The 55,566-nt window shown below is 41.4% G+C and overlaps 2 protein-coding genes across 4 annotated transcripts; one reads left to right on the top strand and one right to left on the bottom strand.

Annotated features, from left to right (window-relative positions):
- Window positions 1–807: 807 nt before the first annotated feature.
- LOC149441742 (transcription factor 19-like protein) lies at window positions 808–7,761 on the bottom strand (the record flags this gene model as incomplete). The annotated part of the gene is made up of 2 exons (XM_089656924.1): window positions 7,125–7,761; window positions 808–1,381 (listed from the first exon to the last, which is right to left on the bottom strand). Coding segments are annotated over exons 1-2 (860 nt in total), but the record flags the coding sequence as incomplete, so codon positions are not given.
- Window positions 7,762–8,181: 420 nt separating this feature from the next.
- CCHCR1 (coiled-coil alpha-helical rod protein 1) lies at window positions 8,182–55,310 on the top strand. Of its 3 annotated transcripts, XM_089656925.1 has the most exons (19): window positions 8,182–8,331; window positions 11,508–11,623; window positions 14,116–14,245; window positions 14,404–14,599; window positions 17,346–17,613; window positions 23,020–23,195; window positions 28,987–29,122; window positions 30,531–30,644; window positions 31,019–31,150; window positions 32,549–32,659; window positions 32,999–33,105; window positions 34,076–34,188; window positions 35,344–35,422; window positions 36,199–36,326; window positions 36,428–36,616; window positions 42,254–42,355; window positions 47,417–47,568; window positions 49,474–49,612; window positions 50,679–55,310. In XM_089656925.1, the coding sequence occupies exons 3-19, from the start codon at window positions 14,191–14,193 to the stop codon at window positions 50,774–50,776; spliced, it is 2,295 nt and encodes a 764-aa protein (XP_089513051.1). In that variant the 5' UTR covers window positions 8,182–8,331; window positions 11,508–11,623; window positions 14,116–14,190; the 3' UTR covers window positions 50,777–55,310. The 3 variants fall into 3 exon arrangements, with proteins under 3 accessions (XP_089513051.1, XP_089513053.1, XP_089513052.1); XM_089656927.1 differs by lacking the exon at window positions 49,474–49,612; XM_089656926.1 differs by lacking the exons at window positions 8,182–8,331; window positions 11,508–11,623 and having other exon boundaries at window positions 13,970–14,245.
- The last annotated feature ends 256 nt before the right edge of the window (window positions 55,311–55,566 follow it).

Below are 55,566 nucleotides of genomic sequence, written 5' to 3' on the forward strand. Positions count from 1 at the left end.
TCTCAACAAGGACAATAGCAGTAAAGATCCGCGATAGAGCTTCCAGTCCTACCATACACCATCCAAAAACTAGAATATATATCTTTGTCTAGACTTATATTTTCGTGCATGGCCACAAAATGAGGACTCGCTGGTATATGCTATAGTAGTATGCCATAGAATCGTGGGCACAATTCAAACTAATTTTTTAGTTGTCCAATGTTTTTGCAGTTCATAACGCAGAACTAAACCCTCCTATCTTTTACTGTCAAGGAAATGTCCATCTTAGTCTCCGTTTTATCTGCATTTGCCATAGTGCTGCACCTCGGTTATGACACCAGTCATTTGATTGCTTGACAGATGTTTAAGAGCACAAGCAACGGTGACCGTCATCATTCAGGACATGCCTTGAATGTAACAATTTTGGGAAATGGTTAAATCAATGGGTTTAGTCCTGGTTTAATGGTTTCGAGATAATGAAGAGAATGTGCTATAGAAATTTTAGAGACAAAACATGCATTGTGTGTGCGTTCATTAATTTCAATTGCACCCGAATACACATCTACAGTGCGCTGCAAAATACTTACATTATAGCACACTACAATGCACAGATGATAATACTCAGCATTAAGCTGGCTACCTTTCAAAAAAATTGTGCAAGGCACAATTTTTCTTGTGTTTGCCTTGAAAGCAGTGCAACACAGGAAAAAGTTAGACAAACCAGCTGTTATCAGGAGGTTCCCATTTTCTCTCACCTACTGCTGTGGTGACCACTGGTGAATTTTGGCTAGAGACCCACTTTAACATGCCAAACTTTGATTATCCCACCTGCCAAAATCCATTGGTTGGGCAGCTTGCTTCTCATCTTCCTTCTGCCTTCCCCTCTTTCTTTTCCTCTTTCCTTCCTCCATCTGTTTATCCTCCTCATCTTCCTCTAGCTCACACAGAACCTGATGTTGGGCTTTCCTGCGGCTGCTCCTCCTTTCTAGGCCAGTGCGGGAAGGGAGAGGAAGGTCTGGAGTGGCTGGTTTGGCCAGCTCTACTGTTCCTCCTATCAAACCGCCGCTGTGCATCCTCTCCCGCTTCATCTTACTGATGCTGCCGATAGAGTTCAGGATGACTGTGGCTCCAGTTGTGTAGTGAGGAGACCCTCCACGATCCCCACCCAGACTTCGTGTGCCTAAAACTGGTGTGAATCCCGGAAATGTTGTCCGAGCACGGGGTGAAGTGATGGCTGAAAAGTCCAAAGGCCTCACATGAACCCGCTGGAACAGGAAGTATGTGTCTGGGGAATGAGATGGAGAGGAGGGTGGAGAAGGCTTTTCCTGGAAGCGCAGAAGGTCTCCATCTGCCAATTCCATCTGCTGTCCCCGCTGGAGTTGAACCTCATTGACATAAATTCCTAATAAAAGAAAAAAAAGGAAACAAAAGAAAAACAGGTGTCTAGGTTAAGCTGCATAAGACTAGATCTAGTTTTTTTTTTGTTAACAAACGATTTTATTGAATAAAAGTAGACAGTAAAACATCACATTTTCAAATAATATTTACAGCAAAAACAAGGCACTTTTGAAAAGTACAATTCAGAAAAGTATATTATAGTAAGAAAGAGAACAGAAAAAAAGTAGATTGCAAGTACATGAAATACGTTAATGATAAGATAGGTTGAATGATACTTCTGTCAACAGTATATGTCAGTCATTTTTCACTGGAAATGTTGTTAATCATGCAATAAATGTCTATAATCCCTCCATGACTCAGATCTAGTTTTTTTTCGTTGTTCAGATGATCCCAGAAAATAGAGAGTGGGTAGAAAAAGATGAAAAACGACTGCTTGTGGTATTAGCCAGTATGAAGGAGCAAACAGGTCATCTTTTGATGGGGAACACCCTACATTCTGGAGCTAAGAAAATTCACATCTGGGAATTTTGAACAGATGTATAGAAGAGAGGGCTAAAGATAAACAGGTACAACATATTTAGGAAGATTTGTTTCATCTCTGTATCACCTGAGGCTAGTCACTTCCACTTTAGTGAGTATATGTAATGGTTTACAACCCACTTTAACTGAACAGGCTGAAGTTAGAATCGGATTGTTTACTATGCACAGCTTCTTTAGTTTTAGTAAATTTCCCCCAAATGGCTAAACAGAGCAATAAACAGTGCAAGGAGCAAAACCTGAAGTACCTACAGTAACCAATAAAGACTTTACTGAGGTCTGGCTAATACAAGATGGATTTTGATTCACAGGGGAAGGATAATACACTTCCTCTTTGCAATGATTTACTGGAAATCGCCAAACCTGGAGATCAGTTCAGACAGAAGAGCCAATAGATCAGACCGAGGTGTGAATCAACCACTGAAGATCCAAAAGAAAGTGATAAATAGAATATGGACAGAGAGAGAGAATGGCATATATGGGGGCTTAGACAGAAAAGACCACAAAGAATGGACATGACTGAGGCTCCATCGTGGCTTAAAAACAACTCTGTTCCTAAAGGAGTTTAGTGTTTTGCCTGGACCAATGTTATCCTATGTGTCCAAGCACATTAAGTAGTCTAGAGGCATTTTTTAAGCTCAGCGCAAAGAGGAAAAAAAATTTTAAGTTTTGCATTTTTTAGAGCTTTTTTTCCTTTTCTTTCAAGGTTTGGATAGAGTGGTGATGGAACGCCTGTCAGGTTTTTTTTTATTGCCATGTCCCCATTAGTAAAGATTTTCTCTCTGGCTGTCCTGATCACCAATGTTACTGGGAATGAAAGGTTTGGGAAATAAAAAAATTTGGGGTTGCCCAAAGAACAGAAAGAGGGGAATCCTGCAATGGTTATACTTCTTCCTAAGAAAACACACATTGGAAGAATCCCCTCACTTTCTGTTATAGCAGTATTAAATGCAAAACAAAAAAATGTAACATATTACAGCTTACCAATCTATAAATGATGTGACTGCATTAGGTTTTGTTTTTTTTTTAAACCCCCCCCCCCTTTATTTTCACCTGGCACCACACCTTCCTGTCTTAGGGCGTCTCCACTCTATAAAAGGAGCAATGGAGACACCATAAGTCAGTCTGGGAGGGTATCTTTAGATGCACTATAAGATTTAGGCCCCATTCACAAGGGGCAATTTGCTCCGTGCAGGACCATCTTTTACCAGCACAGGGATGTACAAGTGCTATGTGCACCTCCATGCTGGCGTCCAATTTTAGTCTATTGGAACATGCGGTTGCATGGACACAGCTGCTGTATCCCTATAGGATATGTGGTTGCGTGCAAGTGCAGGTCCCCAAAACGCACACAGGGCGAGTTCAAGGACCCACACGCCGTATAGGGATACAGAGGCTGTGTGTAGTGTCCGTGCAGCTGTGTGTCCCAATAGACTAAAATGGGATGAAGGCACAGGGATGCACGCAGCACCTGTGCCAGTAAAGAGGGCAAACAGCAAATCACCCTGTGTCAACAAGGCCTTAGAGTGACTTTACTATATCAGTCTATATAGTAAAGTCAATCTAAGGCCTTGTTGACACAGGGTGATTTGCTGTTTGCCCTCTTTACTGGCACAGCTGACTATAAAGCGATAGCCATCTAACACTTTGTAAGCAAGATACCTCCCTCCCCCTTTTCAAATAAATGTTTTTCATTATTGAATAAAAGCGGACCATTGTAAGCACCCCTGCCAGTATTAAAGTGGTAGTAAACTTGCTCTTTATAAACACAAAACAAAAAAACACACACACAAAACAAAAAAAAAAACAAAAAGAAAAACCACAAAACAAAAAACCCACACCATGGGCCCCAGGCGGTTTAAGACAGACTGCGCTAGCATGCATCGCATACTAGCTCATTATGGCATACTTCCCTTAAAACGAAGCCCTCCAGTGGTATGCTGTCATCACTTCCGTCTTCACCCGATCTTCCTTCCAGGTTCACGGGTCCAGCCGTGATGACATCACTCCCGCACGTGAATCACAACCATAGCACACAGATCTGAAAGGTTGGCAAGAATATACCCTCCCTTCCGAGCTCATGTGCCAGTGATGTCATCGCCTACAACTCATGTGAATATCTCCTAAACACTCCAAGTTTAGGAGATATTTTACTGTACCTACAGGTAAGACTTCTTATAGACCTACCTGTAGGTACAAGTTCAAAAGCAGAGTTTACTACCGCTTTAAAGTGAAATTAAATCTATCCATCGTAGCCAAGGATCTTGTCATCTTAGCCTCTGATCTGCAGTTACTATGATGCTGCACATGTGATCAGCTATGACACCATGTCGGTTTGGTTGAGACCAACACAAGCACATTAGTGACTGCAGCAGTTATCATTCATAGCATGCATTGAACATAACGGCTTTGAGAAACCGATAAATCAGTTGGTTTAGTCTTGCTTTAAAGCAGAACTAATCCCTCCAATCCTTTACCACAAAGGAAGCTGCCATTTTAGCCTGTTTGATCTCCAACTGCCATGCTGCTGCACATGTAATCAGTGATCACACCAGCCATTTAATGGTTTGACAGCATGGCTGACAGCACAAGCAAATGTAACAGTTAAACAAAAACAAGGACAGTTGTCATTCCCGAGATGCTGGGAATGTAAAGGTTTTTTAAAATAGTTAAATTGATGGGTTTAGTTCCACGTTAAAATGGTTGTCCCAACCCTCTCTGCCACTTTTGCTGGACAGCTCGGTCTTGTAAAAGATGTTGAAGAGAGAAAAAAAAAAAAAAAAAAAGAAGGACTTACTTTCCAGATCGTCAGGAAAAATAAAATTGAAGAAAGAAAACTAAAACAGCCACCACATCTAAGGTTTGATAAACTGTAATATAATAAAAGCACAACTAAATCCCCCAAAATACTCACCTCCACCTTCCAGCAATGCAGCAGTTGCATCCCTTACAGGCCACTGTCATCTTCTCCCTGGCTACTGCTGGGGGGGGGGGGGGGGGACACGACCCCGAGTTTATGTCCTCTTGACTGGCTGGTGGGGGAAAGGACATCATCCTAAGCATGTGCAGAGGAGTCAGTCATTCCAGTACAGGTGGTGTATGCTGGGAACGCACGCTGAGCTGTGCAGTTTAGAGTACATTCAGATGAAGACTGCGAACAGGCAAGTGTTTATTAATGCAGAAGAGACACACAGTAGCAAGTCACTTCTACAATAAGGAGCCAACTACTTGCAGATTCTTTTTTCTTTAATTCCAGCTTAATTTTGTTTTTAAATTGTTACTAAACCCCAGACCCTGCATTCACTATATCTGGTCTCCCACAGTACACACAACATGTAAGTGCAATTATTTTAATAAATATAAATTGCTAAACACCTTTTCTCGTAAGCAGTACATAGCAGCCTTGTGACTTCTAACAGTGTCTGGCTGAGCACTGGTTAATCTTGTAGGAAGAGTTTTCATTCTGCTCCGACTGTCCTATGAGGCTGCATAACCCGACCCTCTGTCTGGACAGCACTGATCCATCTGCATGTGATCAGCACAGGGTAACTGTGCTGAACGCTCTAGCAATACACACCAAACAATGCATGTACAGACTTGCCACTACTGCTCTGTACTATGGCAGATGGATTGAGAACAGTAAAAGGGGAGGATCAGAGAAGACAGGATCAAACAGCCTTTTTACACAATGCAAAGGATTAACCCCTTAGGTTCCACAGTGAGTATAACAAGCATGCTTTACTGCATATACAGCATGATTTTACTGTTGTGGGTTTAGAAACACTTAAAAACTACTACTTTAAAGGGTTAGTTCACTTTTTTTAAAAAAAAAAAAAAAAAAAAAAAAAAAAAAAAAAAAAAAAAAAAAGGTAGCTGCCTGGGTATTTCAGATCCATTTTCCTCTTTTTTTGTTGCAGTACCCCAGTACAGCCTACCCAGTACTTTCCTCAATGAGTGATGAGCGGTCAGTGCCCACACAGCTGGTGTAGCATTCTGGGGACTTGAAATCCTTGCTCTCCTTTTTGCTTCAGGGCTTCCGGAAGTGGTCAGAACAATTCTGACTGGTCAGCTCTGGCACAGAGAATTGCTCTGATCAGTTCTGGAGACGCTGCAGCAAGAAGGGGAACAAGAGCAAGAATTTCATGGGCACTGACAGCTCATCACTCAGAGATAAGTACAGCAGGGACTGGGGAAGTTAATGGTGTACAGTACAGTTTACCTTTCCATTTTTCTCTGTCAACGGGACAGGAAATGAAGCAAAGTCTCGATAATGAGAAACAGATCACCAAAATTATTATTATACAGGATTTATATAACGTCAACAGTTTGCACAGTGCTGTACAATATAAAGGGGGACAGAACAATTACAATATAGAAGGAATAGGAAGGCCCTGCTCATGGAGCTTACAACCTAAAGGATGGGGGGGGGGGGGGCTGGTACAAAAGGGAAAAGCTGCAGGGGATCATCTGATAGAGGTGGGGTAGGCTTCCCTGAATAAATGAGTTTACAGGGTAGGAGCTGACAGGACATACTGGGGTAGGGCGTTCCAGAGGATGGAAGAGCCTCTGAAGGAGTCCTGGAGGCAAGCATGGGAGGGGGTAACAAGGTAACTGGAGAGTAGGAGGTCTTGGGAGGAGTGGAGTGGATGGTTTGTGCCAGGGGCGGACTGACAACTCATGGGGCCCCCGGGCAATAGGGGCTCATGAGGCCCCTGTGTCCTTGCCCAAACTCAAAAAAGCCTATGAAAAAGGTACCAGGGACATCTCATGGGGCCCCCTACTGACCCCGGGCCCTCGGGCAGTGCCCGAGTTTCCAAATGGTCAGTCCGCCCCTGGTTTGTGCGATATCTGCAGATGAGGCTGGTGATGTAGTTTTGGGAAGGGGGGGGTTGTGGATGCCTTTGTACATTGGAGGTTAGTATTTTGGACTAGTGAAAGCCAGTGAAGAGATTGGCAGCAGTCACAGATCGGTTAGTAAATAACTGACAGCAGTATTACCCCGCTGTCAAAAAAGCGGTTTCCCTGTAGCTATACATTAAGTAAACATGGATTCTGATTGGCCCCCATGTTTAAAAGCTCCGCTTAAGTTTCAGTTATCCTTCCAAAGAAGATTTCAAGGTGGAGAACATAAAGAGTCAGATCAGCCAATGGACAACACAGGAAGTGGATGCAGAAGAAGTGCCAAGACAGACAGACATGAAGATAGTCACCAGTGGTGGTGCAGCTCTCCAGGTTGACTCGCCATTCTCCGCTGGGCTCTCGTTCCGCGTGGATCTCCGCCTGGACACGAGCTTTCCCTGGCAAGGGCACGTCACACAGGTCATGGTGGGCTCCCAGCCGGTAGATGCAGCGCGAGGAGTCAGGCAGGAAGGTGTAGAGGTCTTGGGAAGATGCACTTTGGGAACTGGAGGTGGGCACTGCACCCAGGTCTGAACACATCCGCAGCAGCTGGAAGCAGGGCTGGACCTGGGACATGGCAGCCTCTGACCCCACCATGACAGCCGGCTGACACTTCAATGGCCCGAATGACCCCGATACTCCCTGCTCTGATAATCTGTTACCCAACAACCGGTCACCCTGAAAACCTCCTGCAACCTCTGATCTTGATGAAGCCTTGGTCACTGGAGCTGACCGATGATCCTCAAACCCCCAGCATGAACTTTGACCTCATATCACTGCTTCCTGAACCCCAACTGTAAAGTGGGTGGGGCTAATAAGCGAAGATGTCACTAAATCGTATCACTTTGACCCTAGATCTGACCTAGGTAACCCCTCCGGGACTCCACTGCAATCTAGCTCCTCGGAATACCCCCCACCTGAGGCTGGGAGGGTGACGCGACACCGATCGTGACGTCACTGCGGTCACGGAGCCTCCACTAACACCTGAGCTCGCAGGCGCCGGGGCAGCGGCGGGAAAGCAGAAGGAAGGAAGCGCGCCTTTGAAATTTGGCGCGTTTTCCCTGCCTAACACACGCCTTCTCCTCATAACCCCGCCCACTCTCAAGCGATCCCTATGAAAGGCTCTGGTGATCAAGCACTCCCCCTAAAGCGTGATTGGACTAAAAAGCACGCCCTTCCCTGAGCCTATCACATGGGGGCGAGGCTACAGCCTAATTATGCCTTTCCACTGTGATTGGCTAGCCTTGTCTCCTTGCTTTGATTGGGCCGAATCAGTCAAGTCACGCCCTTCATTTACTCGGCAAGCGCGCCGATTCAGTTGACACGTTTGACTGAATAAACTTTATTGACACGAGCAGAGAGTGCAGTGTTGTCACCCTGAGGGTTCGGTTGCTAAGGGAGGGAGGTGTAATGACGGGTGAAGTTCCCGGGCTTGTGGGCCGCCTGTGTATTGTACGGGAGGGAGGGTTATAGACAGGACAGGGTAACTGTATGTGCAGAGAGGAGGGCGTATGGAAGGTAAGAGCCAGCCGTCCCTTTATTATACACCATAGGTGAGAGGATTCGCACTCCATTAACAGAAACAAGTTGAGACACGAGTGGAGCAGTTGGCCTTGGCAACCAAGTTGTGGAGCGCTTTAATTGGTTGCTATGGGCAACAGCTTCCTTGGGCATGGCAGTGGACAGCGTCCTGGGAATGGCCAGAGTGCAGTTTTCTATACTGACGGTTGCTATGGGTTACTGCACTGCTTTACAGAGAAATTGTATCTCAACCCAAAACCAGCTTGTAATATATTGCCAATAGCCAACCACTAGGCCCCAATTACACCAGCATGTCATGTTGCCTGCACATTTTCTTGCATGGCGGCCTAGGGCAACCCCTTCACTTCAGTAAGCTGCCCAGTGTGCGCCAAAATCGCTCCTGCACCTTTTTTGGGCACGCAACTCATGCGCACATTTGTACCTTTTGTTTTGGTGTGACAAAATGCATGTCTCATTTAAGGTGCTGTAAGAAACCATGGCATTGCAAGTACAACGTGCGTTTCCGGGAGTGCGTGTTGCTGAAACGTGCGGATGTCAATGGGGCCTCAGGGCAGGTTCATATTCAAACGCATGCGTTCCAGTTTTGAAAGTCCATTCATTTCAGTAGGCTGCCAAATGCACAGCAACATGCAGAAAGTACAGGTGCTACATGTAAAAATCATGCTGCACCAAACTGCATGGTACTGCGGTACTGCAACACCATGCGGTTAAAAAACGTGCCTCATGTAACCACGACATCTTGGTCTCACGTGAAACACACTGCGTTTTCTGCTGTATGGGGATGCCATTAACCCTAGGTTCACACCGCAGCATTTTGCAGAAATGCACTACAGTCCATTTAACATGATTTCCTATGGGACATGTTCACAGCTCTGCGTTTTCACCCAGTGCATTTTTTTTTTTAAAGGGTCGGACTTTTTTTTAACTCAAAAAGTTGCGTTTTTGGTTCTATAGACTTCAATGGAAAAGCTGCAGAAAAGCATGTAGTGTTTTTTTGTTGCCTTTTTGATACGTTTTAAATCTACCTAGCAACAAGACAAAAAAACCCCAGCAGATGCAAAATGCAACGCAGAAATGGGTCAAACTTAACCTGCATAGGTGTGAACCTAGCCTAAGATAATGGCATGTTTTGCATGCAGGTCTGGAGAATGTGTGATTATGCACACGATCCCAACCTTCACACTGCACATATTAGCCTAGCCTCAATGTGCTGCCAGCATTTTTTTTTTTTTTTAACCTGGGGTTACATACTTCTTGTTCTCTGATGACAATGCTGATTTGCTGTCTTGTAGCTATGGAGGAGTGTTGTCACCCTAACCCCTGGTTCACATATATGCGGGCCATGTTTTTTGCAGGCACAAGAACCCATTCATTTGAATGGACACCTGTGCCCCTGGACACACAGGGAAAAAGTCCCTGCACTTCTGAAAACGCAGCCCCACGAGAACCTCGGTTCCAAGTACAGTTGCATTTTCCAGTGCGGGCGGCGTGCCATTAGAACTAATGGCACCTGCCTGTGGGTCTGCATTCCTCTGTGCGGGTGATGCGGCTGCACAGATTTTCGTGTGGATCCGCAGCCTCACCACCCGCACATACGTGAACCTAGCCTCAGGTAGGACTACAAATGCCTCCCTCTCTACTCCATAATAGGAAGGGTTTGGTAGTCCTTGCACATAACTAGGAACTAATAAGGGTGCAGCATGGGCAGTTATCCGCTCACAGGATTTCTGGCAGAATCAAACATTTTTTTTTTTCATTCTGCTCCTATTGGACAGATTTAATAAAACCCCATATGTACATGGAAACTGACAGGCAGATTTCATTTGCAGAGACATCAGTTTTCATGGGAGCTTCAGTTAGTTTTCTATACCTTGCAGATTCTTGAGCAGAGAAAATCTGCATGTCATACCAGAGTTGTGGTGTGAACAGGGTACATAGAGAACAATTGATTTCCTTGTGCCCTTGCAGAGCACGTGCAGAAAAACTGACATCTCTGCACCATGGTGTTAACAAGCCCTTAGTCACCGGTCACACTGCTGCGATTTGTGTGCAATTTCTGAAGACTTTATTGCTACTTGTGAAGATGTTGAACGATTTCTTGCAGTTTGCTGTGCAATTTCCATTATATTCTATGTATGTGAAATCGCAACAAAACTGCAGAAAAAAAGTAATGCAAGAACTACTTTAGAAATCGCACATGTTAAAGACACTGACATTCATTAGATGCGATTTCAGGTGCGATTTCAATTGGCAAATCGCACCGGTGTGACCGGGCATGCCTGGTCATACCGGTGCAATTTGGGAATTGAAATTCCATCTAACGAATGTGAATGTCAGTGTCTTAACATTTTTCGGTTTGCTGCAGTGCAATTTCTAAAGTAGTTCTTGCATTACTTTTTCTGCAGTTTTGTTGAGATTTCACATACATAAAATATAATGGAAATCGCACAGCAAATTGCAAGAAATCTTTCAAAATCTTCACAAGTAGCAATAAAGTCTTCAGAAATCACACCTGAAATCTCTTTGAAATTGCACGCAAATCGCAGCGGTGTGACCAGTGATTAAAAGTAGAACTAAACCCTATCCTTTTCATCCAAGGAAGCTGCCATCTTATCCTCTGACCTCCAACTGCCATGGTGCTGCCTGTGTGATCAGGTATGACACCAACCATTTGATGGTTTGACAGTTTGGTTGAGAGCACAAAAGCAAATGTGAAAGCAAAATGTAACAGTTTTTGAAACCATTAAATCGATCAGTTTAGTTAAGGGCAAGTCCATACCATGCCCTCATGTGAATCACACAGGAACACTGTGATTTACATGTGGTTCTGGGTACTTGTCTGTTAATTCACCGGATTTATTATATATATATATATATATATATCTCAATAAATAAATCTGGCGAATTAACAGACAAGTATCGTGGTTCTGTGCAGTGCGATTTCAGCCCATTTATTTTGAATGGGCTAAAATTGCACCACTGCAAAATTTACACCTACAAGCACACATAGGTGCAAATGGCCCTGTTAATTCCCCTGTAGGAGCACATCAAATTGCAGCACATAGATGTGAACCAGCCACATAGTAAAAACAAAAATGTGATTTCAACTTAAAATGCATTGTCATGCAGTAAAATGTTGTGTCTTGTTACAGGAAAACGAAAAAGTCCCTTAATGTTTTCATAGATCAGCTACACACGGATAGCAAATGAGGCATTTATTAATAAGCTGTTACCATCATGTTACTATATGATTAAAGCTGAGCTGAAGGTATGTAACATTATATTTGTCATATATTCTTACAAAAATAAAATTGTTTCTGTTAAAAAGTGGAACAGTGGAAAAAAACTTGTTTTTAATTTTGGATAGTGTAAGGGGGGTTGTAATCCCTGTGTTTTTATTTTTTTTTTGGGGGGGGGGGTTGCCATATGTGTCCCAATAGGGAGAGTTCCCTTCACTTCCTGTCTCATAGCCAAAACAGTGGAAATCCTTCAAAGTGTCACCGGAACTAGCATCCCCACTGAAATATTTCCCCCTATTCCTGTTCTGTTGACAACCCAAAATTTGGGATATTCTTTCACTTTTATTCCTGGTGACAATGGTAAAAATGGTAATTGGACAGGGGGAATCTCCCTAACGGGCACAGGCAGCAATACAAACCTGACATGTTCTAATCCATCTCCACTCTATCCAAAACAAAAAAATAAAAGAATTGCCTTTAGTTATACTTTAACATGTCTGTATGGATTAATTTTTTTCTGCTGTATAAAAACGTGCATACGCACTCTTTTGGGCTCTCTTCTCACCTATCCAGTGTGTTGCTTTAGAGCAGCGGTTCTCAAACTTTTTAAACGGGGCCAGTTCACTGTCCCTCAGACCGTTGGAGGGCCGGACTATATTTAAAAAAAAAAACAAACTATGAACAAATGCGGACACAGTACAGGAGATGACCAGAGACTGCCGACATACAATGGCGGCGGGAATACTGGGCTGGCCGCTCCATAAGACGCACAGACATTTCCCCCCAAGTGGGTCTTATGGAGCGAAATATACGGTAAATGCAGGACACCTTGTGGGTCAGATCTGTGTACAATGTAAAGAGAGAGAGGGTGAGGGGGAGAGAGAGAGGAGGAGCGGGGAGGGAATGAGGAGGGGGAAGAAAGAGGGAGGCGATCGATCATCTATTGCACTCATCTAGGGTCCATGGCTGTGATACCCGACATGCAGCGATGGAGTCTCCTCTCTTGCTCCCCCTCTTCATGATCAGCTCTAGGCTCCACTCTCAGGCCATGACGGTTGCATGCACTGATCAGAATAGATGGCCGGTTGGCTGCAGAGAGGCCAGGTGAGTGGTGCGGGTTTATAAGCTGAGCCCACCTTCCCCTGTTCTAGAATTGCTGATCCCGCCCTCCTGACTCCCGCCCGAGCTCTCCTGACCTGCCAAACCCTAGTCCCATGCCTCTCGGCAGATACGCCCCTGCCCCCGGCGGGACGGATAAATGTCCTTGGCTGGCCGTAGTTTGAGGACCCCTGCTTTAGAGCCTCACTGTGGAAAATATTTCACCCCATGCCCTCACCACCTATCTGATCACTGTATTTAAAGACTAAGTTTGCATTTTACAAAAAAATTATTATTGCACATATTTTATTTTTATTTTACACTGTAGCCTGTAAGGAATTGCACCCACAATCAGCAGATTGCGGGTGCAATGCCTGGATCCTGTAGAAACTCTGTAAGCTGTCTTGCTTGTACCTTGTACGGGCAGGCAGTTACTGATTGGAAGGAAGAATAAATGAACTACGAAAGCCCTCACCAGCGCCCTCACAGTCCAGTTGAGAACTACAAGTAATCAGACACAGAATTCAGCGGTAGATGTAGTTCATTCATTCACAGAAATCTGAATGATTGACACAATCGCGTGGACGGAGCCCTACACGGCTTCGCTGTTTTAAAATTCTGGCAGCAGGTGCAGGAAGAAGATCCCCCGCCCGCTGTCACAGGGAGGGGGTGGGGACCTGTTACATGTTCCCCATAAATACGGGTGGAACATGTAACATGTTCTATAGATGAACATATCCTTTAAAAATAACCCCTCTGTAAATATCCTTTTTTTCTTCCTTTGAGCCATGGTCACAGCCTGAGTCTTCTCTCCTGTTTACTTCCTGCTTGGGTTTTTTTAATCAGGTGTCCCCTTTAGTGCCTACATGGCATGTACAGTACCTATTGGATGTCAAACACCAGCGTACTATCATGATCCTGAAAAAAGGATAACATAATCACATGAGGATGGTAGAGTACTGGCAATCTTGAACTCCATTTGCCCCCTCCCCCCTCTGGAAGGTGAGGGACTTAGGTGGATATATCGGCTTTCACAAGGTAAGGTGGGGAAATGGCTAGTAAGGTGGAAAAATTAGTTTTAGTTTAAAGGCAGCCCTTTCACGTTGAATGGGTGATTAACAGATGAAAAATCGGACATGGCTCTGCTAATTTTAACAAAGGGCACTACACTGCAGAGGGTTTCCAGCAGTGCGTTGTAGTGCATTGATACATACAAAATAGAGAAGTAGTATATTTGAATAATAAAAAAAAAATCTGGTCTAAACCAGTTAAAAAAAAACCTGTTGACTCGATAGTTAAGGGGCTGTTAGGTGATATTGTGGTTTGTTACATGAGTGGGGTGATGGTTTTATCTAATACAAGATATACCATACAAGGCGTTTCCGATGCTTCTTCAAACAGCTTCTAGTATGCTTCTTTCCAGCCTTGTATGGAGCTGATGTCTGTATTGCCTGCTGATGAAAACAAATTCTAATCAAGTCTATTATTTTGAAGAGTAATGGAGAAGAGAGGGCTTAATCCGGCTTCTTTGTTCTTGCCTCCCACAGGGATGGGTAAGTGAGAGAAGCAATTATCATTGATGGGTTAGATATCACTTTTCATCTGTTAACCCTATTTTCTTATGGATGTTGAGGCTGCCTGTATTGCAGAAAATGGTCCACCTTTTTAATTAGCTTTTTTAACCTTTGTAAGGTGAAATTTTCATTTCCAGGTCATACTGGGCTGATCCCGCCTTCACACTTTGAAACGCGGAGACCAGGGTTGGCTCCTGTCCCTTCAGCATCCAACCCAGCACCACCAGCCGAATCCCTGCCCTGGGAAGAGCTGAAAAAAGAGCTGGAAAAACTGAAACAGGAAAATGAGGCACTAAAGATACTGCAAGACAGAAGAGATGGACCACGAGCCAGGTATGACCGGTTAATTGATAAAATATCTTTGCTGTGTTCATCTTTATGGATACTTTAAAGAGTAAGTTCACCTTTGAGAACATGTCACATGTTCCACCGATTTTTAGGGTGAAACATGTAACATGCTCCCAAAGCTGCAGCCGCCATCAGCTACTCTCCCCCCCCCCCCCACTGACAGAAGTATGGGGAGAAGTTCCCCTGTACTATCTGTCAAGTTTAAAAACAGTGAGGCCATGCGGTGCTCCGCCCACATGGCCGCGTCATTCATTCTCAGAGTTCCGTGAATGAATACACTACAAGTCCTGACAGCCTTAGTGGCCGTCGGCCTGTAGTTTTCAGTGAACTATCATGAAGCTGTGTAGCGCCATGGTAGTTCATTGAATCTTCCTGTCAGTATATCTGCTTGCTCGTACATCCCGTATGGGCAAGCAGAAATACTGACAGATTTGCAAGAGACCTGCATGGCACCAATGATCTACTGATCACTGGTGCAATGCTTTACAGGCTCCTGCAGACCTAAATAATAACTGCATATTTTTTACCTGCAAAAAAATTTTAATTTATTATTTTTGTGCAAAAAGTGAACTTATCCTTTAAAGCAGAACTCCAGGGAAAACAAAAATTAACCCATGCACTAAGTCTTTCTCTGCACTGCAATGGTTAAATGCTTGTTTTGTCTAGTGGTAGAGATTTGAGCAGAAATAACTACCCTATTTCTCTTTCTGGTAAGCTTTTTACCCACTGCACTTGGTCCCCAAATCCACTTCTCTCTGCTACTTAAAGCTAGGTTCACATCTGTGTGGGTGGTGCCGCTGTGGATCCGCACGAAAATTTGTGCAGCTGCACCACCTGCACAGAGGAATGCGGACCCGCGGGCAGGTGCCATTACTTCTAATAGCACGCCGCCCGCACTGGAAAACACAAACGTACTGGGAACCGAGGTTCCCATACAGGCTGCATTTTCCAAAGAAGTGCAGGGACTTTTTCCCTGCGTGTCACTGGCATCCATTCAAATGAATGGGCTCTCGTTCCTGTGCAAAACGCGGCCCGCACTGCCGCATATATGTGAACCGGGGCTTACTGGTTACAGCCTCTTTGAGAAGATATGAGGTTATCAGGGGCCCTGCCAACATCCCAGGGCAGCAGATAGCAGGGAAGACTACAAGCTTCTGGGGGAAAGGTAAGTATTTCTGCTTATTGCTCTACTGCTAAACAAAATAAGCACTCAACCCTTGCAGAGCAGAGGGGGACATACCGCAAGGGTTAAATTGTTTTTGTTTTTTCTCTGAATTTCCACTTTAATTGACACCTGTTGTGAGAGAATTCTGTAAGTTGACATTTCTGACTGCTTTCAACTGTTTATTGCTTAGTTCTGATGCTGTTCTTTTTAGCAGAACTACTGTATGCACTCTTTAATTGCCTATTTATTTTAAGTCAATGATCAGCATGGAGTCAAAGAATCAGCATGACATCTAGTGAATTAGAACTGTGAGAGAGAGATCAGCATGACATCTAGAGAATTAGAACTGTCAGAGAGAGATCAGCATTTGTAGCCTTCACATGATTTTTAGACTGATCATTTCTTTGTGAGTGGGCAAACGTTCAAAATCAGCAGGGGATCAAATACTTATTTCCATCACTGTATATCAGTCCATGCTGGACCAGTGTAACTATGTAAAAATTGCCATACCTGGAATTCATCTTTTAATGTTGTAATTTTTTTTATGTTTATATGGAGGTCTTTAAAAAGAAAAGAGTAGTTGAAGCCACAGAATAAAACTAGTTATTTTACTTTTGATTGCAAAGGGGAAGTTGTTTCTCGGCTATTCAGGATCTGACACTCTTGTCTCTGGCAGTCCCCTCCTTTTCATTGTGCTTAACTTGTTTCTAAAAGCTCAAGGTTTTTTACCTTCATGCATTCTAGCATGGAGGTAAAAAACCTTCAGTATACATTGCCCCCCAATCCTTACCTGAGCCCCCTCTGCAAGAGCAAGAGGGCAGGGCTGAGACATGGCTCTATGTCTTATGGACGCAGTGGTGCCCCCAGAGCAAGTGGCTTTCTTTGGGGGCACTGCTCGAGGTGGAGGAGCAAGTAGTGCCAGAGGGGCCCAGAGAAGAGGAGGATTGGGGCAGCTGTGTGCAAAACCAGTGCACAGAGCAGGTAAGTATGACATGTTTGTTAGTTTAAAAAAAAATTGGAAACAAAGCTTTAGTATCACTTTTATGGCAGAGTTTGTTTTTTTTTTTTTCCTTGGTGGAACAAAAATCAAACTTGGGGACACAATAAATAGTATATCAACAAGATTTTTTTGTGTTTCAGAATGCAAATGTGCTAACGTATGTTTATTTTGGATAGAAATAGCTCTCATTGTTCTTAAAATTCAAATTTCTTATGCAAGCAAGGTATCAACAGCAGTCAGAAATGTAATACAATTATTTACTCAGTGATGGTACTGTTGTAAGGCAGTTAAGCTAGTAACCCCATGGCATGTTTACATTGGGTGCTGCAGCTACAGAACTGCTAGATATGTTACACAAACCTTTGCAAGCTGCTGTCCTTTGTTCTTCTGTTAACTTGGCACTGTAAAAATTAAACATGCATATTCACACTTGTTTGATGCATTTTGTATGGGCATTGATCAGTAAGTGTTCCACAGATGTATTAGAGCTACATTCATTGCACAAAGTCCAACATTTCAAAGGCTGACACATGCTGTGCCTACTGATGTGTTCTCATTTATGACAGGACCCTGGATTATCAGTCTATTGATGCCCCACCATCTGAAACCCGAGCACTTGAAATTATTGCCCATCAGATACGAGAGATCCGCAAGCTGGAACTGGCGGTAGCTGATGCCCAAGAAAAGGAGGAGGCCTTACGGCAGCTGTCACAGGAACTGCAGATCCTAAAGGAGCAGCGCACACAGGCTGAGCAGGCAGAGGAGAGGAGGAAGCAAGAAGAAGAGAGGAGGAGGCAATTGGAAGAAGCTGCTAAAAGGAGGTGGCAGGAAGAGGCAGGTGTTGGCACTGGCTGTGTTATTGTCCTGTAACACATCAGATAATGTTTGCTCTTCTGGCATCCTACAATGTGCAGATCAGGTCGGGCATGTGTGGTGGGGACAGGTTTACTAATGGTTTATAGGAGGATACAGGAGGCCGTGGTGGTTTTTTAAGGCTAAGTTATGTTGACAGTGTTCTTTCCAGTTACCTGCACTACTGGAAATTGATCTGAAAGAAAGGAACCAATTGGAAGAAATACTCTGTTTACAGTAAATAGAATATGGATTACCCATGTACACGCAATTACAAAATATACCTAAAAGCTCATTTGCATCCATAAATAAGAATTTATATTATGTTCAAACATAAAGTGGGATTTCTCCCTAACACAAAACTATTCCCCTTCCACATTATTTATCGGTAGAGGAATGAGGTCTGGGGGTGTTACCCTGATTGCCCTCAACACTCCCTCTTCCTTCTTGTTTCTTCCTCATCTTTCTTTATCCTCACTATTTAAACTGATGTGTTCCTGTATAAATTTTGGTATGTTACCGCTTAGTTCCTGTGTGATTTATAGGTGCATTTCAATTCCACTTTAAAGCTGTGCTGGCAATCTTGCTGGGATGAATAAAGACCGAGTTCAGTGGCTTGTGCCAATGGGCACTAGTTCACCTGAAGCAGGATTTGCATTTCCATAGAAGTCCACGGGATTGCAAAACCCACACAGTTGTTGTTCTGAATGATCTCAGAAGTATCTCAAACTGTTGTTGTCATGTCATGGGACTGAGAATGCACAACTCTACCTCAAAGAAGCTCGGATACTTTTTGAAGCTTTGAGCAACAAGCTTCAAGCAACATAATGGTCGGGTATGAACAGACAATTAATATAATGGGCAATCTTGATGTTGAGCGTTGAAGCTCTTTCAGAAACGCTCTTCAAACAGCTTATAGCGGTAGTAAAGTTAACAAAAAAAAAAAAAGAGTCCTTCTTGCAAGTTTAAAGGATAAGTTCACCTTTTTTTTTTAAAAAAAAAAATATTAAATGAGCATCTTTTTGCAGGTAAAAAAGTGTGCATTTATTATTTTTTTACTGGGAGCCTAGAAAGCATTTCCTGCAGACCTGTCAGTGTATCTGTGTGCTTGTACCTCATATAGGCAAGGAGATACACACTGACAGGAAGAGAATGAACTACCCCAGCACTATGGTAGTTCATCGAGAACTACAAGCCAACAGCTCCATAGACAGTCAGGGACTTTTCGTTTCACAGTCATAGAATTCTATTAATGAATGATGTGGCCAGGCGAGCAGAGCTGTGCATTGCTGCATTTTTTTTTTTTTTAAACCATGACAGCTAGCAGGGGAGAAGATCCCGCCACTATCTGTCACACTATGCAGCAAAGCGGGCAGCGGCTCTGACAGTGAGAACATGATGTATGTTCCACCCAAAACACGGGTGGAATATGTAGCATGTTGCCAAAGGTGAACCTATCCTTTACACTATGCTAGTGTGTTGGTGATGTGGGTGGAACAGAACACACACGGAGACCATGAGGGGTTTTAGGGCCCCTGACCAAGAGGTTCTTTATTTTGCGGGTGGGGTTGAAAAAACAGGGAGTCAGATAAGGGTAAGGCCACAGGGCAATAATTCCAACACCATGAGGGGCATGCAGAAATATAAGAGGGTGGCAATAGGGCACATCAAGGGATAAGTCCAGAGGCACAGGGCAGCAATCTAGTACAGCAAGGACTTGGTCTAGAGCAGCAATGGGCAAACTACGGCCCGCGGGCCGCATACGGCCCGGCGGACCTTTTAATCTGGCCCGCGGAGCTAGGCTCCCGCTAGGCTCCTCTCACAGTCCGCCCTGAAGACCGGTGTAGCATGAAAATCTGTCTCCTATGAGGATCTGTCCCCCTCGACGTATCTGCGCATGTGCCGGAGATCGCCGATCGGCTGCTAATGCCTGAAACTGGCACATGCGCAGATACGTCGAGGGGGACAGATCCTCATAGGAGACAGATTTTCATGCTACACCGGAGCGGCACGGGAACACGGCGAGAGGAATGCGCGGAGCAAAGGTAAGTGAATTGACACAGGGGGGACTTAATATGGGGGATGAATTACTATAGGGGGGTGAATTACTATATGGGGGATGAATTACTATATGGGGGATGAATTACTATGGGGGATGAATTACTATATGGGGGATGAATTACTATAGGGGGGATGAATTACTATAGGGGGGATGAATTACTATGTGGGGGATGAATTACTATGTGGGGGATGAATTACTATATGGGGGATGAATTACTATGGGGGATGAATTACTATATGGGGGATGAATTACTATATGGGGGATGAATTACTATATGGGGGATGAATTACTATGGGGGATGAATTACTATATGGGGGATGAATTACTTTATGGGGGATTAATTACTATGGGGGATGAATTACTATATGGGGGATTAATTACTATGGGGGAATATTACTATACTTACTATGGATGACACATACACATCATTCATCTACTCTTGGTCCGGCCCCCGGGTCCAATATATGAACCCATTGCGGCCCTCAAGTCAAAAAGTTTGCTCACCTCTGGTCTAGAGTCATAGGGCAACAATCCCTGCACAGTGAGTAGCAGGCCACAGTCTGGTACACAAAAAGCAAACTGACCAAAGGTGGGAAACAGTGGTTACTATTGGTGACAGGTATTTCCTAAGCTGGGCTCAATGAGGAATACACCTTAATATCAAGTAACATAAAACACTAGTTTTTATTGCTCAATTTTAAGTGAGACTCCAGCGTTGGTTCAAACAACTTGCATTGTAAGTTCAACACATGAAGGACATGAATAGAACAAACAGACTAGACAGACATACATAGATTAAAACGACCACGTCCGGACGCATATAGATTCATACGTGGGCAGCATACCACAACAATGTACTGCAATGGTGGACAACAAAAGTGTATAAAGGTAGCCCCCATGTATGAATCTGGGATCCCTGGGGGCCCAAATGATCAAAGCAGGATACAGTGCACTAAAATAGTCCAAAGTCTGTCTCCGCAGTTCCATGCATTTTCTATTCTCCTGCTAAGGATACCTGCACCATGAGCTGCTCTGTCCATCACTGAAGCAAGCTCTGAACAATCTGACACTCTTTGTTATCTGAAACTTTTAATGCAGCCAAAGATCTCAGCTACAGTCTGTCAGTGCCAACATCTGGCCATCCTGGTACAAAATTCAAGGAATTCTGTACTCCCTGCTGAGAGAGACTCCATACCTTCAGACTCTCTGCATGGTCACAGGAACTCACTAATCAATCAGATCGGCTAACTTATTTACATACTGCTTTTCATTTAGTTTCATGTAACAAATGGTCTTTTAGAAGTTTTCTCTCTCTTCCTATTTCTCGAAAATCTAATGTTTCCGACCCTTGTCACAACCATTATGCACTGAATACTAGCACATTATGTCAGAATTACCTTTAGAAGGGATCCCTCCAGTGGCACCCTGTCACCGCTAACAGGGATTCCATCTTCACCCGGTCTTCCTTCCAGGTTTACAGGCTCCAGCCATTTGAATGGCCGAGCTACATTGTTACGGCCACAGCACAGAGCTGGGAAGGCGACAGTATGAGTATGCTGTTGCTCACTAGAATATCTCCTAAACAGTGCGCGTTTAGAAGATATTAATTTTATCTACAGGTAAGCTTTATTATGAGCTTACCTGTAGGTAAAAGTTGCAAAGCAGATTTTACAACTGTTTTAAATGTGAATGGAGTCTTAGGGTTGCTGCCTTTTTGTTACTTTCAGTGCTGGTCAGAAGCCTTGGCTGTGGTCACATGATCTCACTTAAAGGCCAGGATCAGCTTTCCTGTACTCCTTATCTTCCTTTACAACATGACCAAGTGTTTTGGCATTCAGGCTTGACTAGCACTAAAAGTGAACCCTCATTTGCTCTAGATAAGTGTTTTTTTGTGTGTTTAGCCCTCATGTTAATCTTAATGGATCCTTCCCAGCAAGCCTGATAACAGTGTAACCTTAATTTTTTAGTATTTAGCCATTTTGAGCTGATCATATTTTTAAACGTATTTAAATTGACTGTGTAGTAAAAAGGCCATGACTGGCAATTTCCTTGCCCTTTCTAGAGAGTGGAACAAACTGATTCATATAAATTGAACAAAGTGTTAATCAGTGGTTTCAAATGTAGCCTTTTTAGATTATTATTTGTTTGCTAAGTACTTGTGCATGGCAGTGCTTCTAAAGAACCCCAAAAGATTAACCACTTCCCCCAAACAGATGTACCCATACATCCTCGGGTCTCATTGGTTCTACCAGAGTCACGACTGCAGCGTGACCCTGGTATCTTTTCTTAAGCCTAGTACACACGATCAGAAAATCGAACGAAAAATACCACTTTACAAATCGATCATCAGTATTGAACTGATTGTTGGTACACAGCTTTCATCCAAAATTATTAGAAGGGACAAGGTGAAAATGTTTTCTGTATGATACCAGATCGTACGATTTTTGTTTAATTAGTACAGTATTTATCCCCAAAAAAAATTGGAAGAGCAAGAACTCGAATGCTCAGAAACAAAAGAATACATAACAAAACAACACATTATGTCACTTTCGAAGTTGTATTCTTTCATACGAGAATTTTCATAAAAATGAAAAAAAAAATAGCGAAAATTCATTAGTTTGATATTCTGATCTTGTGTACCAGGCTTTAGAGCTGTCTGAACTGGGTTTGATGAAATGCTTTTGAGGACTGAGGAGAGACCTGGGGTCCAACAGATCTAGATCACTCAGTAAAGAGTACTTGTCACTGCCCCAGCTATCACAAGCGATGGTGTTCATCACTTGTGATAGCAATAAAGTTGATTAAAAAAGAGGCCGTGTAAAAAATGTTAAAATACAATTAAAATTAAAAAAGAGCACCCCTGTGCTCACAAGCAAATGCCGGTCCTGCGTGCATATGCAAACAGTGATCACATCACACTTGTGAGGTATTACTGCGAATATAGATTGTCACCATTCCACAGGTGTGCTCAATATATAATGTGTGCGGTTTCTAAGTAATTATCTAGTAAAAAATGCAGATTTTTACATGTATGTGGGAAGTGTCAGAACTGGCCTGGGGGCCAAGTGGTTAAATATTTATTTCCAGTATCATCTTCATTTTTAGGCTTACTTCAAGGAGAATACTTTATGTCCCCTGTTAAATATATTATCTCCAGCCCTATAAAATTTTTGTTTTTAGTTTCTTTTTTAATGCAGATATACATACCCCTTAACCTATCAAAACCTCCCCTATTGGTACAATTACCATTCGCTGAGGACTCAGTTATGTGTAACAAGGGCCTGGAATTTACAGGGACTTTTTTTGTTTCATGTCATTATTTTCAGCTTCAGCTTTTGTCAGAGCAAGACAAAATGGAGATAGACACCTTAAGAGGCCGAGTCAGCGAACTTGAGGTGGAGCTACAAGAAGTACATAAGCAGAAAGTACAAGAAGTCACATGTCTAAGACAAGAACTTCTATCAACTAATGAAAAGAGAGAGAATTTGGAAACTCTGTTGAGGTGAAATATATCAAATGATCTGCTTTATCTTCTTGCTAAAAGGAAAAACATTTTTGAAAATGTTTATTTCAAGTGGAACTTTAGTCAGAAAATTTAAGCCCTGCTAGATCACTTCAGGCTGGCCCCTTTTGCATGTATAGCTATGTAAAAAATGTAAGTTAAGTGTCTATACTGTGTAAAACCCAGTAATATGCCAGCTCACAAAACCCAGTAATATGCCAGCTCACCCTGCTCTGCACATGCTAAGTTGCTCTCCATTTTTAGGCATTTTTTGGCATTATCGAATTTGTAGAGGCCAATCTGCTGAAAGCCTTAAAGCGGAATTAAACCCTTCTGTTCTTTACAGCCAAGGAAGCTGCTCCTCTTTGATCTACAACTGCCATGGTGCAGCACATGTGATCAGCCATATGACACCAGCCATTTGATGGTTTGACAGTTTGGTTGAGCACACAAGCTCAACCAAACTGACAGTGACAGTTACATTCCTGGAATGCCGGGATTGCTAACTGTTTTTTGAAACCATTAAATCAGTACGTTTAGTTCCACTGTATGATTTACCCTAGGTTCACACCTAAGCATTTTCCTCAGCGTTTTTGCAGAAACACAGTACAGTCCATTTAACATGATTTCCTATGGGACACGTTCACATCTCCGCATTTTCACCCAGTGCGTTTTTTGGAAAGGGTCAGGGACTTTTTTGAACGCAAAAAGTTGCTTTTTTTGATTCTATAGACTTCAATGGAAGCGCTGCAGAAAAGCATGTAGTGTGTTTTTGTTGCATTTTTGCTTTATTTTATTTTTTTTCCCCTTGTTGCTAGACAGATTTAACCATTAGCCGCCCGGCCAATGGCCGTTTGGCAGCTTCAGATGTGCCTCTTCATTCCGGGTGCACGCCATTTGGCGTGCTCCCGCACATGCGCTGTTTGCGGTAATGCAGAGCGGCGCAGCAGCGGGATCTGTCACGGGCCGTGCACCTCGGACACGGCCGATGACAGATCCGAGTACCGGCTCCCGTTGCTGGTACCATGTGACCTGCTGTGACCAATCACAGCAGGTCACATGACAGTTGTATACAATGGATGGCTTCATTCATGATGCCATCCATTGTATACTAGTGCCTAGCTGTGAATGGTCACAGCTAATCACATGCACATGTCATGTGATTAGCTGTGACCAAATCACAGCTAAGCACAAAAAAAAAAAAAGCTGAATGAATCGATTTCATTCAGGTAAATGCTTGCTTATAGCAAAGTAATTCTTTGCTATAAGCAAATTGTGTAAAAAAAAAAATAAAAAAAAAAAATAGTGATCACTTCCCCAAAGTAGTACAGTGTTACTATGGTAACATTGTACTACTTTGGTCATAGTAAAATATGAAAAAAAAATCTTAAAAAAAAATGTAATAAAAAATTAAATATAATAAAAAAATTAAAAAAAATAATATATATATTTTTTTCATACTGTCACCAGTCAGTGTCCCTGTTAACCACCATGCCAGTTATATGATGACGCTGTACTGCACTGGTGACAGTATGTAAAAAAAAAATAGTGAAAATAATTTTTTTAATTTTTTCATTTTCCAAAAAATTATGACATAAAAATACAACTTCAAAAAACTCGCCATGCCTCTTATGAAGTACGTCGGACTGTCTACTCTGCAAAAAGGGGTCATTTGGGGGATATCTGTACTGACATTCTTGGACCTCAAGAAATTAGATTGGCTGTCAGTACTTCAGGATTGATCAATATTCAGATCTATACCATAGTTTGTGAACTCTATAACTTTCCTACAAACTAAAAAATACATCCTAATTTGGGTTATTTTCACCAAAGACATGTAGCAGAATACATCTTGGCCTAAATTTATGAAGAACAATTATTTATTTGTAAACTTTTATAACAGAAACAAAGAAAAATTTGTTTTTTTTTCAAAATTTTTGGTCTTTTTTTGTTAATTTAGCAAAAAATAAAAACCCCAGCGGTGATTAAATACCACCAAAAGAAAGCTCTAGTTGTGTGAAGAAAATGATAAAATTTTAGTTTGGGTAGAGTGTTGTATGACCACGCAATTGTCATTCAAAGTGTGAGAGCGCTGAAACCTGAAAAATGGCCTGGGCAGGAAGGTGTAAAATTGCACGGTATTGAAATGGTTAAAAATGCAAAACTCATCAAAAATGCAATGCAGAAACAGCTCAAACGCAAACTGCATAGGTGTGAGCCTAGCCTTACTGTTACTCAGGGGCTCTGGGCTTCAGCAAAATGGCAGCCTCCAGCAAGAAAAAGCAGGAGTACAGTCTGGCCCCTTTTGCAGGTATGTGAAACATTTAAAAATAAGTGCCTGTACTGTGTAATATCCAGTAATTCACTGTCTCAACCTGCTCTGCACATGCTCAGTTTCTCTCTATTTATAGGCACTTCTGAATTTGTAGAGGCAGATCTGCTGACAACCTTAAAGCAGAATTAAACCCTCCTATCCTATACAGCCGAAAAAGCTGCTTCTGTTTGATCTGTAACTGCCATGGTACTGTAAATGTGATCAGTTATGACATTGACTAGCCATTTGATGGTTTGACAGTTTGGTTGAGGACACAAGCAAATGTGACAGTTAGCAATCCCAGCATTCCAAGAATGTTACTTTTTTTAAACTGTTTAATCCATGGGTTTAGTTCTGGTTTATGATTTACTACCGTTCAGGGGCTCTGGGCTTCAGCAAAATGGCAGCCTCCAGCAAGAAGAAACAGGAACAATCCTGGAGGCAATTTACAGCAAACACTAATTTTGATAGCATAAATACTAATGGGGAATGTATTTTCCTTGATAAAAGAACATTTTTTTTTTATCATGTTGTTATACCACAACTGAGCTGTTCTAAAAATTCTGTCTGATGTCTTGCGAAAACATTGGCTTTAAAACTTTAAATTGTACCTATAACTGTTTGATAACAATTAATGTTCTTTAACAAAAGAACATACATTTCACATTTGCTACCAAAATCAGTGTGTGCTGTAAATTACCTCCAGTAATGCTTCTGTTTTTTTTCTTGCTAGAGACTGCCATTTTGTTGAAGCCCAGAGCAGTCACTTCCTTATTGAAAACTCGCCCTCTCTCCTTGATCTCAAAAACTATATGTCACTTTATTCAAGTAAAATGTGTGCATTTCCAGTCTTAATTCTATGTCTTGGACATTATCCTTGTATATTTAGCCCTTCGTCTCTTTTTTTTTTCTCTTCTAATCTGTGTTCCCTCCGCACAGTCTGGTATTCCTGTTGTTTTTCTTTCCCCTTCAGCAAACCATAAATTTTAAAACTGTCAGCTGATTGGCCTCTCGTGGTTTTGATTTTAGGCACAGTACCAAGAATAGAGAGCAACTGAGCATGTGCAGAGCAGGGAGAAACCGTGCATTACTGGATTTTAAACAGTAGGCAATTATCTTTTACTTAGCTATACCTGCAAAAGGGGCCAGCCTGAAGTGATCAATCAGGACATAATTTTCTGCGTAATGTTCCACTTTAAGTAACTCAGCTAAGCCAGGCAGTTTGAGGTTTGTTGCCTGTGCTTGGTTTTCTTTAGGATCATTGGTTGTGAATAGGGGCCTTGCTGTGTCTGCGCCTGCCCTTACCATTGCATCATCAAAACTGGCACATGAACACACACTATTTTTGTGCCTGTGTGGGTTCCCTCCCACACTCCAAAGACATGCTGTGAGGTTAATTGGCTCCTGTCTAAATTGACTCTAGTATGTATGAATGGGAGTTGGGTACCTCAGATTGTATGCTGCTTGAGGGTTAGGGACAGATGTGAATGTTCTAGCTATATACAGTTGTGTTCAAAATAATAGCAGTGTGTTGAAAAAAGTGAATAAAGCTCAAAATCCTTCTAATAGCTTTTATTTCCATACACACAAATGCATTGGGAACACTACACATTCTATTCCAAATCAAAACATGAAGAAAAATAGATCACGTTTGTGTTGTTCCTCTAAAAAAAATTGAAGAAAAGTGAATATTAGACTGTTCAAAAAAATAGCATTGTTTGTATTTTTCTTTACAAACTCAAACATTCACTATATAAACTGAAAAATGTTTGAAGATTTTGCTTTCCTTTGAATCACTTAATGAATATTTAGTTGTATAAGCACTGTTTCTGAGAACTGCTGTACATCTGTGTTGCATGGAGTCACCCAACTTCTGGCACCTCTGAACAGGTATCCCAGCCCAGGATGATTGGACTACATTCCACAGTTCTTCTCTATTTCTTGGTTTTGCCTCAGAAACTGCATTTTTGATGTCACCCCACAAGTTTTCTATTGGATTAAGATCCGGGGATTGGGCTGGCCACTCCATAACATCAATCTTGTTGCTCTGGAACCAAGATGTTGCACGTTTACTGGTGTGTTTGGGGTCGTTGTCTTGTTGGAACACCCATTTCAAGGGCATTTCCTCTTCAGCATAAGGCAGCATGACCTCTTCAAGTATTCTAATATATTCAAACTGATCCATGATCCCTGGTATGCGATAAATAGACCCAACGCCGTAGTATGAGAAACATCCCCATATCATGATGCTTGCGCAACCATGCTTCACTGTCTTCACAGTGTACTGTGGCTTGAATTCAGTGTTTGGGGGTCGTCTGACAAACTGTCTCCGGCCACTAGACCCAAAAAGAACAATCTTACTTTCATCAGTCCACAAATATTGCGCCATTTCTCTTTAGGCCAGTCAATGTGCTCTTTGGCAAATTGTAACCTCTTCAGCACGTCTTTTTTTCAACAGTGGGACTTTGCGGGGGCTTCTTGCAGATAGCTTGGCTTCACATAGGCATCTTCTAATTGTAACAGTACTCGCAGGGAACTTTAGACCTTCTTTGATCTTCCTGGAGCTGATTGTTGGCTGAGTCCTTGCCATTTTGGCTATTCTATCCATTCGAATGGTAGTTTTGTCGCTTTCTTCCACGTCTTTCAGGTTTTGGTTGCCATTTTAAAGCATTTGCGATCATTTTAGTTGAGCAGCCTATCATTTTCTGCACTTCTTTATATGTTTTCCGCTCTCCAATCAACTTTTTAATCAAGGTACGCTGTTCTTCTGAACAATGTCAGGAACGACCCATTTTCCTCAGAATTTCAGAGCGAAATGCACTGTAACCAGCATGTACAACATTTGCTGCCTTCTTTCCTTAAATAAGGGCAATAATTGCCACCTGTTTTTCAAAGAACGAATGACCTCACTAATAGAACTCCACACTGCTATTATTTTGAACATGCCCCTTTCAATTAGTGATTCAATTACACAGAATCAGCAGCATGCATGTCATGACTGTTGGGTCTGTTGGATTTCTATTACTCTACTACACCTGCTAGTAAATTATTTGCCATGTAGAAATATCATTTCTACCAAAAACAGGGACTGATCAGGTTAGAGATGTCTGACTGCTATTATTTTGAACACAACTGTGTGTGTGTATATATGTATATATATATATGTGTGTGTGTGTGTGTGTGTATATATGTATATACATATAGATATATATATATCTAGCTCTGCGTAAATTCAGGGCGCTATATAAGTACCTGTAGCAGAAATAATTAAAAAAGTTTCTCACCATGTATACAAATTTTAGACCTGTGGAGACTCCATGAACCACTAGTGTATTTTTGTAGAGCTTTTTGATTTTCTGAAATTGCCTGGTTTAGGTTATATAGTTGGTGTTGATGAAGGTAGTGCTTAGCTGAGTTTTAAAGCGTGTTGAAGTGACACATATGATCTGATCTTGATATGTCTTTTATCACCTGTAGCCAGTCTCACATGGCATTGGAATCTCAGAACTCTTTAGTGCAGCAGCTGAGAACCTACATAGGAGAGCTTGTACCAGATAATCGCCAGGCCGAGGAGCAGAACAGAGAGATATCAGAACTCAAGAGTACCATTCAGGTTTGTCCTTTTGCTGATGTCTGATGTTTGCTTTTGTGGATATCTGATTGAGAGCAGCAGATTTCCAATGATGTCTGATTGCTTTATCATAATAATCCATTTAACTAAAGTGTTGAAGCTTATCATATTCTCTGCCTTGGTGTAATTGATTTGTGCATGCATAGTCTGACCACCGTCAAGTTGTGCTCTCTGCAGAGAGGTTCACAAATTTAAAGTTGGCCTTTTTTATATTTGAAAAGTTTACACAAGAGGAGATGTAAGGGATGTAGAATTGAAAGCAGGAGCCATCACAGGCTTACTGGGGAATAAGGAACAAGTTATTTTTCTCTCCTGACTGTGGCAAAGTTGGGAATCTCCGGAAGAGATTAAATCATTACCTAATCGGATGAGTGTCGTCTTTTGTTTTATAGAAGAAAGAGATATGTGGTTGATTTACTAAAGGCAAATAGTCTGTGCACTTGCAAGTGCAGTTGCTCTAGATCTGAGGGGAAGCTTAGAAATTAGGGGAATTTTCAGTTCTCCAATCATGTGCAAGCAAAAATGCTGTTTTATTTTTCATGCCCCTGATTGGGTACTATTTGCAAAGTGAAGCTTTAACTCATTTACTAAGCTCTGGAGCAACTGCACTTTCACTGCACAGTAAATTTGCCTTTAGTAAATCAACCCCATAGAGTCTCTAAAAGAAGAGTTGATGGAATGTCAGGTATTTTACAGATCCACTTTATTTATCGTAGGGAAGTGCAAATGCGTTTTGGGGGTCAGGCACATTCCCATCATCATGGCTATGGTAAATCACTAAATCTGGCCATAGACTGATCAAATTTCGAACCATCTCTGGGCAGGCTGTTTGTACTGAAGTCAATCTAACAATCAACTTCAGTACAACCAGCTAGTCAGGTATTTTTCGTATGATCACTGCCACTTGCTATAGCCGGCAGCAGTGATCATTGTATTCTGGCAGCAGGGAAACTTCTCACTGTCAGAATACAGTAGCGTAGCAACAAACAGTGTTGATAGGGAAATAAAATTGCATAATGTATGGCCAACCTAAGTATACTATCACACAAGAACAGTATCACACCCAAGGTTCATACACACTATTCTGGTACCTGTGAACAAAAGGCAGGCTTGTACAATCGGATTAATACTAATTTTCAGTACTAATATTTCTAGACGCTATACTTCCAGACAAATCACCCAATTCATCATTGTCTGCCACTTACCTTTTGTTATGTTTATGGGTACATGATGTCTGAACACTGGCTTTTCTTTAAACAATACTATCCTGTGAAGGAGACAACCAAGGTATGAGATCCACTCCATGTGAAGCATGAAGGTATGGAAATTGCTGGATACTGTAAAGTTTATAAATTGGAATATTTACATTTGTGTTTCTGGGTGTTTCCAGACTTTGGAGAAGGAGCGGGAAGCTTTGCAGACCTCTATGTCTCTCCTTCAGACCCGTCTGTCATCTCTCACACACATATTGTCGCTACAAGAAAATGATCTTTGCAAAAAGCTGGTAAGTCATGTTCTGTTTTATCCACATGGATTTTGTTTTGACAATATAAACAAGTAAATGCAATCGTCTTTCAAGGATTTCATGTGATTGTAATAAACTTTATGGAGCCTGCTGTTGTCAACCACTTCTTTTGAAAATAACTGCTGTCATGCTGACACTTTGACGTCAATATTAGTCAGTAAACACTGCATGTTTCATATAATACAATCCTAGCCAAGAGTAAGTAGGTGGATAAGGATGTATAACTTTTACTGATCTGCATACATATTTTTGTTTTTTAGAGTAGCATGTGATGCATACCATTATCCGGTTCCATCTTGACTTGTGTTATTTGGTTGTCAGATCAGTTGATTCTGTCATTTTTCTTCTGTTAGGGAACCCACATTGATGGACAGAAGACACAGATGCTGCTGAAGCGATGGCGGGAGAAAGTGTTTAGTTTGATGGTGCAGCTAAAATCAGAAGAAATAAACAAGGAGAGGGATGAACAGAAGATGCAGCAGAGGGTATGGTCTGGGTGTAAGGTGTGGTGAGAGAGAAAAAGATAAATTAAGGGAAAGTTGTGGGCTGTTCAAACACCTTAAACTGTCAAAGGAGGTAAACAGCAGGGATTTATGGGCAGCCTTAAGCATTATCCATTTATATGTGACCTGACAGAGCTAAAACCTCTGTGGCTCTGTTATGCACATTGCAACCAGAGTTTGTTCAGCTGATTCCTGGCCTACATCTGTGGCTCACAGTCAGTCAACACAGCCACCAATAGCGAATACACGCAGGGCCCCAGGTCTAGGAATAGAAGATAAACTGATGTTTCTGTTTTTAGGATCATGTATGCTAGCTTCATTCACTGAAGAGTAATCTGCGATAGATCACTGTACAGTTGGCATTTGATAGGCAGTGAGGAGGCGTCACCTCCTCACCGCCTGAGTCAACCCCTAAAAACCCTCACTACCATGTTGCATCCACATGAACTGCACACAGTTGCTGCGTGGCCACATTTTAATTGAATGGATCACATCCAGAGGGCAGTACTGCCTGATGAACATGATGGGTGACAGTCTTTGCTGTGATGCAACACATCACTCCCCCAGTGCCATGCGTACTACCCCATCCGCTGCCTTTGTAGCTAAAAGTGGAGCAGATTGAGGGCAGTAAAAACACAACTCCAGCAAGTGTGAACAAGGACTTCGTTAGTCACTACTAGAAAGTTACGACAATCCCTTATGTTTTGGGAACTCTAAAATCAGTCAGTACCATGGTAGGGAGGTGTTGCTTAAGGAGCATCCAGACCTAACTCACCAGGTTCTTCCTATAACTAAAATATCTCTTTTGGGTGGACTGACCCTTGCAGATTTTTGATCATCCCATAGATAAAATTACGAAATCTTGCAATTCTTACTGGGCACACAGCCTACCTAGCCAGTCACTGTTTATACTTAATTCAGGTTTATCTGTTGTACATTAGGTGATGTCCCTGCTTAAAGTTGCCTTCCTCACTATAATCAGGCATTTTGGTAACATTGGGTGTTGAGCATTTTCTCGTGTGTTTGTTTTTTAAACGGTTTTCAACTTTGCCCATAATTTTTTGGCTCTTTACTGTCCTGATGCAAGGGGGATGGTTGCATAGAATTCAATGACAAGACGCTGCACCCCTCCCTAGAAACACTTATGAGAGCTTGCTGAATCTCACTGCAGTGTATATAGTGTTCTCTGGATTGCATTACCACCTTACTAGTTTACATCATATTTTGCTTCCAGTTATTCTTTAAACTGTAGCTTGTAAGAGACGTAAGAATATTCTTAAAATAGAGAATTTCCATAAACTGAAAATAGGATCATATGGGATGGATCTTTGTACGTTTTTTTTTCTTTTTCTGCATGTATTTATTTTTTTCCCAAATTAGATCTGTTCTCTTGAAAATTCTTTGCAAGAGAATAGTCAGCAATTGGTCCTTCACTCACATGCACTGCAAGACCGGACAGCCGAGTTAGAAATGGAGAGGATTCACAGTAAGGTGAGGAGGAATTAGAAACATGAGAGATTAATGCTGAAACTGATAATGTGTAGTTAACAACCAAAGAGACCCTATTGAAGAGATCTGCCAACCACGGGGTGGAGACTGGAATGCATTTATCATATAAAAACTAATATAAGAATGTATGTTGCCTACATCAGTCAAACATATGCAGTGATATTCACACCTTTGCTAGAAGTATCAAGGGAACATGGTTGCTGTGGCAACACTACTTTTTTACATATGACGTTCTTCCATATAAAGTGCCTTTTTTATTGAGGATAGTATGCAGTGTTATGTGGCAGTGCATGAATTAAACAAATTCAACTTCTTCTGTAGTCTCTGCAAGACGAGCTCTTTGCCACACAAATTGCATCTACCCGTCTTACCAGTCGAGCTGAGAAAGCAGAACAGACATCGCTCAAGCTGAAAGACATGATAGATGGGTATGAATGTTCTATTGTCCACATTTACAAGATTAACTCTCGGGTGGTTACAGCTGTTGTCATTGTCCAGTATATAGTAAAAAAAAAAAAAAATTGTAGTGCTAAAACCTGCATTCCAGTTTTCACTTTTCTTACTGTACTTATTGAATTGCATACAAAATATCTCTACCCAAAACTGAACTTATTTGACGCATTTCTCCACTCCTGGTTCACTCACAAGGATAGAGGAAGTCATGGAGAGGAGGAATTTAAACATCCACTAATCAAAATAGCCACGGCTCATGAGCACTCATCACAGGTGCAGCATTAACTAGCTCATTATTGTGCATGTCTGGGATGGCCCTTTCTAGAGAGCCAGTCATCTTTCTCTGCTAATCAACTTCCATTAAAAATTGGCCATGGTTTGTGCCTGCTTGACTGTGTTGGGGAAATTATACTGTAAGCTCTGTGAGGTAATGTCTAACATGAATGGTTCTTTGTATTCTGTGGAACATATCAGTGCTGTATACATAGTGAAATAAACTCCCGAATGACTATCCCCATTCACATTACCATGATATTTAAAGCCCATTTTAAGTTTCTGGATTTTTTTGTAGATGCTATCCCCCAAAGAGAAACTTTTGTAGACTCCAACACTGCTATCCGATTTTTATTTATTTATTTTTCTATGATCCAACCCTGATCCTCTTTCACACTTGAAAGCCCATGGCCTCATTAGACAGATGGTCATCTTGGTATTCCCCATGACCCTGGGCTCACAGGAAAATGCTGCAGATCCCTACATAAGCACAGTTCTCAGCAGCATAGAGGGCCACCCATCAACACCTCAAGCAGATAAGGAAGAGAATCCTGGGAGGGTACGTGACTAGGCAGAAAGTAAAAAAAAAAATAAAAAATGACAAGGGTGGTACTGGAGTCAAGCTTTAAATACACCCACATATTTAATTGTATTAATTGTGGCTGGTTTTAGTTTTGTACAGGTACTGGAATCTCAGGAAAAGACATTTAGGGGAGCTGTGCAGCGGCTGATTACCCTGGGCCAGAGGGTCTCCTTTGCTACCAAGAGAATTGATACTATACAAGGTAAGAAACAATATTGAAACATTAGATTAATTTTTCTCATTTACATGATGCCAAGGTATTCTGTAGCATTTTTTAAGCGCGCATAAAATGCCAATCATATCTGTCCCAGCCACCAAAGTTTCTTTACAGTCTAATGTCCCTGGCTCAGTTACACACAGTAGATACAATTTGGATAAAAACTAAAGAAGCACATATGGCATACACGTATACAGTGAACCTGGTTGCACTAAACAAGGAATGCCATTGCTAACTACTTAGCCTTTGTCTGAATATTCCCATCTGAAAGTAGCATAGTTTAGTTTGAACTTGTATCTATCACTGATCTAAACCATCTTTAATATAAAGATGAGATAATCGGGCTATTTTCAATGTCTTGTAAGATACTAAGTACATCAGGGAGTTGGATGCATTGGTTACAGCACAGGGAGACTTCTGGCTTGTTGGAAAACTCTCCCTGTGAGTGAGTAGTCCAGATCCTTCACTGTATGGAGCAAAGATTGTAGTTATCCCTGGGCATCATATCACTAATTCAAGGAGAGGTAGATTTCTACATGTTCTTTGTTCTCAGGGTGATGCCGTCCTATACCATTGTGAAAGAATGATGGTAGTAATTTGCTGTCACTATAAAGGCTAGCTGGTGGAATTTAGTTACAAGTGACAGAAAGAAGGCAACAGTGTTTAATTACATTTTTTTACTGTTTTTCTTAACAGTGTTTAATTACATTCTCCTCTTTGGGTTTTACAACGGAAAGGCGGGGTACAATAGACGAGACCGTATTGTTAGTAACACGACACAAAATATTCCCTTGTGGCTAAAGTTCAAAATTTAAAGTGGAACTGGACTGCATCTGAGCACCACAGACCAAAAATGCTGGGAAGACCTCCCCTCCTGTAGACTGCTGGGAAATATAACATAATTTGCCTAGACATGTAAATCGGCAAATAACTGGTACGGGGGGGAGGGTCTCTTCATTGAGAGCACAAGAAGAATTAAAGCCCAACAGAGGTTTGTACCTTCCCAGCTCTTTTTGAAATAAAAAATGGATGGATTTACACTTTAAAAACATGTAAATATAAAAACGTAAAATGTATCATTGTATTTAAAATCACTGCTTTTGGGCTAAGCATGATTTCATTATACGTTACTTCTGCCAGGTATGGTGGCACAAAGACTGGCCCTGGTAAAATTGTCACAGGAGGACAGACCTAAAAATTCAGCCACAGAGGATGACATGTAAGTCAAAGGAAACTGTATTGTAACTTATTTACCTCCTGTTTTTCTATGGCACCAGCATTGCACATTTTACAGAATACATTGTAAGCATTGACACCAACTCCTGTAGTTGTAGATCTTGTACTCCCAGTGTCACAGTCTTAAATATACTTACACACTTGGAGCCTGCTTTGTACACTGTGGTTGGCATAGGGAAAATGGAAATACCTGGAGAAGACGCACAAAAACTCCTTACAATATGTAGTACATATTTATCTTGTATAAAATCATAGTAAGAGGAGGATAGTACTGCTTCCTGTCAGTGTTTGTGGGTAGATTCTTGCACACACCGACCTTACACCCTTGGGGAACAACCAATTGCTAGGCCCCAGCACTGTCATGTGATAGTGGGAGTGATGTCTTCTCTCCATTCTTAGTATTTGGCACCAGCCAACACTGTGGCATCTAATGCTGGCTGTGATGAAAGACGAAGCAGGGGAGGAGCACCTGCAAGGTAAGTATCAGTGGGTTAGGGGATTGTACGGTGACCTTTACACAGAAACTGTAACTTTGCCCTGAATGGGCAATGTCTTTTTTAAGAGTCGTAATTGTGTTACAGAAAAGCTTGCGTCCACTTGCAAAACTGTCTCCGTCATAAATGGGCAAGTTGTTTTGCCAAAAACAGTGATCTGTTGCATGTATAGTAGATTATATGGTTGTTGTTTTTTTTTTGTTTATTAATAAAGCTGTAGCATTGTCTCTTTTTCATATGGCTTATATTAGACAGTTTCTTGTAGATGTCCATCATACGAGGACCTGAAGAATGAGATACAGCTCCTAAATGAAGAGAGAGACCGTCTGAGTACCGAGCTGAAGCGCAGTGCTCTGATCCTGGAAGGAAAAGTGATAGAGACCAGACAAAATTGTAAGACACTGATAATCTGATTCCTAGGGTGTGCAATTCGAAATGTCTGTGTATTTTTTTGTTTTTTATCCTAATCTTTATTCCCTGTGTAATTTCTACAGTGGAAGCAGAGATAGCAGAGTGTCATGACAATGTCTCCCTTCTCCGACAATCTCTGCACGAGACAGAAGGGAAAGAGAAAGCCCTGACAATGCAAGTGATGGAGCAAGAAAGGAAACTACATGAAGCTTGTGAAACTGCTGAACAGCTGAAAGAACAACTGCAGAATCAAAGGGGGGAATATGAGAAAGGTACAAAGTCATTTTCAGCTTACTGGCTGACAAGAGAAGAATGTCCAGTTCATATAGAATTTAGTACTTGAGAGACACTGGTTTAGGCTTTTTGCTATGATATTAGCAGTAGCTTATGCCCTTTTAAGATTCGGGTAGACATTTTTTTGAAATTTCCCTTTTATATTGGAGCTTGTCGTGTGTACTAAGCAGGGTGGATTTGATTTAAATCAAGATTTAAATCACTAGTCAGTAAGGCTTGATTTAAATCCTAGTTTTCTACATAAAGACTAATTCTTGCTGGTATAACTTTAATATGCAAGTAGATGAATATTTTTAGAATAACAACTTTTCATATTAGTTTTTTTTATCTCCAGTTTAATAGGTTAATCATTCATATTTGGACAACTTTTCTGTTGTACTTAGGAAGGAGAAAAATAATCATTACCTTAATAATAACAATTTAAATCGATTTATTCAACTGAAACAATAACATTCCAGCATATGTTATTTGCTTAAACAAACATATATGTTTGTTAACTAATTTGGCTAAACAAAATATATATATTTTAAGAAACTTAGACTGTCAGCCCCTTCCTCCTCACACTTAGTTTCACTTTCTTCTTGTGCAGATCTATTCCACTCCAAACAATCAGAAAATATTGTTTCTCTTCTATTCACTGAACTTCTTGAAACTTAGCACTGAAGGGGTTGATTCTGTATTCATAGGTTTGTAGAAGTTAGGATTAAGGTCTTTTTCTTAACTCTGTTCATGTTATAACATTTTTGCTGTGAAGAAGAGGCATGTGATCTCTGCTGAGTCAAATTCAGTTTTGAGAACTGCAAAAGTAAACCAATCATCTGTGATAATATCTTGTAGGCAGAGAAACTGCCCAATAATCTTACAAAAACCTCTGGAAGAGCATGACATTGTGAATGGATTCATGGAATTTATTTACCAAAAAAATTAAACATATACAGCCTTATTCTACATAATTAAAAAACTAATCTTTATTTCATGATGGAATAACCTTTGGATGGTAATATATTTTCCTTAAAAAGCATTTTATTTAAAAAAATCCGATTTAAATTAAAAAAATCCGATTTTTTTTTTTTTTTTTTTTTTTTTTTTTTTTTTAAAAACATCATTGATTTTTTTTCCACCCTGGTACTAAGGCTGATGTCACGCATTCAGGTCTGTATTCCGAGAAGGTACAGGGAGAACCTAGGCAGAAATATGTTGACTTAAAGAGCAAGTTCAGTTTTGGTGAAGTTCTCCTTTAAAATGTTCCACTCAGTGAAGCCAGGCCCTGGTAGCTAAATACTTTCTTCCCCATTCCTAAGATCTTCATTGTGTGGCTTGCCCAGCACCAAACAGCTTTGCAGTGAAAGCTCACTGCTGTGCCCAAACCTACCATGCATATGGTCTTGCCCCAATAATTCCTATGGCTTGACCCATAATTTTCTGGATGGCTGGGGATCCCTATGAGTATGGACCACAAAATAAGTGAAGAAAAGCTGTGCACATGTGCAGTAGGAGCTGGATACAGTCAGGTATTTTTAATGCAATGGATGTGCTGCAGTGCAGGGTCACACATGATTGCAGGAACAAAGGGAAATGTTTTAGTCCCTGATCTTCACTGAGGGGGTATGGTGACATATGTGGTGGTGTTTTATTTATTTATTTATTTATTTATTTATTTATTTATTTTAGTTAGTGTGAGCTGAGTGGTTAGCATTGTTGTCTTGTGGCTTCAAAGCCACAGTATAGGGTTTGTTCTTACCTTGTTTGCATAGATGTTTACTGGGGACACTGGTTTTCTTCAACAATCCAGACACTAATGTGTAGGTTAATTAGTTACCTGGCAAATTTGGCCATAAAATATGGTGTAAACTAAAAGAGATTGAGACCAATCTCCTGTCATCTGCTAGCATGCCCTGAATTGTCTGGCCATTATTAAAGCCATTCAGTCATTTTAAAATTTCTGGCTAAGGCTGGCCATACATCATACAATTTTCCTTTTTAGATTTGCCAAAACCATATACAGTGCTCAGCATAAATGAGTCCACCCCAACAGATTTGTCAGAAAATCTTTCCTTTCCTTTCAGAATCAACATTTGCTATGGGGCACTATACTACAAAATACTTCCACAAATGGGCCATTGATTGCAAACAAGATTTGTTAATTTACACACACAAACCAGTATTTTTCCTAACAAATTCATTCAAGACCATGTTGCAAAAATGAATATACCCCAATGAAAGTCTTAGGAGCAAAGCTACATTTTAGACAACAAAATTTTATTAATAAGAATTCAACTACAGATGAGTCTAATTATTCATTAAAGAGGTGTCCAGCCGACAGTTGATTATTTAAGGGCTTTACTTAAATAAAACCCCTTCCCATTTCATGCTGTCAGCAATGGCACCACATGGAAGAGAAATGTCACAAGGCCTGAGAAAGAAAATCATTTCTTTACTCAAGAAAGGTGAAGGCTACAAGAGGATCAGCAAAACTTATCAGTCAGAATACTGTAGCAAAAGTGATACAAAGATGGAACTGCAACCATCTCACAGACGTCTAGACCATCCACGGAACACCTCTACCAGGCGTCTTCTGATGAGAAGGGTTGAAGAAAATCTCCATGCAAGTTCCCTGCAGTTGGCTAAAGAAGTAGAAAGTCAAACTGGGGTGATTGTTTCCCATGCCACAATGTGGTGTACACTGCAGAGGAATGGCATGCATGGGTGTTGTCCATGAAGGAAGCCTCTCCTAAAGCCCATGCACAAAAAAGCCCACCTAGGGCCAGGGCCCATGCTGAAAAAGAAGACAATTGGGACTCTGTACTCTAGAGTGATGAGACCAAGATAAATGTTTTTAGAACTGATGGCTTCATGGCTTCAAAACTGGAATTGCAAAGGTGAGGAGTGCAAAGAAAAATGCATGGTACCTACAGTGAAACATGGTGTGGTGACAGTGTTCTTCTGTGGGGCTGCATGAGGGCTGCTGGTGTCAGGGAGCTGCATTTCATTGGTGGTATCATGAATTCACAGATGTACTGCTCTATATTGAAAGCGAAGATGATACCATCATTCTGTGCTCTTGATCGTTGTGCACTTTTCCAGCATCACAATTATCCAAAGCACATCTAAAGCCACTGTTGCATTTCTGCGCAAGAACAGGGTGAAAGTGATTCAGTGGCCAAGTATGTTTCCTGATCTGAACCCAATCGAACAACTATGGGGTATTCTGAAGAGACGATTGAGTATCACTCTCCATCCAGCACCCAGGCTCTAACAGAGGTTGTTCTTGAATAATGAAAAAAGATAGATGTTGCAATATGTCGCCGACCTGTTCATTCCATGCCTAGAAGACTTGGTGCTGTCCTTACAAATCATGGAGGTCATACAAAATACTGGATGTAGTAGTTTTTGTTGTGGGGTGTATTCACTTTTTGCATCAACTCATTTGAGTAAAACTGAAGATTTTGTAATCTAAGTTATATTATTAACCTTACTTTCATGTAATGAGCTAAACAAATGTTCTATGAAACTCAGTTTTGTCAAAATTGTGGAAAATGTTCTTGTCTTCATGGAGATATTGATTAAAATCTTACTTTTCAAAAGGGGTTTAGTCTTTTATACTGAGCACTGTAATATGAGACCAAACCTAAACAATTTCAATTTGTATGCAATTAGCCAGGCTAACACTACATAGTTGAAGGTAAATCTAATGGAAATTGAACAAGGAAATTGTATAATGTATGGCCAGTTTAAAGTGTTACTATAGTCAGATTTTTTTTTTCCTTTTAAATTAAAATAACAAACATGTTATATTCACCTGCTCTGTGCAATGGTATTGCAGAGAGCAGCCCTGATGTTCCTTTTCTCGGGTCTCCTGCCGGCGATCTTGGCTCCTCCTTTTTGCGTGTCCCCATAGCAAGCCACTTGGTAGGGGACACATGCAAGCGTGCTTGCTCTTGACCTGTGTGTCTACAAAGCAGCGCTCTGTAGACACACACAACAGGACTTAGCCCCCCCCCCCCCCACTTACGCTTCACCACATTTGATTGACAGCAGCAAGTGCCAAAGGCTGCTGTTGGAGTCCCTGTGTGAAGAGGAAGCGAGGGGAGAAGACATGCAGCTGTGCAAAGCTCTGATCTCTTCTCCACTCTCTTCCCCTTCACACAGGGAAACAAAAAACATTTTTACCTTAATGCAAACAATGCATTAAGGTAAAAAATGTTTTTAGGTTTAGTATCACTTTAAACGTAGACATGAGTAAGTGCATGCTACTACCTTAATTTTCCAGTGTAGTATATATAGTGCATCTTACTGATCCACTTTGCTATTAAAGGGGTTAATTTACCTAATTTGGGGATTAAGGCCTACCTAAACTTTACCCACTATACCTAAACTTTACCCACTATACCTAAACTTTACCCACTATACCTAAACTTTACCCACTATACCTAAACTTTACCCACTATCTAATGAGAGTGTAGTTATTAGTCACTGTTTTTATCACAGGGGAATAAAGTTTGTCTGCATGTGTTTGAGGGAATGGAACTTAATACTCCATGGATATTAAGTTCTTAGTATCAAATATTAGATCATAGATGTGCATAGAAAAGGTTTTTCAGGCTAATAAAAGTCTTGTGGAGACAGCTGTTAGCCAGCATTTTAATTCTACAATTTTTAATTGGCTGACAAGTTTGCTTTAAGGAATTGGTCTGATGTAGTGTACATTTAAATGAATTTATCCACTAAACACATTACTAAATATTAATAACCTATACAGTTGCAATGCAAGCTATTATGCTATTACTTTTAATTTAGTCTGCAACCAGTATTCATCTAAAATGTCATGGCTGGCAGAGGGGGCTCTCTTCATATCATGGTATATTGTGACAGCTGTTGGTTACATGCTTTACATGTTCATCAAATTGATTTGCAACATCTTAGCTTTTACAGCTGTAATGTAGAGGAGAGACAATCCAGAAATCAGAAGGGGGTTCAGCTGACAGCTGCGATGGTCTGTTAGAAACAACTGGGAGAGATGCTATAGTATCAGCTCTGTGTATGAATGACAGAGAGACCTTTGATCTATTCTGTGCTCAGTCTCTACTCTGTGTATGGCCTGTATAGGTAAAGAGATGCCTCTGGTAACTTCTCTGCTTTTTGTATAACCTATATAGGAACATCAGAAAGGCCTCTGTCACACTCTCTGCTTAGTGTCAGCTCTGTGTATAGGACCTGCAGAGATGCCTCCCATAAATTCTCTGCTCAGTAACGGCTCTGTGTTTGCCATGTAAAGCAGCAGCACCACAGAGGTCACTGATACATTATCCACTAAATGTCAGCTCTCTGTATAGGAACCTGTATAGGAACAGCAGAGATGCCTCCTTTAAAGGCTGCTCAGTCTCTGTGTATGGCCTGCAAAGGGACAGCAGAGAGGGCTCTGATACATTTTCTGCTCAGTGTCAGCTCTGTGTATGGCCTGTATAAGAATAGCAGAAAGGCCTCCATTACATTATCTGCACACTGTTAGCGCTTTGTAGGGCCTGTACAGAAACATAGGCACCTTCTGTACATTGTACTAGAGCAATGTGAGCTTTGCTTTACAACAACTAACTAGATTTCATATGTTTAACTAGAGTTGCAGCACAAGGTGAGGAAAGTGGAAGAGAATACAACTCAGCAACTGGCTGAGATGGAGAAACATCTGCATGAGACAAGGAGAGAGCACACAAAAGCAGGTACCTTATTGTGTTTTATATATACAATCTACATAAATGTAATTGTTTGGTTTGTGCTTGCTAAGAACCCTCGTACAAAGCAACATGTTTGCTTCTATTACATCCTCACTATCTACACATCCTCACTCTCTGTTCGGCCCCCAGAAATATGGAAAAATACCCAGTACTTCCCTAACCTCCCTAGCGGTATTCCCGAGTGTAGCTCGGGGTAAAATGCCAGTGCCAAAAGCGGTAACCCCGAGCTACACTCGGGCTTACCATGCAGCATTGCATAGGGAGTCCCTGCAGAGCTTACCTTGTCCTTCGCTCCCGCGATGTGTCCCCTGCAGCATCCCCGGCCATCTCCTCCAGCCGATGCCGGCATCCGGCTTCTGTGTTCCGGTCCCTGTGACGTCGGGACGTACGGGCGCCGCCGGCGGCGGGAAATTTGAAAATGTTAAAAAATTTCATTTTTTTCCAAACAAATTTTACATAGCAAAACATTGCTGTTTCAACCCATTTCACATACATTTTGTCCCTAGTGCTTTGTCCTGTGCCCTGCCTGCATTTTGTCTGTTCTTTCTGCCTGGAAACTGAGAAAAGTCTATGGCGTCCAAAAAGTGTCCCGTTAGGTCAAAAGCGGTTTTAGATCAGCTAGAGAACAGCGATAGTAAATCAGAACCACTTGCAGAATTGAATGATAATGATTCGTGGGGGAAATTCGTCATCAGACACTGAAAACGATTTTGCGACTTTGCTCAGCGATGTGCGAACTTGGCGCTATATTTCAAATTTCAGTGTTTTTGGTTTGGTTATATTATTGAATTAAATGTATTATTATTATATAATTTTTTATGATTATTTATTAAATTATAATTTATGACTTTGTGTTTCAAATTTTATCATACCTGGGATGTTTAATAGACTCTTGTTCGGACAGATTTCAGTGAGTTATTCCTAAAAATTACAGCCTACAATAAAAAAAACGACACATTTCCATGCAAAATAATGGTACCGCTTTCAGCACCAAAAATCTGAAATAATCAGACCACTAGGGAGGTTAAATGATAAAGCATGACTCGCCTTTCCATGTGACGGTTCCAGGCATTCAGTGCTGTCACAAAGGAGTGGGAAGAAAGTCCTCACAACTTGGATCTTACATGGCCTTCAACTCTTTGTTTTTGGCAATTGAATAGAGCAATCGGGGAGCAAAGGAAGTTAAAGCATAAGCAAGCTGGTGGGACCACCATTGAAAGGGAACCTCTTAGTATGGGCCAAGCGCAGTTTCACTAAAATGTAGGAGACTGTGATGGTTCAGCATAACTAGTTAACATGTTTAGCATATTTATTTGCCGTTAGAGAGCAGTCTATATAGATAACCTTGTCTAAAGTTTCTGCCATGTTTTTGTTTATTCTGCTGTATAATTGAAAAAATCATTTTCAATAAATATTACCTGATGCAAAAAAAAGGTTTCTGGCAAATTGTGTCTATGAAAGTACTGAGAGCATGATCATAAACAGGGGGGTGGGACCTCAGAAAGGCGGGGGGGGGGGGGGGGGGGGTAATTGGAAAATAATAAAAAGAAGGGGATGTGAGGGCAGGGGTAAAGGAATTTCCCTATTCATAATAGTGAGAGACATCTCATTCAAAATTAAGGCCATCAGGTTGATGGGGATTGAGAGTAAAAATCCAGAATATCTTGCAACAACATAGACTGGAAAACCTTTATCCTCCTCTAATCAACTTATCCATACATTAGATGAATTGTATTTTCAGGAAATCTACCTCCCACAAGATTTATCATTGTGCATTGAAGGTTTATTTTCAGTGGTATGTAGCTTTGGGGGTTTCCCTGCTTGTGTTTTTGGTGTGTGGTATTCTTTCCTTCCTTCAGTTGGGGGTGGAACAACATTTAACCCTTAGCACTATCATGGATTAGGAATATGTTTATCTGTTCTCTTTTAACATTCCCAACGCTTTATTTTGTACTTTTATTCAAGAAGTTGCTCATGTTGACCCCTGTTCAATCCCCATTCCAGCTGTGGGATTTAAACTTAGTCTTGACATTACTACAAAAACCAACATTTGAGACTATTCAGGACGTTCCTGTAACGTTCTCCTGTAAGGTACTGTTCCTTGTGGCTGTCACTATGGCTAGAAGTGTCTCCGAGTTATTGGCTTTAGCCTGTGAGGAACCCTATTTGATCACAAAGACGTTGTTTTGAGACCAAGGACTTCCTTTTTTTACCAAAGGCAGTCTCTGCTTAAATGTGATGAAAATAGATCCCTTCCAACATAGTGATCTCTGTTGATTTGCTCTACCACATAGGCAAAAAGTGTGTGTGTATATGTAAAATTTATAAATGCTTTTTTTTAATAGGTGAGCATATAACCTCTGTTCTCAACTGCATAAGGGGCTTGGAGAGGTGGGGGTGAAGACTGTAGGGTTAGTGTGTCAGCAGGAGGCAGACAGAGAGAGCGCAATACACTGACCTTTCCAGTGAAGAGCTCTGCAGTGTGGTGTGTCACACAAGTCCTGGCCATTAGGTGACAGGCAGACTGTGGGCACCAGCACAGCCAGAAAACTGAGAATTCTGGGAAGGATGTGCTTCTTTGCCAAGCTTGCTCAGTTTGAAATGGGTAAGCAGGGGACTGGCAGGATCACCAGGTGTTTCACACAAAGGAAGAAATAAACAGAGAACCGGATACTTTTTAACACGAGTATATGGTACAACAGACACATATCAGGAATATGAAATGTTGGGGTAACAAACACTTTTTTAAGGCACTTTGACCAGTCAGATAGGGTTTGGCAAAACAAGGTCACAGCCAAGATGGGGTGCAAAGCAGGGATTGCCAGCAAGAACAGTACTCTAAAGAGGGATTGTGGTTATCATTTGAGTCTTTAAATATAGAGGTGCATCCTCCACCCGATAGATCTACAGTGAGGACAGTCCACTTTATTATTATTATTATACAGTATTTATAAAGCGCCAATAGTTCGCTCAGCGCTGTACATTACAAAGGGGGACAGAACATGTGACAGAACAATAACAATACAATGCAAAACATGAGGGGATCGAGGGCCCTGCTCTTTCGAGCTTACAATCTAGGAGGGAGGGGGATGGTGGCACAGGAGGAGAAAGCTGTGGGGGATGGGGTGGTAGGAAGAATGGAGGAGGTTGGCAAGTTAGCAGGGGGTGGGTTTTCAGGGTGCGCCTAAAGGAGAGGAGAGTAGGTGATAATCTGATGGGTTGGGGCAGGGAGTTCCAGAGGATGGGTGACACCCTGGAGAAGTCCTGGAGGTGGGCATGGGAGGAGGAGACCAGGGAACTAGAGAGAAGGAGGTCTTATTACAAAGTCCTCTTTAAATGGGTACAAGACTAACATGTGGGTGTTTGCAATCTCTATAGAGGAAGATTAGAAAAGTGGGAGCACTGACAAAGTCTTTGAGGTTTTAGGGGCTTTAAAGGACCCAGATCTGGGAATAGCACTGGTAGAAGCAACAGGCTGATCCTATAGTTTTAGAGCAGTAAACACCACATCAAAAGGAGCCAAAACAAAATGTGGAAGTAATTACAGAAGCCTGCAACACCTCGAATGCAAGCTTGGAAGACTGAGACTGAAACAACTCAGAATCAGACGATCTCAATGACTAATGGTTCAGAGACCACCAAGTTCACGCAGGTGGATCAGATACAGAATCATGACTTTCATAGCAGCAGGGTAGAGAGGAGTTTTGGTTGATGAAAAAAGTCAATGAAGAAAATGCTAGCAAAAATAGATTTTTTTTTCTTTTTTCATAAGACATTTAACCACCTAGAACACTAGCATAAATGTGAGGCATGCTGGTAATAGGAGGGATTATACTTGGCTGGCCTACGGTTATTTGTTTGCCAGTGTCCAATCATCCTGCAGTGCCCCTTAAGAGATGAGAAGGAATTCGGTTTCTTTACATAGTTAGTCTGGCTGAAAAAAGACAAAAGTCCATCCAGTTCAACCATTAAAAAAAAAAAAAGTTATAATCCTATACCCACAGCTGAACCAGAGGAAGGCAAAAAAAAACGCAGCAAAGCATGATGCAATTTGCTCCCGCTGGGAAAAAAATTCCTTCCTGATCCCCCGAGAGGCAATCGGATATTCCCTGGGTTAACTTTACCTATAAATGTTAGTATCCAGTTATATTCTGTGTATCTAAGAAAGAATCAAGGACTTTTTAAAAGCAATCCACTGAGCTGGCCAGAACCAACTCTTGAGGAAGTCTATTTTACATGTTCACAGCTCTTACTGTGAAGAAACCTTTCCGTGTTTGGAGATTAAATTTCTTTTCCTCCAGACGTAAAGAGTGCCCCCTTGTCCTCTGTGATGACCTCAGGGTGAATATCTCTACACCGAGTTCACTATATGAACCACTGATGTATTTATACATGTTGATCATATCCCCCCTTAATCTCCTCTTCTCAAGAGAGAATAAATTCAGTTCCTCTAATCTTTCCTCATAGCTGAGCTCCTCCATGCCTCTTATCAGTTTAGTTGCCCTTCTCTGCACTTTCTCCAGTTCCCCAATGTTCTTTTTGTGAATTGGTGCTCAAAATTGAACTGCATATTCCAGATGAGGTCTTACTAATGATTTGTACCGGGGTAATATGATATATCTCTCTCTGGAGTCTATACCTCTTTTAATACAAGAGAGGATTTTGCTCGCTTTAGAAGCCACAGCTTGGCATTGCATGCCATTATTAAGCTTGTGATCTACCAGAACTCCCAGATCCTTCTCCACCATTGATTCCCCCAGTTGTACCCCCCCTAGTATGTATGATGCATGCATATTCTTAGCCCCCAAGTGCAGAACCTTACATTTATCAACATTAAATCTCATTTGTCACATAGTTGCCCATTTAAACAGTCTTTAAATGGTGATATGGTTTTATGGTCATTTTGCATATGAATAGTTCATACTGGAATTTGGTAAAGGATGTACAGTGCACAATCTACCATCTCTGCAGGCTAATTATGCTTTTTGCCCAGATACATCAAAAGCTATTGTTTTGTATACTGATTCCTATATTGTTTTCTCCTAGTTGTGGCTCTTCGTCAAGGAGAGCGCCAGATGCAGCGAGAGAGGAATCGGAGTCAAGAAATTATGCGTACACTAGAAGATGCCACACGAGTGCGCGAGGAGCAGCTGACGCGGCAGCTACGGGAAGCAGAAAGGGACAAAAACCTAATGATTGTAAGTTTGCTAGTTCTGGAAGAACCTTGTTTTTATTCATCTGAACCCCATGCCTGTAAAACCTAAATGCATTTTATTCTTTAGGCTTGATACTTAGTAGCCATCTTGTCCTTAAATGTATAATATAAATGCCGCACTGCCACTTGTGATTCTATAAATACTAGTGCTGGCTGTGCCACACTTCAATCGTGACTGTGTCCCACAAATGAATGGACAAAATAAATAGATAAATCGATACGTGCCTAATACCTTATATAAACTATACTGTGCCTTATATACACCCCTCCTCCCCAGGGACTCAATTCATCCCTATGGATAGGGGGATGTGTGCAGGTCTGTAAAAACGTGCATATATGAAATACAATATACAGTGCTAAATTATGTGCAAAATATAAACAACCATGGACATCAATCCTCCCAATATGAGCCAATCTCAATGAAAGAATAATTACCATTAAATATTCAAATATTGCATACAAGTGCACTGCATATATTTTTTAAGTCCCAGTGTAAAACACGTTCCACATTAACATTCAGTGTGATTCAGTGACCAATCTTCTTCTCCATAAAGTTCTTGTGTTAAGCGCTTCCCCTCACCACAAGGTGTTGCTCACCTGTATAGGTAGGTCAAACTGTGTGTTTGGTGCTTCAGCGAGCCCCTAAACCGATCAGCTTCCTGTATACTCCTGAAGCCTCAATCCACTTTTGGACTTCATAAATGAAAAGCTCTCCAGACCATCCACAATACTCCTCCACCACTGTAGAACACAATCAGAAGAAAGCTTCCATTGCGTAATACTGTTTTTATTGGATATAAAACACTTAAAATTGCACTTACATGTAAGCATATGTATGGTGCTTTAAAAAATCCTAAGACACTGCAACTCCTCTGTATTCCCTCATAGGAACAGATGTGGTGCTATCAAACCCCGACATACGCGTTTTGTAGCATGACATCAGGAGAAATTTTTTTTAAAGCGCCATACATATGCTTACATTTAAATGCAATTTTAGGTGTTTTATATCCAATAAAAACAGTATTACACTATGGAAGCTTTCTTCTGATTGTTTTTTTACGGTGTTGGAGGAGTATTGTGGATGTTCTGGAGAGCTTTTTATTTATGGAGTCCAAAATCAGTGGATAGAAACTTCAGGAGTATACAGGAAGCTGATCGGTTTAGGGGCTTGCTGAAGCACAAAACACGCAGTTTGACCTACCTATGCAGGTGGTCAACACTGTGGTGAGTGGGGCTCTGGAGGGGGAGCACTGAGGGAAGCACTTAACACAAGAACTTTATGGATAAGAAAGATTGGTCACTGAATCACATTGTATTACATTGAATGTTAATGTGGAAAGTGTTTTACATTGGGACTCCAAACATTGCATACAAGTGCACTGCATATTTTTTTTAATATTTAATCTTATTTATTCTTTCATTGAGATTGGCTCATATTGGGGGATTGATGTCCATGGTTGTTTAAATTTTGCACATAATTTAGCACTGTATATTGTATTTCATATATGCACGTTTATACAGACATGCACACATCCCCCTATCCATAGGGATGAATTGAGTCCCTGGGGAGGAGGGGTGTATATAAGGCACAGTATGGTTTATATATGGTATTAGGCACGTATCGATTTATCTTTTTACTTTGTCAAAGCATTTGTAGTACACAATCACGATTGAAGTGTGGCACAGCCAGCAGTAGTATTTATAAAATCAGTGGCAGCGCAGCATTTATATTACACATTTATACTTACATATTTGTGGTACTGCTAGCAGCAGCCAGCTGAACTATTCCATCTATTCCCAGTGCACTGCGCAGGTCCTATCTGTATACATCTTGTCCTTAAACCCATTAATTATTTTAGCTTTGAATGTGGTTTGGCTTTTCTTCCAGGCCACACTGCGGCAGGAGGGATTATTGGCCACGTACAAGGAAAACCGGACAGTTGCAATCCAGTCTTTGGATACCCACACTGAAAAGGCACAGGGGCCAGCAGGTGCTCCAGGCGTTATTGGAGCGACAGGCACTAAAGGTGAATTCACCATGCTTTCCTACGCTGCTGGGCACATGAACTTCCTAATAAAGGCTTTCTACAACTCTAGGCCCTAAAGGTCTGGCCAGAGAATGTTCTTGCCAGGAATAGCCAGCACTGTTGATAAATATAATGGAACCTTAGCATAAATATTATTAAAAAGCAACAACGTACCAAGGGACAATTATTGCATCTCTGCACTTTGAGATATGGCTCCTGTAAAACGTTGGTGCATGTAATGACCTTAACACGTAGGCCTCATTTCACACAGGCCGGTTCCAGTTTTGCTCAGCAGGGGATTTGTTTTCTGATCGTTCCTGAGCTGAGCGGTGCTGCTGGATGATAGGTCCATGTCCGCTCTGCTTTATGGGCAGTCGGTTGTAAACGGACCGCCTCTTTGTTTACACCCGACTGCCCTCTGATCGTATCCAGCCAGACAGAGGGGAACAGATCCCCTTCTATTCGTTGTTTATGGATCAGAGGTAGTCAGGTGTTAACGGACAAAAGTTCCTTTTACATTCGACTGCCCATAGAGGAATATAGAGGGTCTGATCTAGTCCTCCTGAAATCAGACCTGATCCGATGGCCTGTGTGAAAGCGACCGTAACCCCTATCTAAAACTTTACCTCCCCTAAAAAATAAAAACGCCCAACTATAAACCTTGCTTACTGCCTAAACTCTGAGTGTATATTAGCACAAAAATAGAATGTCACAGCTTTCTAGTCCTTATATGTGGTGGGCTGCATTCGTTTTCTTCTTATATTTTTTCCCCTTTATTTTCACCTGGTGATCCTGCAGGTAACTTGCTTCCTCTCCTAGGGTGACAGCGTGGACTCATTGTATAGGATCTATTGGAAGAACAGTGATGTCACCTTGGCTGCTCTTCTGATTTGGACTACAAATACCTCCACTGCCCCTCACCTACATTACATGGAGGGGAGGGGAGGGGAGGGGTTGTGTAGTTCACAGGAGATAGCTGGGAAAGCTGAAAAAAGCCTAATGATGTTATTTGCTTTCAAAATCATACTGCATATGTCTTTTTATGTTTTTTTTTCTTATTTATCAGAATGTATCTCTAATATGCTGGCCAACCTGCAGAGCCTTGGAGCTGCTTTACTGAAAGAAGATGTTGATAATGAAGATGAGGCTGAAGAACTGATGTAGCCACCAGGGGGCAGCATATGTAATGTTATGACATTGTCATTTTTGCACAAGATGGTTGTTTCAGATGCAGGATGATCCAAAAGGAGCTTACTACCTCAGTATATTGGCTTTATTTAAAATTAAATCTATACCGGGAGTAATCTAAGCTAGCATTGCTGACTTTTCTGAGAACGCTAGTCACCTAGCTGTCATACAGCTCCAGTGACTTTGTTTCTGACACAGGACAAGTAAGCAGATCAGGAGTTCTGTCTTTGCATTGGGCATGCTTGTTCCAGGTCAGTGACTCACAAGTACTGAAGCTAGACAGGGCCAGGAAACTACTATTTTCATGGGAAGGTTGATAAAGGCAGCCTACATATAGGTCTCAGCACATTTATTTTAAGTGCAACATTTTTCTATTTGTCTGGAATGTCTCTTATTAAAGCAAGTATCAATATACATGATACAGTAATCAAACACAACCAATCAGAATCCATTTATCAGTTGGACAGCGCTGTGCTACAACACCAGCAATGTAATCAGTGTGATGTGCTACTGCACTCCTGTGGTCAAAATGTAAAATCATGTATTATTTCCACATTGTTTTCAATTATTTATAGTCTATTAATGTGAACAATCTTGAAGTTTGTGACGATCCCTACAATTTACTTCCTGGAATTCTATGACACTTAGTCACTATGCCCCCTGAGTAGCCACTGCCGTGTCACACATTTCACAGAGAATGCCTTCTGAACTACAGAGGTGCCGAGAGGAGGGGATGAAGGAGGCAAAGTACAACAATCACAGTTTGCAAGCAGCGAGGTACCATGGGTTAGGAAATTAAAAAGTAAACCGAGGAGAAGCTGTAAAGCGTGTAGGGAATCCAGTAAGTTGTGCAAAGAGATGGTCAGGAGGCAGCGCTCACAACATGCTAGGAGATGGTGAAAAATTACAGTGCTGATGTTATAAAATGAAAGTGTATGCTGTAATCATAGAACCTCAATGAAAAATTGTGTTGAGGAATGTGATGACTTTCTAGAAACAGACATTTACATAACTGAGCTCATGAGACCAGCACAGGTTTACATGAAATAATCTAGAATGCCAACCCCCCGATTATCATTCTCTGATGCCTGCAGTGAATACCATGTATGCTATAGTATAAACCAACCAAAGATGGAAGTGGAGTAGTTTACTGATGTAGAAAAATGACCAGCAAAGTATACCTAAAGGCATTTTTTTTTTGGATAGAATGGAGAGGGATTAGAACACCTGTCAGATATTTTATTTCTGCCTGTGTCCTCATTCGGGAGATTCACCCTCTTTTTTTATTCATATTATTACCAAAAGTGTAAGTGAAGAAAAATCCTTAATTTTGTGCTGGTCCTAGAACAGGAAGGCCTGTTTCATGCAAGTTTCAGCATGTGTAAAAGCAGTGTGAACAGCAAGCTTTTACAAAGCATTTGCAGAGCTTTCACAAAGTTTTCTCAATCACCCTGGAGCTCCAGTTTGTAAATGTTGAACACAGATCCTAATGAGAGTGCTGATGGTCACTTTAAATAAGCAGCTAGCAGGCTTTAGCACTATTTGAAGCTTGTTTTAAGTGACAATCAGCACTGCCATTAAGATTTGTATAAATAATTTTCAAACAGGAGTTGAAGGGTGCTTTAAAGGAGAAGTACAGCCAAAAGCTCAGTTTGTTCTGTACTCCTGCAACCTGTTTTCAGTTGACAGCTGGCTGAAGTTACTCAGCCAGTCCAGTCTGGAGCAGCACCTGGCTCAGGCTCTCAGTGAGTTGCTAAGAGCCTAAACCAGCTGCTCCCTCCCCCTCCAAAGCCCTGCAGTGAGTGCGAGGGGGTAATGGGGCGCAGAGCAGGCAGTGGTGATCGCCAGGTTCTCACACTTAGAGCTGGCGGGGGACAGATGCAGCATCAGATCGATGCCGCATTCACCTAGGCAAGTATAATTTGAGGGGGAAAAAAAAACAAAGCCATACTTCTCTTTTAAAGTCTTAGAGAAAGCTGCTTGAAGCTTGCCTGCTGTTCACATTGCTCTTCATACAAGCTGAAGCCTTAAAGGATAAGTTCACCTTTTGACAAATAGTAATAAATGCATTTATTATTTTTTGTTGCAGGAGCCTGTAAAGCATTGCACCATTGATTAGCAGATTGTTGGTGCCATGCAGGTCTCCTACAGAACGGTCAGTATATCTGCTTGTCCGTATGGGATATACTGACAGGAAGAATCAATGAACTTCCACAGAGCCATGGTAGTTTTTTGAGAACTACAAGCCGACAGCCGCTAAAGTTGTGGGGACTTGTAGTTTTGTCATTCACAGAGGGCTGTGAATGAGTAATGCGGCCAGCAGGCAGAGCCCCACACTTCCATGTTTTTTTTATTTATTTAATTAATTTTGATGGCTAGCGGGAGGAGAAGATTCCCCGCCAGCTGTCAAAGTAGGGGCTGGTCCATCTATTACATGTTACACCCTGAATACGGATGTAACATTATGAAAGGTGAACTTTTCCTTTAAATAGGGTAATCTTCCAATGGGAACACTAGTTCTGGTAGCAACCATGGATTCCCTCCCTTTGGAGCTATTTACTTTTACTTCCTGCTTTGACTATGGGACAGAAAATTTAAGGAAATCTCCCCAGTGGGACACAGCCAGTAACACTCCCTTACTCTATCCAAGAGTTTAAATGTAAAAAAAAAATAATCACCAAAATTGGTGCCTTCTCTAAACTCTTGCTCTGGTGATTCCTGATAGCATGCTGTAGAGAAATACAATTTCCTTTGGTGTACAAGCAGTGGTTTGGTGACAGAGATCTCACAATTGCCTGCTAGGTCAGAGCTGGAGATCGTTAATCACCAGGGAGCATGAGCTTTGCTGATTGGAGAGCACTTGTTCTGAGTCAGTAAGGGTATGCCAGATGTCTACAGAGAGATCACTTCTACACAAAGGACAAGTGTCCTCTTTTCAGCATACTGGCAGGCAATGTACTTTGTTACTTGGGATATAGCTGCTTTCAGAAGAAAGCAAACTAAGGCTTAGAACACATTTTATTTTGATGCACCAGGAATGTAAAGAGGAACTCCAGAAATATATACTTCAAAATGTAACAGAAAATGTACAGCGCTTATCCCCATGTGACCGTAAAATAAATCTGCATAGAGTGAGTATATTAATCTGGTAAGATGATAGATTCAGCCTATATTGTAAGGTGCCATGAATAAATACAGTCCAAAATATAAAGTGCGCTTAATACACAATTCACCCACCATGTGAATTCCCCCCACAAAAAAAAAAAAACCTCTCGCATGTGATCCAAGTGTTCTGCTTGAAACATCATGCAGCTCCCAGCCAGTGCTTCATCCTTCTCCCCACTCTGGTTAAACTCACTAGATGGTAGTGACCACTCTTCATAAAGCACATCTATTGCACTTATTTATATTCTTGAATCTTTGCTGCCTAATGTCTTGCATGGTGGAAAAACAGAAAAGAGAGCCAAAAACAGCAAAAAGCTTAAAAAAATGAAATCACAAGCAAATTGACAGTCACCCACAAAAATGTACTTTCCCAACTGAGGAAACGCTTGCTTACGCCCTGGTTCACACTGTGAGGGCCATGTTTGAGCAGGCACGTCATCCCGTTCATTTGAATAGGCTGCTGTGCCTGCATTTTCTGCATAAAATACATGCACCTTTTTAAAAATGCGGCTGGGGCTCCCGCACCCACAAACGGGCTGTGGGCTGAGATGCGGGGGGGTGCCAGTCAGAATGAATGGCAGCCCTGCGTGTCTTGTAAGAGCAGCACAATTTGGCTGTGGGCGGGTGCAGAAGCAGATGCGAGTCCATCACCTGCAACCAGCCCACATAGTGTAAACCAGGCCTAATTGTGTAAGAGGTGCCGCATCTCCAACCTCTGTGACTACGGCCGCTGTCTGAGTGTAATGACACCACAGTGAAAAGCCCTGCCTTGTGTGTGGTATCATCAATCCTGAAGTCTTCAAGAGCAGGTTCATGAAGATGTCAGGGTTGACAAACCGCATATCCAAGATTGGTCATTATGGACTATATTAATATTATTTACAATATGGACTGAATTTCTATACATACACACTATCTGTTGATTTATTTTGCTGACACATATGAGTAAGCACAGTACATATTACATTAATGTGATTTTTCACAGAGTGGCTGCAAAAGACTCCAAAACTTCTCTGCAGGAGGCCCAAAGATCCAGTGGTGGAGCACTGGGACATATAGCATTAGCTATACACCCAGCGTGCTGTCAAAGTGTAAAATGTAAATATAAGAGATGAGTCCAGGAGGTGGTAAATACCTCCATGGCCTTAACCCCTGTAAGCCAGCTCATTTCTAAAATGTACACATTCCTGTTCATTCAGGATTTAACACTGTTTGCAGTCCTAGAACGAAGGTTAACTGTTTGTAAATAAGGTGTATGTAAATATTTATTTTTATCCAAGATTTGTAATGCACAGAAACTTTATAGATTAAATTACAAATAAAGACCAATTTTTTTTTCTAAAAATGTGCAATTTTTTTTCTATATTCATGACTGTATGAGCAGGGGCCAGTTAAGCCAGTTCAGCATAACTGCTAGTGCATTTCTTCCACGCAGGTGCAGCTTACAATATGTCCTTGTCATGAATGGCAGCGTGTAACATGTAAACACAAGTACAGTGTACAGACATATTAAAAAATAAATAATAAAAGGAATTTTGACTTGCCTAGATTTGGAGTACAGAACACAGGCAAAGTGTCCTGAACGAGGGGAACAGACCCAA

This window comes from Staurois parvus, unplaced genomic scaffold, assembly GCF_062004578.1.
Source record: "Staurois parvus isolate SC_StPar_1 unplaced genomic scaffold, SC_StPar_1.0 ptg000950l, whole genome shotgun sequence".
Taxonomy (NCBI): Eukaryota; Metazoa; Chordata; class Amphibia; order Anura; family Ranidae; genus Staurois; species Staurois parvus.

Coding starts and splice junctions, on each gene's coding strand:
- CCHCR1 (XM_089656925.1), top strand. CDS start 14,191: ATGGAGAAGAGAGGGCTTAATCCGGCTTCTTTGTTCTTGCCTCCCACA. Junction 36,327..36,427: donor GATAGAGACCAGACAAAATT/GTAAGACACTGA, acceptor TAATTTCTACAG/TGGAAGCAGAGATAGCAGAG. Junction 47,569..49,473: donor GGGACAAAAACCTAATGATT/GTAAGTTTGCTA, acceptor CTTTTCTTCCAG/GCCACACTGCGGCAGGAGGG.